Genomic DNA, 55,916 nt, shown 5'->3' on the forward strand with positions numbered 1-55,916 from the left:
AGATTTGCCTCTGTCAGTAATTTGTAAAACCTCTGAGTGGTTTCATTTGGAGACTCTTCATCATGACTATCGTTTGCTTCTTGTTCGTCATGTCGACGAAGAGCATTGTCGACCATCTCTTGCATATAGGCAAATTGATCTATCTCAGATGTATGTACAACAATATTCGAACCTGATGCAAGCCGATTTTCAACTCTATTGGAGGTCAAAGGAATTTGTTCACTATGAAATGTCCAAACCGTGTAATTAGGCATGAACCCTTTTTGGTATAGGTGAACTTTAACGTCTTCATCTTTCAAAATCCTTGTACATTCGCACTTGATGCATGGGCATCGAATCCCTCCATCAATAGCATAATATTGACATTGTCGAGTCGTCTCCACAAACTCTTCAACTCCGATGACAAAAGATTCCTTCAAACCTCTCCTTCCAATATGACAACGATCGTACATCCATGCACAATGGTTGAGAAAATGGGCCATGTTCTGTGACAAGCCAAACAAAGGTAAACTTAGCGAAATCAACAACACTCCATGTCACGTAAGTAATAAACCTATTACTACTTAAGTCGAACATGGAAGGCAAATTGAATACTACTATCATAAGCATACAATAAGTGTATGCAAAGAAAAGTCCTAAGTATTAAAATACATTACACATCCTAAGGGCCTGTGTATTAAAGTTAGGGGAGACAACTTATTACTATTGAAGTTCTCTTTTATAGAGTACTTCCAAATATTTTGTAGGTTCTAAGTGTTTATAGTATTTTTACCATTCTCATTACATTGAGAATGTGTGTAGTACTATAGGATTTTTAAATGACTACTTAACTTAATCAAGAAGTAGCCTAATAAATGACCATACAATATACAAAAACATACATATATATACATCAACATACAAGTTTCAGCAAAATATGACCACCAGGATAAAGCATACACCAAGTTTTGCTAAGTTCCAGTAAAAGAGACAATTCATACATGCTAAAATTACTCAAACTATGAAATTTATAAAACAAATTCAATACTAACCTCTTTAGTAGACTTTATTTGGTGGGTTGCAGNTTTGATAACAAATTTCTGCAAGGAAATAAGATTGCAAGATGTTCAGCCATGGTTTAAATGCCAAACAGAAGAAATGGAAAAATTGAACGCAAACAAAGAGCCAAAAGTTGGTGATTTGAGATTCAAAATTACACAACAGCAGCTCTAGATCAAAACTAATCACTACAACAACTTTGTTTGATGAATTGAAACATTTGGAAACTCAAATTTTACTCAAAACCATATTGCTACTCAAAATCCCCTTTCTATTTCCCAAAATTGACTCGAAATTGGAGGTTTTGGAAGTGATTTTGTGCCTAAGCCATTTTGACACTTTGCTAATCATTTCAACAGTTTTAATTCATCAAAACGCACTTGTTTCAACTCTAATTAGGCATAAAACAGAAATGCAACTCAGATTCACTTTGCAAGTTCCAAAAATGGCTCAAATATTATGGTTTGACATACTAAATTGCATACAAGTCATTCTAACATCATACGAATGGTTCTAACAGCTTTAATACATCAATTTGAACTTGTTTAAACTACCAAACATCATAGAATCAAAGCAGAACAAAAAATGACTTGTAATGACACAATTTTACTACACTTTTTATGGTTTAAAGTAGTGTCATTTTGAGTTTTAGGTAATTCTTTGCTTTTCACCACTTTCCTACCTTTATTAGACTAAGTTAGACTTGTTAGGATGTTTACATACCTTAGAATAAGTCTACATTACGTGAATTGACAAATTCTCACCTTAAAAGTTCACTTTTTAGGTACTTAAAACTCAAACTTTGAGTATTAGATTATTCTTTGCTTTTCACCACTTTCCTACCTTTAATAAACTAAGTTAGACTTGTTAGGATGCTTACATATTTTAGAATAAGTCTAGATTAGGTGAATTGACAAATTCTCACCTTAAAAGTTCATTTTTTAGGTACTTAAAACTCAAACTTTGAGTTTTAGCTCTTTAGACCATTCAATTTTCGTGCTGATGTGATTCTATGTTATTTGGCAGTATAAACAAGTCCTAAATGTTATTTTAAACTTGTTACAACATTCAAATTGAAGTTAGATTCATCTATGTGCAAAATAACATATTCAAACCTCATTTTTTACTGAAATTAGAAAGTACAAGGGTGAAAAATTTAAGAGGTCATTCTGCATATAGGCATAAAAATTACCATTTCAACAGTGTACACAACTTTAAAATGGCAAAATAAACTTGCTCAAACATTTTATATGCACAAACAAAACAACATTCAAAAAAACATACTTGTTATAGCCAAATATGCATGAAATTGTCACCAACACTACACCACAATTTAGAAACACTAAACCAACTTTTTATGATTGTATTACAGTGCAAAGACCATGTGATTATATTTGGAAACACTAAACCAGCTTGTGCCAATCCAGAAATGAAGATTAAAGATTTAAAATTGTCAAACAACACTTAAAATGGTCACCGCACTAGAAAATGACATTGAAATTGGTGGTTTCAAACCAAAAAATGCTTGGAAGTGTTTCAACAACTCAAGTGATGCTTCAAGCAAGTTTATATCATCAATTTGAATTTGTGCAAACACTTAAACACCCAAGAAACAAATTGCAACGAAAAAACTCTGGTTCACTTTCATTTTAAATCAAATTTTGATGGTTTAAAAGGTGATTCTAAATATAGGCTAAAAAATGACCAAATGAAATGTGCAAACAACTTTGAAATAGCAATTTAAACTTGCTCAAACGTTGGAAATGCACAAAGACAGCAAGATTCAACAAATCACTCTTGTTATAGTCAAATATGCAGAAAAATGCACCAAAAACAACACCACAAATCAGATTTGAGAGAATGCAAAATGAGGATAGCAGCAACAAGGACTCTAGGAAGGCCTAACGCACTAGAGCTAACTGAAGATAATCAGCTAGAAGGTATTGGTGTTTACTGCAGCAAAAGCAAGAAGAACAACACACCAAGAGAAATTGAACTGGAAGGCAAAACTTTAGGCGAAGTGAGAAGGATTCACATCATTTACTTCCTCTTTCTAGGTGTTGATGGATAATTTTTGTTGTGACTAATGTGATTTTTATTAGCTAAAGGTATTGCCTTTTATTTATCTCATGAAAATATGTGAAGAGATAGCTTGGGGAATTGAGAGGAAAAGACTTGCCTGAGCCATTTTCTTGGTCCTACAAAAGGGTTCAGTGATATCCTCTTAATCCTTGCTTGGGTCCATTTCTATACCTCATTGATAAGGTGACTGCTCAAAGGTTCTAAAGAGGTCGTTTCTGAATCTTGTACAAAAGATTAGGTACCTTATGGCAAATGGATTTACTTTGAAATGAGTTATAAATAGGTTACACTTCAAAATCACCACTTTACTTCCATTTTAACTCAAAAANTGATGGTTTAAAGACCAAATTTGCATATAAGTTAAAATATGACCAAATGAACAGTGATATCTACTTTAGAACACCAATTTAAGCTTGTTCAAGTTTTCCAATAGCTTAAAAACAACAAAATTCGAACATCACCCTTGCTAGAGCCAATTTATGCAGCAAATTACACCATTATACCACCAAAATCTCATTTCCAGAGAAGCAAAGGTTGGACAACAATTTAATTGACTCAAGAAAGTGTAACTCTACTAAACTAAGCTAGAATTAAAAGGCTTAGTATGACAAAAATCAAAATGGACAATTCACATAATCGAATTTTTTTAAGGTAATTCTCACCTACTAGAAAAATTTCTAGATAAGAACACTTAACATGTATTAGTTATTTATATAAAACTTTGATTTCAGTGTTTATAGGTTTTTTTATTTATTATATATTACTTAACTTTTTCATTTATATGATTTTCCACTTAACTTTTCCTTCCTGGCATGCTTCCACATGCACTTGTTTCACTACAAAAAAGAATGGATGTCTAATCTAAATTTAATTCATTCTAGGTGATAATTTCCAGCTTGATCTAGTGATTTCTAATATTTCTGAGCTATTTGATAGCTTGAACAAGTTTAAAATGGTCTTTAAAAGTTGCTACCAGATTTCAATTAGTAATATCTTGGCCTAAGTGCAGAGTTGTGTCTTAAACCATCACATTTTGAGTTAAATTAGGAAGTGGCAAAGTGAATTTCAGTAGCAATAAGTCTTTAACTCATTTCAGACTTTGAACACGTTTAAAATCACTAATTAAAGTTGCTGATTTAATTCCTTTCGAGTTTAAACCACTTCTGTACAAAGTTGACTTTCAAACCACCAAAATCAAGCCAAGTTTTCTGGTGTAGTGTTGAAAACTAAATCTGTTTTGATGATGGCTCCTGCTAGTGGTAGCATCTTGGGGGTGGAAACTTGTATAGTTCTTTATCTAAGTGCCTCTACAACAAGGGAAAATGCAAGACTTGAACCTAAAACAAACTTGTTAGAGGAGAGTTATAGATCAAATGCAAGGAAGACTTTATATCTAACATTCCTCATGGCTAAACATCAACTTACCAATTCAGATTGCAAAACCAGATTTAAAGATCTGTCATAACCACAAGTTCAAAGGTTTTTAGTTCAATTTTCTTGGTTCAAGTTGTTGGTGTATGATGTTTTATGCTGATCATAGTTCAAAGGGGGCGTGAGTGCAGTCACTCTTTACTACAGCCGAGATAACATGCTTCAATTCTCAAAGATAACAACAAGAAAAATATGCAACAAAGGAGAAGGATGATTGAAGAAAGGAGAAGTTGGGTACATGGTACATGGTTTCGTAGGAGTAAGATTAAAAAATGTTACATGTTTGGCAAGGCTGCTTGAATCAGAAATATAGTATCTAACTTATTTTAAAACAAGGGTTGCTTTTGACCATGGTGTCCCATGTGTTGGTCATAACGGTCTAAAAATCATTATTTTCATACTTAAATTTGATAGTAAAACACACCCTTTATGGCTTAGAATGAGCTTTAAATCAAGTAAAACACTTAGTTGTGTCTTGTGAGAGTCAAAAGTTGGTTTTAGCGATATTATGCTTGTTTCACATTGATTTGCAGGATTTTTAGATGAATTAAAGATGGAAGTGAAGTAAGGTGGACTTAGACCCATGAAAGAAGGAGAAAAATAATGAAAAGAAGGGTCAAGTAAGTCGCTGAGCGCCAGAATGGTCCGCTGAGCGCTCAGAGCGATTAGAGGGAAATCGCTCAACGGAAAAACTAACCGCTCAGCAGCAAAACTAACCGCTGAGCGATCAAAGTGGCAAAAGGGAAACCACTGAGTGGTGAACTTAGGCGCCTGGGCGGTTGTCTGTTTTTATTAGCTAGATTCTGTAATCTTTCTATTATCTTTCTGTTATCTTTTTGGGCTTATATATAGCCCCAGTGCGAATCAAAAGGAGATTCTTTTGGCAGAGAGAAACGTCTAGAGCTATTCCACACACCTTGGAGGAGGTTCCTTGGATGCTTAGGCTCCAATCTACCAAGTTTAGGGTTATTTCTTCCATTCTTTCATCATATTTCATTTAGTTTCACCATGATTATGGTGAACTAAACCCTTTGTTGTTGGGGAACAATGTAATCTTTTGAAACTCTCATATATTCAAATTCTTATTTATTTCATATGCTTGGCATATACTTGTTTATCAATTGTTGGGTTCTCATCTTTGCTTAATGCTTTTATTGTTTAACTCATTCATTAAAAGTTGTTTGTCTTTATCGATATGGGGACCTACGGTAATGTCATGAACTGGTGAGAAATTCCTTGATTATGCTAATACCGCCATGGGATAGGGGTAGGACGATCAATTGTATTTGCTTCAGACCACATTGCATTATTGGTTACTAGGGGAGGCTAGGGATAGCAAGTCGGTAATTAATAATAGGCTCTTTTCACCAAGGGATTGGGTTAAGGGTAGGATAGAAAGTTTGCATGGCAATTGGATAAATAAGTGAAGTAAATAAGAAGAGTAGATATATGAGAGTGGATAAGATGAAATTGTAAACCCCAATAATACCATTCATCCATAATTTCTTAAAACCAATTGAATCAACTGCATTTGCATGTTTATTTTTGTTCTTTGCATACAACCACCAACTTAATTATTTTCTCAAGTCTTACGCGATTTGTTTACATGAAAAGTAAGGCCTAAGAGTCCTTTGGGAAGAACGATATTGGGTTTACCAATTATATTACTTGATAACGATCTGGTACACTTGCCAGTGGCTTAACAACTGGTAGTCATAGCAAAGCAACAAAAGGAACGTATTGGAAATGAATGAATTGGCTGGAATACATAGTCCAACAAGGTATTTAGTGAGTGTCTAGCTTAGGAAATTTTTGTTCAGCCTTTGAATGAAATGTCTCGTGCTAGTAAGGCCAAAACATAAAGCACTGAGTTAAAACTCAACATATTCACTATTTACCAACTTAATCAATGAAAAAATTAATTAGATCTTACAAAACAATGAAAGAGAATGATAATGTATCGTTGGTGACAGGAAATTGAAGCCGAATTGAAGTTGAAACAAGTTCAAGAATTAGCAAAGGCAGAGTTAAATGACAATGTGAATGAAATTTTATGGAACTTACCTCAATGGTAAAAAATAAGTTTCTAAAAAAGAATTTTTTGAACTAATTTTGCTCATGATTGAGACTTTCATCAAGAGGATCAATCATATGTGGATGGTTTTAAAAGTTCAGAATAGATCAAGCACTTGTGCTGTGATTTTTATACTATCCTTAGGGAAGGGATGTGCTAGGAAATCGTTTCTAAAAAATTTGATTAGGACTACACTAGCCACACTACCTTGTCATGTGCTAACTTCTATAGAATCACTTTTCTTTTCAGATGTTGAGGTACAAACATTCACAAACCTTCATATCAAAATATTCATGAAAGAACAGTAAAGATAGAGAAAGGATCACACAATCCTTTTACATTGGTTCACTCTCAATTTTTGAAAGCTACACCCAGTCTCTTTGCATTAATCTCCTCTGTTTTTTAAGTTGTCAAACTTTAATATCTAACCTAACTTTCATTGTTGTGTTGTAAATAGGTAGAGATCTCTTTAAGCTTTTTTTAACATTGTTCTTAAAAGCTAAATTTTGAACTTCAAATCGAAACAAACTCTCCATAGAGTTTGGTTACTAACTTTGCATATTAAACATTTATCCTCCTTTTGGTTCTGGGAGAAACCAATACAATCTTCAAGATTTGTAACTTTTGTTTTTTGCTTGTTTCAAAGACTTGTTATCCTCTTCTTTATATGTAAAAAAATGTAAACGATTTCTATTACAAATGGTGGATGGTCAGAACATTATAACCATTTATGCTTAAGTTTTAATATTTTAAATATACAACCATCATTAACCTTGCAATAATCAATAATGATCAATCAATTCTGTTCTGATCAACCAATATTCTGTAGAATGCTTGATATATATTTTCATTTGTTCCAACACATTTATCCTACACTAATATCAACACATGCTCATAAAATTTCTCATCAAAAACCACTTATGATCTGCCTAAAACATCTAGTATAATTCCACAAATAAACCACGAAGGACACCAAAAAATTATAAGCATCACAATCATGGACATACTCATGGATATCAAGCATTCAAACACAAACTAGTGACCAAAATCAGCTTCATCTTAACAAAACTTCAACTTCCCCATTTTAAATGCAATTAAAACCCAAAATAAAGCAAGCCAAACACAAGAGCATGAACTTTACCTACCTGGAAATAATGAACTCTTGGACACTTCAGTGCAGCCTTTCAGCAATGACACGCCTCAGACCCTGAACGAAGCCCTAAAACCTTGTAAATTAATGGAAAAATGACATTAACAAAACCTACCAAGAACAAATACTAATCATCAAAAACACCATGTTACCCAAGAAAAGGGGCTAAACACATTCAAGTTCGATTACAAACCTACTTACCTCGACAGCAGGGGAAGAAAGACAACCCAAAACCTCCACCAAGATGATTTAGACAAGCTCGCTCACACGCATAAACCACACTCCAGCAAGACCCCTCCAAGAACAACCCTCCAACCCTTGAACAACAACCCTGCAAGAAGAACACACACGTCACAGCAAGTGGAAGCCCACCCCTCGATGACAATCGGTGAAACTCACCATTTAACTGTGAAACCAAGCGTTGAACCTACCTTTGCGATGGACGAACTCCGATGCCGATTGCGACACACCCAATCACGGATACGCGCTTTCGAACAGCCAATTACCAACACGGTGGCTGACGGTCACGCTAGATGATGGAGTGGGCCTCTGTTTGTGAAATGCTAGTGAACGATGGGGGGAATTATGATGAGGAATCGAACTCTCGAAGAAAGAAAGAGAAAATGTTTGGCTCGAAAAATGAAAATTGGGCGAGGGGAAACCCAAGTTTTACAGATTATTACTCGAGCACCTTATCGAGGGTCACATATCCTTCGGTAAGTTAATTCACCCAGCCTTTACCGACGATCTAAATGTCCTTCGGTAATTCACCTAGCATTACCGAGGAGCTCAAGGCCTTCGATAATATGCGTGTTTCTTGTAGAAATTTAAGAAAATGTGTTATACTAATATAACATCTATGGTTTTTTGTTTTGAACATGTAAACCTTTCATGATGTTTTGGATAATATGAACTTTTTTAATATGAATTATGAATGAAAATATTTGTGAACAAAAAACTTTATCTATTTTATTAGTTATTTTAATTTTATGAATAACATTTTTATTAAATTATAAAAATATAAAATGGTTGAAATAATTTAATTAGAAACATAATATTATATTTCAATACAGTGAAAATAATGGTTTTAGGTGCAACTCCTTCTATTGGAATCGTTTTGAAAATAAAGAATAAAAAGGTATGACAATTTTAACTTTCATTATTTTAAATTTTCAAATGTCTCTTCATATAGTGTATTAAATGGAAAGTGTTGAGATAGTTTCTATAAAACTGTCATATTATACTTTGTGATGGTAAGATCTATGACTGTATATACAAAATGGTGATTATAACAAATGTGCTTATAAACGCCAGACAAAATAACCATCATATTTAACACAATTTTTTGTAGTGAAAACTAATTTAATTTAAAACACACAAACACAGATTTATGTCTAAAGATGTACATTCAGATGTATCTTTATTTTTTAGGTTAAATATATGTTTTAGTCCTCATATTTGTTCTCCATTCTCAATTAGGTCCTCATGTTCTTTTTTGTCCCAATTGCATCCTAATTTTTGTAAATTTGAGGAATTAAACCCTCTCCGTTTTGTTTTGTCCCAATTGCATCCTAATATTTGTAAATTTGAGGCAATTAAGCCCTCTCATTTAGCCTACGACGTTCGTGGCCAGTTAACTAAAAGGGCTTAATTGCCTCAAATTTACAAATATTAGGATGCAATTGGAACAAAAAAAACATGAGGACCTAATTGAGAATGAGAAACAAATATGAGGACTAAAACATATATTTAACCTATTTTTTATTATACATTATTAGACATAAATTTTCGTTTAACCATGTACCATCAAATGTAAATTTGCATCTAATTATGCATCAAATGTAAGTTTATCTCTTATGTGTATTATATCAAACATGAATTTATGTCTAACTGTTCCAAATTTACATAAAAGTGAGAAATTCCAACATAAATTTAAATCAGGATAACAATCCAACGTAAATTTATGTCAGAGAAATACTTCGACATAGATTTATATCTTTCACAATTACATATAATATTTGACTTAAAAATACCCAAAAATAATATATATATATATATATATATATATATATATATATATATATATATATATAATCTTCTTTGTACTACATCCTATTTATTATGTAAAGTATGGCAATAAATATTTTGAGAAATTAAAAATTCCATCACTTCATGGTTAAAACTTTATAATTATCTCTAATGTGTCATTAATATTTGAAGAGAACTTATGTGCTCGTAACCATTTCATCAATCTTTATATTTAAATTTTTCTTAAGTTAATTTAGCTTCAATTAATGGAATTTCTCAAGTGCATTTTATTCTGAGATAATTATGCCTTCTCATATGTATTTTGAATTAAGTTTTCTTTGACTTAAGTACTTCAAAGTAAACTATTTTCTTATGATTTCTCAAGTTCACTAATTTATTCCATTCTTGCTACTCTGTTTCTAATAAATATGTTATATACCACACAGATAAGATTCGTAGACCGAATGCACAGATCAATTTCATTTAAATTCAATTTTACACACTCCTTAAAACACACACTAGTGCAAAAAGCCTTTAGACGTCGATTAAAGTAGACTTTTAACATCAGATCAAGAACAAATGTTTATCCGGGTGAGGTTAATGAGACGTCGGGGCAAGATATAATCGACGTTAATATAGACGTCAGATGTTTGTATAACAGACGTCTATATAGACGTCAGACTCTATAGGTCAGACGTCTAAAATATAGTCGTATTTAATAGGATCTTTCTCCGCTTGAGGTCTCTCGAGTTGCTCCTGGCTTATGGTGATTTAAGTTTACAACTATATATTTTAGTTGAAGAGAATGGATTGTACGTTTTTTTTTTTTGTATTGGATGGTTTTAATAATGTAGTGGAGGGAATTGGAGAAGTGCAAAACGCAAGAAATCGTTGCCAAAGGACACGAGCAAAACTGCACAAAAACTAAACGAAAACGCATTTTAATCGGTTCAAATGAAAGATAATTCATCAAAGAGTAATGTAATCGGAGTAAAATTAATTTTAAACAGTGCAAGAGTGAGAAAACAAACCAGAAAAACGTAGCCCATGGAGAGAAAACGCGAGGACGATGATGAACAATGAGTACGCGTAATTATTGCCTCGCATTCACAGTGTTTTAATGCAGACATTTAGAAGTCGGTTCCCCCCACAACAGACGTCTAAAGTGCTTTAGAAGTCGGACTGGCGGGATCAGACGTCTAAATAAAGTCAAAGAGTGACTTTTTAAATTTCTGTGCTGAGTCTTTAGATGTCGGTTACCCCCACAACTGACGTCTAAAGTGCTTTAGAAGTCAGAATGGCGGGATCAGACGTCTAAATGGAGTCAAAAAGTGACTTTTTAAATTTTTGTGTTGAGTCTTTAGACATCACTTCCCCCACAACTGATGTCTAAAGTGTTTTAGAAGTCAGACCCCCTTATAACCGACATCTAAATAGTTGTTTTATTTACAAAAAATGTCACCAGTCGTTTTTTACGTCTGATATTCGAAGGTGAGATGTCTAAAAGGTGATGTTAAAAGCCAATTGAAAAAATGACAACTCCGAAATATGTAACAGGAAAAGCGTAGCATAGTAGCTGCAACTGAAACTGATAGTTTCAGTGTTTATTGAGAGAAGATGCAATGGATATAGTAATGATGGTGTAATGTTTCAGTGTCAGTTGTTACAGAAAAATGTGCAGTAACATGCTAAAACCCAGCAGGATCCTCCCTGTGCGTTTTCCCGCTCTTTGCACTTATTGTTACATATGCTAGAGATTATACAAGGCCCTCTCCATGTTCCACTTGGCCTCCCACATATTGCTGCACCAATACTAACCTCTGCAATACAAACCAAAGATAATATAAATTAATTCTTTATTTTTTAATTTAATAAAAAATTATCCTGCATTAGTTGTTGGAAATTCTACATCGATTAAAAATAAAATCAATTTGTAATATATATATATATATATATATATAAAAGTGAATAGAAAATCTACCTTAAAAACCGATTTTATGAGATTTAGTAAAGTTTAGAATCTACTTCTTAATATGATATTAGAATCATTAGAACCTATTCAAACGTGTTTTGCGGTCTTGAGTAAAATTTAAAGTCTACGTATTAGTCACAAATCTAAGATCTAAAGTTAATGGCACATTAATTATTATAATAGTCAATATTATTATTATTATGTAGATATAATAAAATATGAAATGAAATATATATAAAAAAACTCTGTATATATACTTCTAACGAGAGGTGCATTGTACACTCAAACTTCACACTAGGTTTCAACCATATAGATAGAGAAAAGAAAAACATTAATAAAGAAAAAAAATTCATTAAATGTTGGTAAGTAGATTTCACTCAAATATTAGGGTTATTTGAAAAGAACAAGACATGGGCGATAATTTGATTGAGAAAATCTTATAATAAAAAATATTTTTATATTGTTTTGATAAAAATTATCGTATATAATAAATTTTAATTTTTAAATAACCATTTTAAAGGTCATATCTATCTACTATAAGTTTTTATCGGTTGACCGTATAAAATTTTACATTGAGACTGCAGAAAAATCAAACTCGTTTGATTTTGTGTTGACAAGTCTAATTAGGAGGGAAGAATCTAACCTGGAACAGAAAAGAGAATAGCAAACCAAACGAAGGCAAGGAGAGTGAACCGACGAATGCAAATAGCCATGTCAATTAACTTGCTGGTGTAAAGCATAGATTTCTCTTAGAAGTTAGAAATAGAGATAGGATATCTATATATATATATATATATATATATATATATATATATATATATATATATATAATAAGGGTGCTACGAACTAGAAAAAAATAAAATGAACTAGCTGTAATTGCAAGGTTCGGATTTTTCAAGTGTTGTTCAATTTCTTTTTGTTTCTTGTTCTTGTTTTATTCGAGCAACGTGTACAATTGTAAATAAAAGAAACGGCAAAAGAATTCTATATTTGAAGTTAGTGCGTCTTTATCCAACGTACATATGGCAACTTTTCAAAACTTTGTGAAGTCACTCCATAAGTGAAGAAAAAATAGACCATTGAAATACAAATTTATAATAAGTTTTCACTTTATCCCACTCAACATATATTAAGTCACACTGTCAAAGACTCATTCAGTTTAGTTTTATTAACTTAAAGTGGTTAGAGTTTATTTTGAGATATATATGTTTGTATAAATATTCATACATATTAATCATATATGTGATCAAATCTCGGTAGTTATTACATTGTAATACTTTTTTAATATCATATATTTACATAATATTTGACAAATCAGATTAGATGTATTATTATTATTTTGCTAATTATCACATATAGGGTAAGTTATTATATTTTTTTATATTTGATGGAGGCTTTTCCAAGGATTTAAAACTACAGAAGAGGTTCCAAATCAGATATGCAGTGAAATTGAAGTTGGTGCAGTGAAAAACAGCATGAATGGAGGTGTTTGATGAACTTTGAATGAAAGAATGGTGTGTGAAGCCTCACAGCTCATAAGGCCTTCCTACTAAGGAAGGAAGCTAGAAGAGAATGAGAGAATTCAGAATTAACGGTTGACTAGAGAGCTCAAAAGTGAGAAAATACAATGACTAGACTCTTTTATTTCTAGGTCAAGAAGAACCTCTATTCTGATCTAATTTCCCTCCAAAAATCAAATAAGAACCGGCTGGAAAGGCTAGCTATGAAGAGTCACACATTACATGCCAATTCACATGAAAAATGCTTCAAAAACGTGCAATAGGCAGCTCAGCTGGCACTTGAGCGCCCTCTAGTTGGCCTATCGGCATGACTGGATAAAAAAGGTTGTATCATACATGGGGTTCACCAACGTTAAGCGCCCCTGGACTGGCATTGAGCACCCTTTGATTGGCGTTGTGCGCCCCGACAGTATTAAACTTGAAAATGCTCCAAAATTTTGGTTGGTTGGTCCAATGGTCTAAGTTCCTATCTGAATGTGTCCTATTGCTTTGAATCCTACAAAGTAGAGAAGGAATAATTAAACTTCTTCAAGGGTTATAACAACTTCCTGGATTTGACTTCTGGCCATTGTAGTAGAGAGATTTTTGGGTTTCTAAGTGCTTAAGGTTTTAGGGAGAGACTACTTGAGAGTGAGGGTTTCAGAGGACAACTTGGAGTGCATGAAGATGTTTGGCTTTCTTTGGTGGTTATATACATGGGTAATAGATAACGATTCAAAAAAAGTTATTTTTACACTTAATTTTGACACTAAACACACCTATTCTGACTTAGAAACAAGCTTGAAATCATACATTTTGCTTAAGTTAGAAAAGAAGAGAGTCAAAGGTGATTTTCTTGGTTTTATGCTTGGTTATCCTTGTTTTGGCAGGAATTTACATCAATTGGATGAAAGAAGCTGAAGTAGTAAGGAATTGGACTCAAGAGAAGAAAGAGAAGTGCTTAAAAGAATAATCACAGGCACCACTGAGCGCCAGCTTCGAGGAGGAGTTCTCTGGCCAACGCCTAAGCGCCAACGTTGAGGGGAAGATTAAGTGTCGTAGCCATCATTGAGCGACACCCCTGAGCGCCAACCTCTTCAGAGAAGTCACTGTCAGACGCTTAAGCGCCAATGCTGAGGGGAAATTATGAGTATCGCGCCTACCGCTGAGCGGTAATCCAGCGCTGAGCGCTAGTCTCTTGGGCTTGGGCCAATTTCTACTGATTTTAATGAACTTTAAATAGACTTGCACGACCCAGAGAGAGTATCTTTTGGCAAAAAGAGACACAGAAACACACTCTTCATCCCTTGGAGGCGGATTTTGGATGCGGAAGCTCTGATCTACAAATTATAGGGTTTTATCTTTCATTCTTTTCATTAATTTCATCTAGTTTCACCATGTCTATGGTGAACTAAACCTCCATTGTTGTTGGGAAAACGATGCAATCCTTTGAAACTCTCATGTATTGAATTGTTTTGTCAATCTATATGCTTTACTTCATTAATTGTTAGAGTTTTTCCTCTATTCTCTATGCACGCTTTGTTTAACTCATTCAATAGCGTGATCATTAATTTTTTTGTTATGGACACATACGGGAAAATCTAGACATGAGGGAATTCTCTCGGGAGCAATATTACCTAAACATAGGGATAGGAGGATCGATTGCCTTAAGCTTATGTGCGAATGTAATGCATGATCAATTGTTAGGGAGACAAGACATTGTAAACTAGTAATTAGGAGTAGGCTCTCTTCACCGAGACATCGGGTTTAAGGTAAGTTAGAAAGTGGCATTGACATTAATGAAGAAGTAAAATTCATAAATACATGAGAGTGGATTAGGATAAATCGGGAACTCCAACAACACACTTCATCCATATAATTCACCTGCGTTTATTCTTTGGTCAATTGGTCAAACCTTTGCATGCATGTTTAATTTCGTTTTTTGCATATAAAACCTAAATTTCGTCTTTCAAGTCTTAAATAATCAACAAATCACATGAATGTCTAGGCCAATGAGTCTCTAGGATAAAGTGAATGAATTCTCAATGTCTCGCTCAAATTAAAAAGGGGAAACTTTTGGTTTACAAATAATACGTTGAAGTCCCTACAAAATTCGACGTATTATTAGTGCTTTAAAAGAAAAAAGAATTAAAAAGGGGTAACTCTTTGACTTCTGGCTGGAAAATAATACGTCGAAGCCCCTACAGAATTCGACGTATTATATGTGGTTGAAAAGAAAAAAGAAAAAAGGAATTAAAAGAGGGTTACATTTTGGCTTCTGGCTGACAAATAATACGTCGAAGCCCCTACAGAACTCGACGTACTATTGATGGTTTAAAAGAAAGAAGAGAGAAAATGACGCGCTGCTTTAAATAATTACCATAATGGAACGTCGAATTCTATGGGACTTAGACATTCTACAATTGCATTTATTTACAAAACTACCACTGGTCATTTTTAACATTGGCTATTCGGTGGTTGGATGTTGAACGCGTGACGTTATACGCTGTTTTTGCACTAGTGCTAGTTGTATGATTTTGTTGACAGTGTGATTTTTGAAAGTTTCCTTTCCTTTTCTTTTCCCTAGATGATCTTTAATGGGCCACCTAGTTAGGCTTTGTGCATCATACTTTATGTACAGATGCAAAGCAAAAAGACTATTTGTCTTAGCAATATAAAAGTTGTGACGTTTTGAATGAGATGTAAAATGATATGTCTTCAGACGATGTGTCTGAGACCATGCAATTGAATATGATATCGTTAGACGATAAGTCTTATGATATTTTAACTATGATGGTACATGAGATTAATAATGGAGGAATACTTATACTTATCCTTTCAATCCTTGTTGTCTTGTCTTCTTCCTCGTCATTTGTTGGCTCTCCCTTTTTTCTTCTTTCTTAGGTTTCAGAATTTTGACACTTTTTTCTTTATGATGGGTGAATATCCATCGCCCTAGTGTCATGGTGGGAGTTTCTTTCCTATCATCCATCATATCTGCATGAAAGATAATTTGATTCTTTGGTACCTATCTAGAGTTGAGTTCAACCTTCTTAGTTTTATTTATTTTTTTCTTTTTATGAATTAGACTTATCATTTAAGATTTCCTTTCCTACTTTTAACAAATTTGACAAACCTTGTAGAGTAAAAGTGATTTGAAGATTTGCCATTAAAGCCTAAGCTAGTTTTTATCATGGAAGCATTTCCTAGTATTTACTAACATGTCTAGCCAACCTTCATATGTTGTTTTCTAATATTTTGAGCAAAGTGTCATTTCCTTCTCTAATATTAAAGTTGAAACTTTTTCTTTAAAACTTCTCACTAGTGCAGAAAGGGCTTTAGATGTCTGTTATTTTGGGCTTTTAATGTCACATCCCGAACCAACGTCTATATGGGTGACGTTAATGGGACGTCAGATTCTGCAGTTTCGACGTCGTTATAGACGTCGGTTAATCTCATTGACTGATGTCTGTATAAACGTCAAATATGGCACAAACCGACGTCTCAAGGCACTATATAGACGTTGAACATGGCACAAACCGAAGGGCACTATAGACGTCGGGCATGACATTAACTGACGTCTACGAAGTGTTCGTTGTGTTTAATGCAGTTTTTCTCGTGTCTTTGGGTACCATAGTAGCACCTCCTTCCTTTGCTAGTTTCTTCATAAGAAAAAATTGTGTCTTTTGCATCTCTTATGGCATTTCAACCCAAAACCGAACCTGCGTCGTTGCCTAGTTCCATTCCAACCGCCAAAGAAAAAGAATATGGTAACACCGTATTCTTTTTCTTCACCATAGAAAGAGAATACGGTGACACCGTTTTCTTTTTCTTTGGCGATAGGAGTAAGAGATCCAAAAAACGCAAGCTTTTCTTATGAGGAAACTAGCAAAGGGAGAAGGTGCACTACGCTACACAAAGACACGTGAAAAACTGCACCAAAACACAACGAAAACTCATGTTAATCGGTTCAAATGAGATCAAACGGTTCAAAAGCAAGTTCAATCAGAGTAAAAGCGAAGTTTAAACGGTTCAAAAGAGTTCAAACGCACCTGAAAGGCAATGCAGAGGAGAGAAATGGCGAAGGAAGACGATGAAGTGCGCGAAACTAGTTCTCGATGATCGATTTAAAAAGAAATGAGACGTTAGTTGTCAAAGAACCCGACGTCTATAATCGAATATACGTGGGAGACCTTACTAATATGACGTCCATTCAATTTCAAAATTAATATTCATGGTAAATGCAGACGTCGGATGTCCTGGGAACTGACGATTATAGTCGCATATAGACGTCGGTTGGCAGGATTAAATGTCTACATGGCGGAAAAATAATAATTTGTCACCTACCTGTCAGACAATAGACGTCAGTTAGGAGGGGTATTAACGTCTATAGTCACATATAGACGTCAGAGTTGGGGATCTAACGTCTAAATGACAGAAAGAAATGACTTTTCACCTACTGTCATATAGACGTCAATTAGGAGGGAACAAACGTTTATAGTCGCATGTAGACGTCGGACTGGCGGGATCTGACGTCTAGATGGCAGAAAGAAATGATTTTTCACCTATCTGTCAGGCCTCTAGACGTCCGTTAGAAGGGCCCCGACGTATATAATATTTTAGATGTCGGTGCCCCTTCTAACCGACGTCTAGAGGCCTGACTTATTTACGAAACTGTCACCAGTCGATAATTTTTGAAGGTTTCATTTTCCTTTGACATAATAATCAAACAAAATTAAATAATTTGTTCAATATTCTATTATGACTCTTGATTTTGATTATTCATAATATTAATTTTTATTTATTGTGTAATATTACATTAATTATTATAATAATTCATAAACATTTTGGATAAAATTTATCTTTATTAATATAATTATAGGTTACTAATTAGAACTTATATGTTGAGAATTTCAGAATTCATTGTTACTCCAAAATATATATTTGAAGAGTATAATTGAATTGATGAATCTAAAATATATTCCTTGAAAATACATTTTAGATGGATGAATCACACCCCATTAATTCCCCACCTTAGTGGAAGCCAAGTGTCATGCCCCTCTGGATTCCCTAGGTTAGTGGGAGACAAAACTGTCAGCCTCATTTAATTCCCCGCTTCTTGGTATCTGTGTGGCAGCAGAGAGAATGTGGGTTTCTAGAAAATGGAAGACAGGTGGCACGAAAGGAGTTAATCGTTCAGTTTTTGGGGGCTGTATTTAAAATAGGATTTCAAAAACTGACGCCACTTCTACATGCAACCCTTCTTCTTCTTCTTCTCCAAATTTTCCAGAAACCCTCCATTTGCTCCTTCTTCTCTCTAAATCTCTCAACCTTCTCTCTAGATTTCTAACCTTGCTCCTCCTCCGATCATCAAACTCCTTTCAGATTAAATACTCCCGGTGACAAGGCCTTTCGTTTGCACTGATAAGATTTTCTTTTGGACAACTTTGAATTTGGGAAGCCATAGAACTTAGAAGCCTAGCGGGATTATAAGGTAAGGGAAGCTTATAAATTTAATTATGACTATTTTTGGATGCATGATTTAATGAGTATATGATTGATGTTTTTTTAAGAATGGTATGTTGTTTGTGTGGATTGCATGTTTAATTTTCTAGTATGAACTTAGTTATAAACCTGCTGAACTTAGTGAAATTCTGGAACTGTAACCGAGGGTCTTAGGACCGTTCGGTTTCCCCAAAACTATCAGTCTTGGCTAAGTTTCCTCTATAGGAAATCAGTTGGTGACCGATCGATCTTATAAACTTATATTGAATCTTCATTACTTTGCTTAGTTGGTCTTTTAAAACAAAACAAGAAAGTGTCCTCTCTCAGTTTTAGTGTATATACATATATAATCACCTATTTAAAACGTTCGGTCTTACACTGGACGTTCAGTCACTAAAAGTACTCGGTCATAGATTGAGTGCTCGATCTCAGGAGGTACTCGGTCATAGACTAAGTACTTGGTGATTGTATTCAAAATATTCCTTAAAGGGTACTCAGTCTTGAAGTGCTCGGTCATAGACTATCATTTGGTCATTTGAAGTGTTCGGTCTCAGACTAACACTTAGTCTTTGAAGTACTTTGTTTACACTGATACTATTTCTTTTAAAGAGTGCTCGGTCTTATACTAACACTTGAATTCCCCAAAGAGTGTTCGGTCTTGCACTAACACTCGGTTTATTGAAGAGAACTCCTTTTATTTTTCAGGCATTCGGCCCAAGCTGTAAAGTATTCGGTTTTTATTAAAAGTTGACCGGTTGTTGAACGTTTGGTCATTTTGATAAATTGTAATATGAGATTTGCTCGGTTTTAAATGATATTCGGTTCCCTTCAGTGTTTGACCGTTTGGTCATTTCCTCATGTACCTTTTATACATTTGGTTTTCTTCTCAGTATCTAACCGTTCGGTCACTCCCCTTATAGTGTCTCTTATGTGTATTAAAGAATCATTTCTGAATAGGACTATGTAAATTTGGATGATATGAAATGAGAAGAATGAAAGTGTTATGATCATTTAAGAGAATTCCAAGGAGGAATGTCTCATGATTGAAATTGAATGGTAGAATATGAACACGGTTAAGTTAAGCTGTCGCTTATCCTGATATTCCGTGATTACGCCTCCTCAGGTAGAGGAAGGTAACTCATGCATGGGAATGGCAGGAGGTCCTTTAGCCTCAAGGTATTTCTACACCGAGGTAGCTCCACTGGACTAACCTCAGGTGGCAGTCTGTTGAGTGTATCCCAGCCAGGTCCATCCGGGTGAACAAGCGTCATAACTACATGGTTCATACAGTCCGGGCAGAGTCAAAGTAGTCGATTATTATTATTTATACGTTCGGTTTTGATGGTTATACATGTACGATGATTGTATGGTTGAAATGTTGTTTTGGATCATTCGGTTCTTATATTTAAATGTGTGTTGTAATTGATTAATTAAATTACATAAGCTTACCCTTATTTTCCTGTCATGTCTATGTTGTCGTTCAGTCATTATCCGACCGATTGTTCTCTTCACATCCATTGGATGTGAGCAGAGGGCGACTTTGAAGATTCTCTAGAGGAAGCATTGCAGACTGTACAGCCAGAGGATAGTGTAGGACCGTCTGGTCAGTAAAGTTAGATAATTTTAGTTTTTGTACAACCATTCGGTTTAGTGTTGTTGTAAAATCGTTCGATGTGGATCCCTTTTGTTGTACCGTTCGATCTTGAACTAATCCTATGACCGTTCGGTCAAATCCTGTAAATATTATTCAGACTTATATTTTCTTGCACAGTTTCAAGTTCTATATGATGTTCATATTGCTTTTCTCTTTACATGCTTATTTACTACCGTTCTCCTTTATTGCTTTTGTTAACTCCCTATAATAAATTATAGTTTTCCGTCTATATATTTATTGGGATGTTATAATGAATCTCAAATTAGTTAATTTGAATTATATTTTCAAATACCATAATATATTTTGGATTAATTAATTCAGGCATAGATATAATCTTTAGATTGTCGAATCCAAAATTAAAAAATGCATTCGGAAATGTTCAATCTAAAATACTTACAGAATGAGGAATCTGAAACCATGATGTCTCTTCTTCCTTCATCCTTCTTTTATGCAACCTTTGAATACGCATTGAGATTCATTATCTGTCACACTTTTTTATATTATTTTTCTTCCTACGGACGTAGCCCCTATGGTGTGGAGGCAGGAGGAAGAAAGAGAGTGCAGGAAGAAATGGCTAACACAATAAGATGATTTGAGCTATTTCTTCTTAGACATAGTTTCTTAGAGATAGTTTCCTCTTGCTCTGAAATGTCAAAATTACAGCTTTATATATTATTTTATTAAAACTACGAATTGTAGAATTTGAAATATATTGTATTTTAATTTGCGCGTATTATATTTTGAAATGTGTAGTTTGGAATATAGATTTTGTATTTTGAATGATATAATTTAAAAGATATTTTTTATTTTATATTTTTGATTGTATATTTTAAAATATAATTTTTATATTTTAATAATATAAATTTGTATTTTAATATAAACATTTTAGAATAAAATTTTATATTCTGAATAATATATTATGAAAGCTCTTGTGATTAACAATCCAGAACAGAAAATGAATCCCAAACCAAAAGATAAATTTCGAATGTTCAACTTTATACTAAGTGCAAGTTGAAATTACACATTATGAATTTTATTTTGTAGCTTGTGGGAGTGCAATCATTATAGTACAACTATTTTTTTTTTGGTAAGGAGATTGGAAAGTAAAAAGTTTATATTCATATCTAATCACACATTAATATATATTTTTTAGAATAACTACTTAAATATTTTTTAGTTAGTTTACAATATAAATTCTTTGTACTTGCAACAAACTTATCGTAAAAGAAAAAAGAAAATAGTAATCTAATACAAAGCTCAAACATCATTTCATCCAAAATTTTTGAAGCAGTTCAAGTAATGAAACTGGAAGAGTAGTGTCGACCCTTATCCACTCTTCTGTCTTCTGTTCTTGTGGGCAAACAATCCAAAGCTTTAATTCAAAGATCTTCTTTCGCGAATCCAATTTCCAAAATCTCAACTTTACATAATGCTTTCAAATGCAATGTTCATTGCTTCTTCTGTGTATTCATCACCACCTTCCACCCTCTTTGGTTCCCACAAGATTTGTTCTTCCTTCAAAACCATCTCAAAACAAAGCCACGCATTTCTCCACAGAAACCCCTTTTTCCTGCACCACTTGAATTTGGGTTCTAAAAGGGCACTGTCTTCAGTTTGCTTCTCCAACGCTGGAGACAAGGCACTCTGTTTTCTCACCTTTGTTTATTATTTTTCTATTGTTTTTCGTATGCAATTACTTTCCCGGAATTTCAGTTTATAAATTATCGTGGGAATTGTTGTTTGATGCTGTATGATTTCCGTGCTTGATGATTAAAAAGTGTTTGACTTTTTTATGCTACTTATGAAAGGCTAAGAAAATAAAGGAGAAAAAACATATTTTTTTAATGCGGGTATCTGGGGTTGGTTTTTCAGTTTATTCAATACCAAATTTAAATCTACTATGATGATATTATTCCCTTTGCATGAGTTAATGTGAGTGCATTTCAGTGTTACCTGAGTTATAGGGCTTTATGTTATTTGTTTTTGTTTACAATAAATATATGAAAAGAATTTAGTTTCACACATTGCTTATGAAGATTTTTGCATTATTGATCAATTATGGATCTCTCAAATGTATTATTTAAGTAATTATTACTTTTGTCAGTAATCTTTGCATGCATGATAATTCACCATTGATTGATGATGTAAACACCTTTTATATTATCAATAGATTCTAATCAAATTCTTTATAAATAACTGTATAAATTACTTGTATTGTTCTTTTTATTTGTCTGTTTTTCAGGAATCGGGATTGGAATGGCCTATTCTGAGGCGATGGGAGGTGCCTTGGGAATGGCAAACAGTTTCATTGACCTCCCTTGCTTGTGGATTGGGGTGTGTTTTGAATAGCTGTTATGATTTCATATCAAAGTTGAAATAATGTAAAACTACTGAGAAGATGTCATCTGGGGACTTTTTACCTACACAAGTTATAATTTATTTCTGTGTTACTGTTTGTGGTGTATTTTGGGCCATTAATTTATTCCCAGGCAGTTTTGTGTTGACAGGTTTGACTGAAGCAATTGCTCTTCCATATCTTGGGATCAAACCTGACGTGCTAAGTTTAGATGATAAGGCGGAGATACTTTTGTTAGATCAGGGGTATGTTATTCCTTTGGACTCTCATACCTTGGTAATTCTTGAAGTTGGTTGGTAAATTTTGAAACTACTTCCACTTTTTTGCTAATGATTTTTTTTTTGGATGAGTCATTGATTTGCTGAGAAGATGTGAAGCTACATTTTACTTAGCAAGATCACATGATGTTCTAGGAAGTGAGTGATACACATTAGGTCTTGATTTGGTTACTTCTTGCTCAAAACTTGCATCCTACTGAAATGTTTGAAGGCTGGCTTACTTTGTAACGTTTGCTTTTATTGAATTTTAGAGGGGGATTTAAAAAAGGAAGAGAGAAAGTTCTGCATGTAATCCACATATCTAGGCTATTGATAGACTTAGGGAACGTTTGGTTGGCGGAAAATTTCTTCATACCTTAGAATGAATTAGTGAGTAATTTTTTCAGTAATTTTTTTATTTTAAATTGGGAAAGTTAGATTCCCACCTCCTCTATGACAAACTTTTGTGATAAACTTGGCTAAAAGCCATTCCCATGAAACATAGTTCCTTGAGGATTTTATTTTTTATAAAAGGTAAACCAAGCTTGAGAAACATACTTTCCCAACCTCAGTTTTCCAGGAAACTAAAAATTTCTATTTCCTAGGTAATATTGTTGGAAAACCACCTTAATTACAGTCATCCGTGCCCTACCTTGGTTGTGACTTTTTTGGGGGCTGGCTTAATTTTTTCTCAAGGATGGTGTTTTAGTCTCACATTGACAATATGATTATAGAGCTTATACAGCTTGGCCAACCCTCACCTTTCAAGTGGATTTCATGGGGGTTGAATTAGGTCCTAATCCCAAATTCTATAATGTATCAAAGCCTATTCTATAGCCATTATTGGGTCACTTGCATTTGCCACACTTTAGCAACCTTGTGTGTGAGGGGGAGTGTTGGGAGGCCACCTTAATTGTGCTGACCCTTGGCCTTCCTTACTTGTGCCTCTTTGGGGTTGCCTTAGTTGCTACTAAATAGTGGTTTATTTTCATATAAAGCTTTGACAATCTGATAGGAGATTATTAGTGTATGAGAGGAGAAGGAAGTTCCTTAACTGTTTTGAAAGTTAGACATTGGCGGGAATGTGTTGTATAAATAGGAGAGCGTTAGTTGTAGAAAGAGATGTTTTGACCCTTGGTGTATTCTGAACAGGACTGTTATTCCTGATGGGGGAGGTTAGGCTCCCATCATCGCTTCTATTCTTGTATTCTTCTATTGGCTAATAATACCAGAAAGGTTATATAGTGCTCTAGAATCATTTCTGTGTGTGTTAGAGTGAGTAGCGATTAGGTTTCTTGATTGGAAACCTATCATTTTGGTCCGACCTGTCGGATCCACTTTTGGAGAAGCAACGAGACGCGTGAGATGGAGGATACGACTGAAGTGCGATTGGAGGCCATCGAAATTACGATGGAAGGAATGAAAGTTGAGTCAGTGGCTGTTCGACGGGACTTACAGCAGATTATGAAGTGGTTTCCAATTGGCATGCGATCAGTGGGCAGTGTGTTATGTGCGGATCAGAACCGGTTTCCGATCAGCATGTTTGGAAGAACGGAAAGCGTGGGGTCAGTAAGAAGGGACGACATCACTACAAACGTAAACGCAAGGGGAAGCAATGTGAACGGGGGCGATAATCGAGGGAGAATGGTGAGAAATTTGCCATATCCGGAATTTCTCAAAAGGAAAGAAGAGGGGCGATGTTACCGATGTGGAGGTCCTTTCGCGCCAGGACATCGGTGTCCAGAGAGGAGTTCGAGAGTACTTTTGTTGGCAGAGGATGAGGAGGAGGACGTTGGTGCAGAAATGGGTAATCTGGAGGAGAAGCCGATGGAGCTCTTGGCGTGCTCGGCGGAGGGGCTGACGTCCCCGAAGACCTTGAAGCTGAAAGGCAGAACCGGTGACAGAGAGGTGGTAGTGTTGATAGATAGTAGGGCCAGTCACAACTACATCAGTAAAGTGTTGTCGGAGGAGCTAAGGTTGTGGGTGTCGCATACACCGACGTATTCAGTAAGCTTAGGCGATGGGCACAAAAGATTCGCCCAGGGACATTGTGAAAGGGTGACGGTGCGATTGGAGGGGGCAGACGTGGAAGAGGAATTTTACGTGTTTGAGTTAGGGGGAGTTGACGTGATCTTAGGTGTTGCATGGCTGGCGAAACTGGGAGAGGTGAGAACGAATTGGGGTAAAATGACGATGGAATATCAAGTAGAAGATAAGAAGATTTAGATAAAAGGTGATCCAGCATTAACGCGACAGCTGGTGAAACCAAAAAGCCTTTTGAAGGTAGTGGATGCTGACTCATGGGCAGTGGTTTGGAGTGTGTGCGTAGTGGAAACAAAGGGAACCCGTGAGTGGGGAGCTAATTTGACAGGAAAGCAGAAGAGTGAATTGGAGAACCTGCTACAAACGCACTACCATCTGTTTCGTGACATGCAAGGGTTACCTCCGACACGTAGCAAGGAGCACCGCATACAGTTGAAGGAGGGCATCGACCAATAAATGTGCGCCTATACAGGTATCCGCATCTCATGAAAGGCGAGATTGAACGTCAGGTAGAAGATATGCTAAAAGCAGGAATTATAAGACCCAGCTCAAGCCCGTTCTCCAGTCCGGTCATCCTTGTGAAGAAGAAGGATGGGAGTTGGCGTTTCTGCGTTGATTATCGAGCTCTAAACAAAGCCACAGTCCCAGAAAAATTTCCCATACCCATGATTGAGGAATTATTGGACGAATTGAAGGGGGCACGATATTTTTCGAAGATCTATTTGAAGTCTGGTTATCACCAGATCAGAATGGAAGAAGGTGACGTACACAAGACTACGTTTTGAACACATCAGGGCCATTTCGAGTTCCTTGTAATGCCCTTTGGTCTCATGAATGCATCGGCCACTTTTCAAAGCACTATGAATAGCTTGTTGCGACCATTTCTCAGGAGGTGGATGTTGGTGTTCTTTGATGACATCCTCGTTTACAGCCTAACTTGGGCCAATCATTTGGAGCAATTGGGTATGGTGTTGCGACTGTTAGAGCAGAACGGGTGGGTGGCAAACCAAAAGAAGTGTGAGTTCGGGAGAAGGAAAATTCGTTACCTGGGTCACCAAATTTCGGAACAAGGGGTTGAGATGGATGACGAGAACACGAAGGCAGTCATGGAGTGGGAGGAGCCGAGAACCTTGAAAGCTTTGAGAGGCTTTCTAGGACTGACGGGATACTATCGACATTTCGTGGCTGGGTATGGTAAGCTGGCAAAACCTTTGACAGAGTTACTTAAAAAGGGCAAATTTGAGTGGTCAACAGAGGCGCGGGTGACTATGGTTAACTTGAAGGCTGTAATAACCTCCGCCCCAGTCTTAGCACTACCTGATTTCAATCAGGAATTCCACATTGAGTGCGACGCGTCAGGAGGAGGGGTGGGAGCTGTCCTAACCCAAAACAAAAGACCCATTGCTTTTTACAACAAAGCTTTGTCTGAGGGATCCTTGAACAAATCAATATACGAGAAGTAGCTGATGGCTTTGGTTTTGGCCATCCAACATTGAGGCCATACTTGGTGGGAAGACGATTCACAGTCCATACCGGTCAGCGTAGCTTGAAGTACTTGATGGAGCAAAGAATTACCACACAAAGCCAACAAAACTGGCTGGCAAAACTTATGAGGTATGACTTCGAGATTGTTTACAAAAAGGGGACCACCATCAGGGCTGCAGATGCTCTTTCAAGGAGAGGCGAGGGGGAGACGGAGGAGAAAGAGCTCCAGGCGATATCCCAACTATTCTGGCCAGATTTCCACGAGCTTTTAAGAGAGGTGGAGGAGGATGAGACGTTAAAAAAGATGATAGCCGATCTACAGAAGGACCCCAATTCGCATGCCTCGTATACCCTGGAAAATGATAGACTGCACTACAAGGGGAGGATGGTGTTGTCAGCGAGTTCAACATGGATTCCTAAATTACTCGCTGAATTCCACGTGACCAAGACAAGGGGGCACTCGGGTGTATACCGGACGTATCGGAGATCGGAGGATAGCCCAATCCTTGTATTGGGTAGGCATAAAAAGGTGATTACAGAGTATGTTGCTAGTTGTGCTGTGTGTCAGCAACATAAGTACATGACGAGATCTCCTCAAGGGCTATTACAGCCATTACCAATACCCCAAGCTGTGTGGGAGGAGATCAGCTTAGATTTTATTGTGAAACTGCCCAGATCGCATGGGACATGATGCTATCTTGGTAGTTGTAGATAGGTTGAGCAAGTATGCCCATTTTGTGGCGTTGAAACATCCCTTCTCAGCTAAAACCGTAGCAGAGATATTTACCAGGGAAATTATCAAATTGCATGGCATTCCAGTCTCCATCGTAAGTGATCGAGACCTGCCGTTTTTGAGCATATTTTGGAGGGAGATATTCAAGGCGCAAGGCACTCAACTCAAGATGAGCACCGCCTATCATCCTGAGACGGATGGGCAGACGGAGGTAGTTAACAGGATAGTTGAGGGGTATTTGCGCTATTTTTGCTCCGAACAGCCGAAGAACTGGTATGCCGTGTTACCTTGGGCAGAATTCTGGTACAACACCAGCTACCAAGGGTCCACGAGATGCACGCCATTTGAAACCGTGTATGGAAGGAGTCCTCCATCCTTCAGCAGATTAATTCTTGGTGAAACACTTGTAGAGGCCGTGGCGCAAGACTTGATGACACGTGATGAAGCCCTTAAGTAGTTGAGATTTCATTTAAACAGGGCCCAAGAGTTAATGGCACAACAAGCAAACAGAAAAAGGAGAGAGGTGGACATAAAAGTGGATGATTGGGTCTATTTAAAGATTAGACCACACCGATAAGTTTCAATGTCAACTCGTCTTCATCCAAAGCTATCCGTACGCTACTTTGGTCCATTTCAAGTGTTACAACAAGTGGGACAGGTGGCATTTAGACTCAAGCTGCCAGAAACAGCCAGAATTCACTTGGTATTCCACGCTTCCCAATTAAAGAAAGCCGTGGGGGATAAAAGGGTTGAAAAGGAGTTACCCGAGGAGCTGCAGGCAGAGGGACCGAGTTTCTGGCCAATAAGTGTCTTAGACAGGAGGCAAATTAAGAAGGGAGAGGAGATATTACCCCAAGTTCAGGTGGAGTGGCAAGATGGAGGTAAAGAAAGAGCTACATGGGAAGATATAGGGGGCGGGGGGAAACGTTAGTTCTCTAACTGTTTTGGCAGTTAGACATGGGCGGGAATGTGTTGTATAAATAGGAGAGCGTTAGTTGTAGAAAGGGACGTTTTGACTCTTGGTTTATTCCTGTTGGGGGAGGTTAGGCTCCCATCATCTGTGTGTGTTAGAGTGAGTAGCGATTAGGTTTCTTGATTGGAAACCTATCACAATCCGTACCTTATAAGAAGATTTTATAGATGGACTTTGGTCCTGAGCCCATATTTTAGGAAAGATTAATAGAGTGCACTCTGTAGATAATAATACTGATGAATACTAAATGCATTTTATCATGTGATATGTGAACATACTGTTTCTTAAGTGCATTAACTGTTATTGTCATCATTATTTCCAATTAGCTTAAAACTTTAGTACGCAGTCTACTAGATCAATCTGTAAGTAATAAAAGTATGAAACACCTTTGGCCTTTCTATTGTCTGTACATAATAATTATTCCAATTTTCTTTCTGGTGTTAAAGAAGAAGTATGTAAGGTTTTGGATTACTTTCTTAGTTTCTCCTATTATTTGTCTTGGCAGCATAACAACTGCTGTTATACTTGGAATCATATATAGTGTTGCCAACACTTTCCAGCCACTTCCTGAAGACTTGTTCAAATACGGTACTATCATTTAAGAGCCTTTCAATTATGTCTAGGTATGGACAAAAAGGTTTTCAGTGTGAGCAATATTTGTGTGAGGCTGAGTATAGTGCATCTAAAGCTCAAAATAATATTAAGATAACTTCAACATTGATTTCAGTACAAGCTTGATTATTATTTTAATACATCCAGAGCTATTTATTGACTGCACTTATAGACACTGTGCTCATGCAAAAGTTATTCCTCGATTTTTATATTAATTGCTGGCATCAAACCTTAAGACTACAAAAAGTATTATCCATTTAATGAGGTTCACTACAACCAATACAAACCAGTTTGTACCTTTATGAACATGCTTATCCCTGTATTTTGGTTTAGAACTCATTTTAATCCGATGTTTAGTTTGCAATTGGCTTCTATTTGGATGAATTTGAATTTGTTACATGCTGATGCTTTTCCATTCAATGATCAAACATTGTTACAGATTTGAGGGAACCTTTCAATCTTCAAAAGGGTTGGCTTTTGTGGGCTGGGGTTGGACTTGTTAGTGCCATAATCGCCATTGCATTGACTGGAGTTGCTGTGTCTTTCTTCAGTGAAGAAACCCCACAAAGAGAGGTGTATGCTCTATTTTTCAAATATTACTGGCAGATGCACATGCAATTATTAGTTTCCTTCTATATGTGTGAGAAAGAAACGTTTTCTGTTTTTATCACAGCTGGCACTATTCCCTTTACCCCATCGCATATTCTATTTGTTGCTTTATTTGTTAGTTTGTTAGGATGGTTATTTAACCTTTCTAGAATCATCTCTTGTATTTACTTTGCTGTATAAATTGAACATCACACAGTCCTTTACTGTTGAGTTGGAATAATGAGGATTGGGGTTTACGTATACTAAATTTTATTCCCACTTTTTATTCTCTGTCATGGTATCATCGCTGACACCTACTGCTTCTTCCGCCTAGACTTTTTATCCTCTTCCTCAATATTTGACCATGGCTTTCCTCAACCAAAACCCTACCCAGACACTGGATCACCTAATGAATCTGGCCAACCTGCTATACCTACATCCCGGTGAAAATCCAACATTGGTGCTTGTTACGCCTCTTCTTACGGAGAGCAATTTTCACAACGGGAACGAGACATGGTTGAGAGGTTCATTGATGGCACTCTTTCTTGTCCGCCTCTCACAGATCCCCTCCACTAGGCTTGGTGTCATTCCAATTGAATGGTGATGTCCTGGCTCACCCACTCCATGACTCCTTCGATCAAGCAATCAATGATGCGGATGGATATGGCGTCAGAGATTTGGAGGAATTTCAAGGATTGATTTTCTCATGCTGATAAATTTAGGATCTCTTATCTTTAGGATCAGATTCTTGCCTGCCATCAAGGTGATTTATCTATTTACAAATACTATACGAAACTAAAAATTTTGTGGAAAGAGCTGAAGCTCTATAGGTGTGTTCTGACTTGCACCTGCTCGACACAATGCGCTTGCGGTCTTCTTTCTAAATTTCATAAAGAATGAGAGGATGATTATGTCATTCGTTTTCTTCGTGGACTTAATGAGAGTTATTCACAAGTCCGTTCCTAAATCATGATCCATGATCTTATGCCTTCGATTGTCAAAACATTTTTTGTGGTTCTTCAACATGAATGTGAATTCATTGGCCTCAATCTCAAACCCTCTGTTTCAGATTCTTTGGCTTTCACTGTTGTTTCTAATGATCCACCATGATAAGGGCTGGAAAGTATATGAAAGAAGAAGGAAGAATAGAGAGGGATAAGGGAAAAAGGGAGTTGTATCTGGTTGGGAAGCATAACTGTAATAACAGTTATTTGGGAGGGAAGAAGCTATTATAAATAAAATAATTGTCAATTTGTTAGGGTGGGAATAATCTTACTTGTATAGTCAGGACATAAGCCTGAGGAGGTGGATTAGGCTCCCGTAGTAACCCATACTTGTACATTGATTCTTGACATTGTTAGTTTGCAAATAAAGAAATACGATTCATTCTTCTGTTTTGTGTTCTTGTTGTGAATTGGTAGAGAGGAGAATTAGGTTTCCAATTACAGAAACCTAACACACCACGTTTTACCTCTTCCAACATAATCAACTCCAATGCGAGCAAGACTAATTCCAAGAACACCAAATTCTGTGAAAAATGCAAGAAAACCAATCACACTATTGAGACCTGTTATTTTCGCATTCGTTTTCCTGCTAGTTACAGAAAAAATAAGCTACACAATAAAGCTTCTTCCAGTTTGGTTGAAATAGATTCAGCTGCTCCTATACAACACCTTGATTTGGATGGCAATCCTCCCAATGATCAGTTCACTTTCTTTAAAGACCAGTATCAAGCAATTTTGGCTTTGCTCCAACACAATAAGGATCATTCCTCCTCAGTGAATCAAGCCTCAGTTCACAATTCAGGTACATCTGCTTTTGTTCCTTGGATCCTTGATAGTGGTGCCACTGATCACATATGTCCAACCAAATCTTTCTTTCATACCCTTCATCCTATAAAACCCATAAACATTAAATTGCCTAATCACACTACTGTCATTGCCCATTTTTCTGGGAATATCCATATAGGTGATTTATTACTTACTAATGCTCTTTTCGTACCTGACTTTTCTGTTCACCTAATATTTGTTCCTAAACTTGTTTCGACTATTGATCGCATGGCAGTGTTTTGTGATTCTCATTGTTTTCTTTTCCAAAAGTCTCACTTCAAGATCATTGGAGCAGCTAGAAAGACTAATGGCTTGTATTGTCTTGAAGAATCACATGATTTGAGTTGCCATACAATTTTACAAACTTCTGTTATCAATAAATCAAATCATCCTGTTGTGCATGCAGTCCATACTAGTGCTTTGTGGCATAATAGACTCGGACATGCTTCGAATTCCATTTTACATTTGTTGTCATCTCAAAATACTGATATTTTATACAAGGATTGTGCTCCATGTGAGACTTGTCATTTTGCCAAACATAAGAAATTACCCTTTCCTATTAGCACATCCAAGAGTTCTGATTTCTTTGAATTGTTACATGTTCACATTTGGAGACCCTTACAAACTATTTCAATTGATAGTCATAAATATTTTTTAACACTTGATGACTTCAGTAGGTTCACCTGGGTCCATCTTTTAAAATCAAAAACTGAGGTCAAAACTGTTCTTCCAAACTTCATCAATTTCATTGAAAATCAATTTGATATCAAACTTAAATGGTTAAGGTCTGACAATGGAAAGGAATTTTTCTTAACTGATTTCTTCTTTGCTAAAGGCATTTTTCATGCAACATCATGCATTGAATCACCTCAACAAAATGGAATCGTTGAGCACAAACATCAACACATTTTGAATGTAGCTCGTGCTATACTTTTCCAATGTCATTTGCCTTCTGTTTTCTGGTCATATGCAACCAAACATGTTATTCATCTCATAAACCGGCGACCTACTCCATTTCTTAAAATAAATCTCCTTATGAAACTGTTTTTGAAAAAATTCCTGACCTTAACACAGTTAGAGTCTTTGGTTGTTTAGCTTTTGCAAACACCATCACTTCTAGTAGAACCAAATCGGACAAAAGAGCTTCTAAGTGTATTTTTCTTGGTTTCAAATCAGGGGTCAAAGGTTATCTCTTATATGATTTAATTACAAACTCTTTTTTGCTATCTCGAAATGTTATTTTCTATGAGTCACACTTCCCATATTGGTCTCCTTCCAATATCGTTTCTCATAACCACAACACTGGTATTGCTGCATCTCAACAATCATTTGATTCTTTGATTGCTTTTGATACACCTGGTTCACATTTTAATATTTGCTCTGATTCTCATATTACTTTTGACCATGTTTCTAATAATAATGATCCTATTGTTGTTGAACCAGTTATGCAATTCAATGATGATTCTAATGATTTTGTACAGCATGTTGATCAACTTGCTAGACTTTCAACTAGACTTAGGAAACCACCTGCTTATTTGTCTGATTATGATTGTTCAACTCTTTCTTTTGCTAATACTTCCTACTACAGTTCTTATCCTTTACAGTCATACTTGTCTTATTCCAATTGTTCTGACTCTCACACTGCTTTTTGCATGTCTTTATCTGCCATCATTGAGCCTACCTCTTTCAAAGAGGCTTGTCAACATGATCATTGGCAAGAGGCCATGCTTGCGGAAGTTCAGGCTCTTGAGAAGAATCAAACTTGGTCATTGGTTCGATTGCCACCAAAGAAAAGGGTTGTTGGTTGCAAATGGGTCTACAAGACTAAATTGAATGCAGCTGGGTCTATAGAAAGATATAAGGCATGCCTTGTTGCCAAAGGATTCACACAAACCGAAGGCATGGATTTCCTTGAAACCTTTTCACCTGTTGTGAAGATAACCACAGTCAGATTTCTTCTCTCCATTGTCGTTTCTCGCAAATGGTTCTTACACCAGCTTGACGTTGATAACGCTTTCTTGCATAGTGGTTTAGATGAAGAAGTTTATATGAAACCTCCTCCAGGTTTGATCCTCGTAGATCTTAATTTGGTTTGCAAACTACACAAGTCTCTTTATGGACTCAGACAAGCTTCTCGCCAATAGAATTCCAAGCTCACATCTGCTTTAATTTCCTGTGGTTTTTCTCAAAGCCCTATTGATCATTCTTTATTCATCCGCAACTCTGCTACTTCTTTTACTGCTCTGCTGGTCTATGTTGATGATATAGTGCTCACTGGTGATAACATGGATGATATTATAGCTATTGAGAAATTTTTAAATCAAAAGTTCAGAATCAAAGGCTTAGGCAACCTCAAAGATTTTCTTGGTTTTGAAGTTGCTAGGTCACGACAGGGCATTATTTTGAACCAACGAAAATATTGCTTAGAAATCCTAGCTGAATTTGGTCTCACTGGATGCAAGCCTGCCCACTCTCCTTCAAACCCTAATGATAAACTCAAAGATGATGATGGTGATCTTCTTCCAGATCCTACTTCCTATAGGAGATTAATTGGAAAATTGCAGTACCTCACAGATACTCGTCTGTATATTTCTTTTGTTGTCCAACAAGTTAGTCAATTCATGTCTAAACCAAGATCCTCTCATCTCAGTGTTGTATTCAGGATCCTGAAATATCTCAAAGGATGCCCTGGTTTAGGCCTTTTCTATCCTTCCACAAATCCTCACAGACTTTAGGCATTTTTTGATTCAGATTGGGCTACTTGTTGTATCTCTAGAAAATCCACCACTGATTATTGTGTATTCTATGGTAATTGTCTTGTCTCCTGGAAATCGAAGAAGCAATCCACCGTGTCTAGAAGCTCTACCAAAGCTGAATATAGAGCTTTAGCCTCTGTTGCCTGTGAATTACAATGGCTAAAGTACATTGCTAATGACTTATGTCTTCAAATGCCACTTCCATTCCCTACATTTTGTGATAATCAATCTGCCATTCAGTTGGCTAAGAATCCATCCTTTCATGAATGCACCAAACATATTGAAGTGGATTGTTATTTCATTCGTGTTAAGGTTCTTGATGGACTCATTGTTCTTTCTCATGTTCCTTCAAAGCATCAATTGGCAAACATGTTCACTAAGTCGTTCTATCCTGGGCCTTTCAATATTAATTTATTCAAGATGGGCTTGCTAAATATGCACCACCCATCTTGAGGGAGGGTGTGAGAAAGACACGTTTTCTGTTTTTATCATAGCTGGCACTATTCCCTTTACCCCACTGCTTATTCTATTTGTTGCTTTATTTGTTAGTTTGTTAGGATGGTTATTTAACCTTTCTAGAATTATCTCATGTATTTACTTTGCTGTATAAATTGAACATCACACAGTCCTTTACGGTTGAGTTGGAATAATGAGGATTGAGGTTTACCCATACTAAATTATATTCCCACTTTTTATTCTCTGTCAATATGTTAAACTATTTTCTTTGTAGCATGGGAGGAGGCAATTTAGGTTCAATGATTTTCCAATAGCGTCAGTATTGAACCATTGATCTTAGAATTACATTATAGTAGTTTATAGTATGTTGTCGACTTGCCATCATGGTATGGATCATCGCAGCTAACTAGAGGTGGATCAGAGTAGCTATATCTTCCTCTTGTACCTTAGCAGAATTAGTCTGTCTTGATAGGAGTATTACTTTGTGCTGTTAAAGTTTGCCTTTTATAACAGTGTTTAATTCTTTGTCTGAACTTTAAACCATGTGGGTATCTCTTATATGCTTCTATAAACTGCTTTTCAGACTGATGCTCTTGTTCGCTTGCTTCCATTAATTGGATCTTCAAATCTAAGGTAATTTAAGATATTCCGTTCCCTTATTTAAAATTGCAGTTGCCGCTTCGGTTATGCTTTGATAACTTGCAGTAAAGTGAGCCAAATTGTAGTTGCAGAGCTATCTGAAACCACAACATTGTGGTTGTGGACTGGAATTTCATAGTCCCTCCTTCTATCAATGAAAGGATTTTTTCAAAGGTTTCCATCTAGGTTCTGTATCCCAGATTCTCAAGCAAGTGATTGATTCTGTTTCTTTTCATTGTAGTACTGTCTGCTTGGTGGGCATCACAGGTGTTCTTGCTCCACTCCTTGAGGAGACTGTATTTAGAGGATTTCTTATGACTTCTCTGACTAAGTGGTATTGGTTACCTTCATTTCTTTTCCTTTCTATTTGAGACCTGTTGATTAAGTTTTTTCCCCTTTTCGATTTTATCGTTCTTTCATTTCCATATACCATAATAAGTCATGTTAAAGAAACTACAGCTTGCCTTGAAAGTGGGACTTTTCCCTTTTTGAATTAGATATACAATGGCAAGATAATTGAACAGATAAGGCTTCAACAATTGTGTTGGTCTGAGTTATTTGGATTAGCAATGTTAGGCAAAAGCAAACCTTGAACTTTTCTCTCTTTCTTTGTGAAAAATTATCTATATAAGTGAATATACTTGTATGCAAAATTTGTAGATTTAGCTTAATGAGATGCATCATGGATGCCTCAACTCAATTGCTGAAGCATGTTTTTGTGAATTGATTGTTACTGGTGCAATTTTTCTCATTCACCAGGGTTCCTACACCAGTTGCTGTTGTCATTAGCGCCAGTGTATTTGCCCTTGCACATCTCACTCCTGGAGAATTTCCACAGTTGTTTGTTCTAGGTATGATGTAATTCATGACAAGTTGATATTCAGAAATGGATACAAGGAAATTTTCTATTACAATGTTTAGGTAGATATTGAATACACAATAATTTAATTTGAACAAGGCGGAAAAGTGAAAAAAAAAGGTCTTTTTATTTCAGAAGTTGTTTTTCTCTTGAATGATTGTATTGTTCTTCCACATACTGTGAAGAAAATAACAGAAACTTGTGACATACATAGGGACTGCTTTGGGGTTTTCATATGCTCAAACTCACAACCTTCTCACTCCAATCACTATCCATGCCTTCTGGAATTCAGGAGTGATATTATTTCTTACTTTTCTGCAGGTATTTATTGTAACTCTATGTTTGCAAATTCTGTTAGTTTTTACCATCAACTTTTATTCAACAATAAGAATGATTCTTCTGCTGTTTGTCTGTATAGCTTCAAGGGTACGATATCAGAGAATTGTTGCAGGCAACTTGATGGAATCATTCTCTTCCTTTCGGGGATGTAGAGCATCATGTACAGTATAAAATATGTATCCATTTCTTTGCTTATCTTCTCCCTTTCCCTGTTGTAAAACATAATCAGATTTTTGCTTCAAACAGTGAAGAAAAATTTATTTAATCAGGCAGCTAATATATATATATATATATATATATATATATACACACACTATGAACTTTGAAATTTTCAGCAGGCCAGGTTGTATTAATCTCAATAAATCTCAAACATAGATGTCATAGATGCATCTTTTATACATCTGTTTTGGTATTTTTCTTCTCTTTATCTTTCACTGAACCAACTTAGTTAGAAATGAATAATGGTTTATAAAATACAAAATACATATTCTAAAAATTGTTGCTTTCATCCTATATCATACTCAGCATTAATTTATGGTGATGTTTATGCATAGAATCTGATACTCATATTAGTGTTTGCAAAAGTTAAGAGTATAAAGTGTGAGAGTATAGCCATGACCTTCATAATCTAGTTATACAAGCTTCTCTTAGGCTAATGTAGAAGCATGTAATGAGTGATTTGGTTTGAGCTTTCAATTATTAAGATATCATTGATGAATTCAGATAATCAAGTAGAGACCCAACATTTCTTGTTGTGTATTCTTTTCAAACTCTTATAGAAGAATCAAAGTAATTTGATGTAGAACAGAAAGAATGAAAAAAATTAATATTTATAAGTAAAATACTAATTCAAAAGTTCAATATTATTATTTTTTATAAGCATAAAGGAATATATTAATTGAGAACATTTAGGGTGTTCCAAACCTTTTACAGAAACATCTCAAAATAAGGATCAAACGATAAGATTACACATAAAGAGACTTATGATAGAGAAGAAAATAACATATAAGCACCCTCTAATGATAATCAATTAATTATCAATTAAAAATGTTAAACCTTCTAGATTTTGCTTTCTATATTATATCGTAAAATCATTTTTTTTTTCATTAAATTTGTAAGAGCATAATTTTATTTTTTCATTAAAGTTCATAACTACAGAGTTTTATTTTATTTTTATTAAGGTTTGTCAATATTAGCATCGAAAAAGGCTATTTTATCAAAAGATAAAGTACATTTACACTGGGATATCTTTCCAAGTCAACATTCCACTCTCATATTCATCTTGAGTTGACTTCATCTCATCAACATGATTTCCCTCTTGTATTGTTTATCTATCTTCAAATGCAATATAATAACTTTTTTTTAATTTGTTTGTTTTTTAACTTCAAATTATACATCATATCAATCAAATTATTTATCTTTTTCTAATGCAAATGGTTTCTTTTCTTTGTACTAACCTATAATTAAATTTAAATTTTTAATAAATCCAAATAAAAAAGTTATAAATTATAAATAATTTAAATTATCATTTCAAATATATTCACACTAAAAAGAGTTAAAGGAAGGTTCACATTGACTTCAAAGTTCCATCTCCAACCCACCATTCTCTAAGAAACTACAAGTAGGTAACTCGAACATCAAATCCTTTTATAGTCTTTATATATATATATATATTTAATTAATTAGTTTTGTTTATAATTATTTGAACTCTTCTTACTACTTGGCAAATATGTAATACTTCTTGGTTTTAAGAGAGTAACACTGATATCCTTTTTGGAGTCGAGAATAAGTTAAGAAGACACATTTGATAGCAAAACAGAGAGCTTGTCTAGTCCTAAAGACATGTCATGAACAAAACATACATAGTCAAAAACTCTGAGAGATGTGTGAAAGAGAAGATCATTGGGAAACATAATGAAGAGCGGTACTTTATGATTGAGAGAGGAGGAGGACATCATATTAATAAGATAACATGCAATTAAAATAAAACCCCCCTAGTGATGGACAGGAATATGAGTACTAAGCAAAAGGGTACCAACAGTTTCAACTAAGTGTCTATTTTTTCTTTCTGATATACCATTTTGTTGTAGTGTATAAGGACAAGTGGAGTGATGTAATATACCATGAAACTCAAGATTACAAAAAATGATAAAATAATATCTTTAAAACATAATAATATTACAGGTATTTTAATATAATATTAAATTATTATTTTATTAATAGGTTTTTGTATAGGCTAAAATATGTCTCTCTATTCCCTCAAGTTTTGGTCACTTTTATATTTACTGTTTCAAATTAAAAATGGCTTTCTTTTAGTCTCTAAATTTAAAAAAAGTTGTTTTGACATTTGGGAACTAATACTAATATTACACATGTAACAAAAATAATGAAATTAATTATTTTAAAGATATCTTTTCAAACCCTTAAATTCAAGAATTAAAATCTTAAAAACATCTACAAAGCCTTAATTTTAACATTGTTTTTCTCTACTTAAACCCTTGTTAGTAATCTTAATAATTCTTTGATAATATAAAATTTGAAAATAAAAATGGTTATTTCAAAATTAGAATAGTTAACTCACCTACCTCACCTTGCATCTCCCATTAGACATATTTGACCTTCGTTTATTTAAGTTTGAACAAATTTAATGATTGTTTAATGATGTTCTAACCACCAACAACTCTTAACCTGTTCTATAAACCCCTTACATCCACCTCCTTCCCATTTTTTCCACTGTTCCATTTCTTCGTTATTTCATCGACTTTTCTTTTATGAGTGGTTGTATTCTGAAGGAGGTGATTGTGATCGATGGTGATCGTGCTGGTGTGGTTCTTGGAGGTTCTTGGAGGAGAAATGTGCTAAAACAGATTCATGGATTCGAAAGACATAGATGAGGTTAGTAGATATAATGTAAACATCCTTAACTGGCATTGGAACTTCGGTTAAGAGAGCACCGATATTCAGACATATTGTCATAGTTCGAAGTTCGGTAGACCTCAACTGAACTTCGAAGTTCGGTTGTGTAGTCTGCGCGAGTTAATTTATTTATATTATGTTGTTTTTTAATTTTTTTTATTTCTTTAATGTTTTTATATTTGTTTATTTAAATTGTAATATTTATGTGTATCATATTTTTTTAATTATTTTGTTTTTAAAATATTTTGTTATTTATAATGTATTAGTTAATTTTGTAAACATTATTTTTTATATAGTGCTTGAAACAGCAAATAAAGTTAAAAAAATTTGGTAAAAATGACTAAAACCAGAGTTTTCTGAAGTTAAAGGACTAAATTGTACCTTATTTTGAAAAAAGGACTAAAACCAAAATTGTCCCAAAATATAGAGACTAAAAACATATTTAACCCTTTAATTTTGAATAATTTTTTTGTTTCTTTATTTAGTATTTAGTTTAGAATATTTTTTGTTATTTTGTATTTATTGTATATAATGTTTTTAAGCGTTAAATTTTTTAACTTTTGATTTAATTTATAAAATGTTTATATTTGATCATTTTTATTTAAATTTTAAAATATTTTATTATTTGTTATTTATTATTTTATTTGTAATATGCAATAATATTTTTAGAATTTAATTTAATTGTTAATATGTTAAATTTTTGTAATCATAATATCATTGATATTATTTTTTGTTGTTTATTTTATTTAAATGATAATTTATATCGTAATGTTTATAATATATGTTTTTTATATATCATATAAAGTTGAATATGTTCGTTGTTTTTTTGGTAGTTAAATTTTAATATTGTAATGTTTATTATAGGTTTTATTTAATCTTATAAGAAAGATACCTATCCATTTTTCGATTCTCAAATAAATTATGGTTTTATGTTGGAATTTTTTTTTTCCTAAATGAAGTGGGTGAGAGTGATTACACAGATAAGTTTTCCACTAATCAAATCTTTCCATCACGCGCGTCGATTTAATTGAATGGGTTCGAAAGATTGCATTCGACCTTGGATTTATTATCGTGATTATAAGATCTGACACAACAACTAGTGAAGCTGGAAGAAAGACATTAGTTTTGTTAGGCTATGAAAGGAGTGGGAAGTATAGGAAGTATAAGCCTGATGTTCAACCTAGTGTATTTGGCAAAAAGAAAATGTGAGTGTCTGTTTAGGTTGAGGGGTAAACCTGAAGGACAGGGTTGGGTGTTAAATGTTATGTGCGACTATCATAACCATGAGTTAATAGAGACTTTAGTTGGTCATCCTTTCGTGGGAAGGTTAAATGATGTTGAACAGTCAATTCTTGTTGACGTAATTAAGAGTCAAGTAAAGCCTTCAAATATTCTTTTGACTCTCAAAGAACATAATGAAGCTAAGGTGACCACTATAAAGCAAATATATAACGCGAGGTACACTTACAAACGATCTTTGAGAGGGTCGAGAACTGAAATGCAGCAGTTGATCATGTTGTTAGATAAAAATGAAGTAGATCTTTGGACGATTCTGATGTGGTAAGTGACCTGTTTTGGACACATCCTGATTCAGTGCACTTGTTGAATTCATTTAATATTGTCTTCTTAATGGATACCATGTACAAGACGAACAAATATCGCCTTCCGTTGCTTGAGATTGTTGGAGTTACATCACCTGATGTGACATTCACAATCGCCTTTGCATTGCTTTCAAGTGAACGCCAAAATAATTTCACTTGGGAATTGGAATGGTTCAAAGGATTACTATTGACATCAGAGGGCGGTCTATACCTTGTTGTCACTAACAAAGACCTCGCTTTGATGAATGTCATTGACAATGTATTTCCTGAGACTGATAACGGTTCAAAAACGTTATTTTCATACTTAATTTTGATACAAAACACACCCTTTATGACTTAAAAACTAGCTTGAAATCATACATTTTTCTTTAGTTAGGGTATTAGAGAGTCAAAGGTGGTTTTACGGGTATTATGCTTGTTTTTCCTTGTTTTAACACGAATTAACGAGAATTGAATGAAGGATATTGAAGAAGGAAGGAGTTGGACTCAAGAAAAGATGAAAAAAGGTGCAAATGAAGAATCGGAACCACCGCTCAGCGCCAATTTCAGCATTGAGCGCCAGCTTTGTGAAAAAAACTTTGTCAAACGCTCAAGCGCTAACGCTAAGGGGGAGAAGATAGAATCGCACCCAATGCTCAACGCCAGATCCAGCGCTGAAAGCTAGCCTCTTCAATAACAACACTGCCACACGCCTGGGCGTGAACGCTGAGCGTCCCACTTGAGTGTCGCACCTAGCACTGAACGGTGAAACCAGCACTAAGCGTTGTACTTGGGCTTAGGCCTGTTTTCTGTAATTTTTCATAGTTTATAAATAGAATAGTGCGACCCTTAGAGGTCATCTTTTGGCAGAAGAAGACGCAGAAACACCCTTTCTTACCCCTTGAAGGCGAATTTTGGATGCGGAACCTCCAAATTATCAAATCTAGGGTTATCTTTTCATTCATTTCATTATTTTCATCTAGTTTCACGATGACAATGGTGAACTAAACCCCTTTGTTGTTGGGGGAATGATGTAATCCTATTGAAACTCTCATGTATTGAAATTCGTACTTTAATTCATATGCTTTCTTTTATCAATTGTTAGAGTTTTTCCTCCATTATATTTGTATGCTTAGCTTAAGACATTAATCAATTGCATGATGTTTGATTCTATCTATATGGACACGTATAATTAGGTCTAAACATGAGGAAATTCTTTTGGTAGCAATATTGCCTAGATATAGGGATAGGAGGACCAATTGCCTTAAGCTTCTGTGCGAATTTTGTAATGCATGACTAATTGCTAAGGAGACTAGACATAGTAAACTAGTAATTAGGATTAGACTCTAATCACATAAATATTGGAATTAGGGGAATTTAGAAAGTGGCACTAACATTGATAAAGAAGTGGAAATGAGTAGAATTTGTAATTATATGAGAGTGAATTAGGATGAAATCATAAACCCCCGACAACACCATTCATCCATATATTCCAACTGTCAATTGATCAATTGTTGCATATATGTTTATTTTCCGTTTTGCATTTAAAACCCTAATTTTCGTTACATCAAGTCTTAAGAAATCAAGAATTCACATGAACGTTTAGGCCTAGGAGTCCTTTGGGAAACGATACTCGGGCTTACCGTGTTATTATTACTTGATACGATTCGATACACTTGCCAAAGTGTTAACAAGTTTTTGGCGCCATTGTTGGGGACTCGTGGTTTAACTTTTCAAGTAGTGTGATTATTGATTAATTTTGACTTGATTTTTGCTTTTGTTTATCTATATTTTATTTTTATATAAAAGTGCATTTAGGGTTTTGTTTCTTGTGTATGTAGGATACAATTCATAATAGGAGCAAGAAAAATCAACAACCTCTTCTTGAAGGTTTAAGTGCAATTCAAAGGAGAAGGCAAGTTCGAAGATCAATGAGAGAATTATTCCCCTCTCCTGAGAGACTTTTGCAACCCTCACTTGAAGCATCCAACTAGAGGACTAAAGAGATGAATAGGGAAGAGATTCCTAGAAGACGCACTCTAGCGGATGCTACCACCGTGGTTGGCCCTCAACACTTTAACAATATTGCAAGGCCGGGGGTCAATGCACTGAATATGGAGATTAAACCAACATTGCTTCACTTGGTGCAAAGCAATCAATTTAGTGGGCTATCACACAAAAGTCCATATGATCATCTCACCATGTTGAATGAGATTTGTAACATGGTGAAGATCAACGGAGTTCCGGATGAAGTGATCAAAATTAGCTTGTTTCCTTTCACATTGGGAGGCAACACTAAACTGTGGCTAAATTCTTTTTTGGAGGAGAGCTTTACAACCTGGGAGGTTGTGGTGGCAAAATTTCTGAATAAGTACTTTCCACAGTCCAAAATCAACAAAGGTAAAATGGAGATTTCTTCTTTCAGGCAAGGGATGGAGGAAACCCTAGGCCAGGCGTGGGATAGATTTAAAAGCTTGTTGAGGAAGACGCCTGTGCATGGTTTTGATGATACGACAATAGTTCTCACATTCCTTGGAGGACTTGGCACTCAGTCAAAGCTTATGCCAGATGCCTCAGCTGGAGGCAACATTAAACACAAGACTGTTGAGGAGGCTTATGAGCTGATAGAAAGCATGTTAGTGAATGAGAACGAAACACTTAATGAAAGGGGCGTGCTACCCCTAAAAAGAGTTTTTCAATTGCCTACTGAAGATGCCTTGCTTGCGCAGAAGAAGCTTCTTTCTCAACAATTGGAGAGTTTGACAAGGATTATTGCTCAACTGCCTAATGAGCTGAAGAATGTTTCACAGGTACATTAACTCTGTGATCGTTGTGGTGGTGACCATATCAATGGTCTATGTGCTTTTCTAAAAGAGGTCCAAGAAGAAGCAAATTACATGGGCAATCAATTCCAATACCACCAGGGCAACTTCAATCAAGGAAATTACAACCAAGGTTGGAGAAATCACCCAAGCATTGGGCAAAGCCAGAATAATCAAATCGGGCAAGTTGGAGGCCAATTCAACAAACCACAACAACCACCACTTTGGCAACAAATATCTGCTTTAACTGAAAAAGTTAACAACCTTGATGAGAAGTTTGAAATATTCTTGAAGGTGCATGAATCCACCGTCAAGAGCAATGAGGCTTCTTTTAGAGACATACATATGCAGATTGGTCAACTGGCCAAAAGGGTGGAGGTTACAGAGAAAAATTAATTTGGGGCTAATACTGAAGTTAACCCTGGAGAAGATTGTAAAGTTGTGGTAAGTATGGTTGAGGAAAGAGTGGAAAAAGAATAAATATGTGAGGGGGAGATTAGAGAAGAAAAAGAGAAGAGGGAAAAGAAAAAAATTGAAAAAGAAGAAAAAATTTTAAAAAATGATATAGTTCTTCTTTACCCAAAAGAGCAAAAGAAAGAAGAGAGGAAGTGTGAGAGATTTATAGAAATCTTCAATCAAATGGAGATTACTATACCGTTGACCGAAGCACTCCAACAAATTCTTGTTTATGCAAGGCGTATAAAGCAATATCTCGGAGGAAAGATAGATTTTGAGGAGAAAGCTACTGAGGAACATGAAGGTTGCAATGACTCTTTGAAGAAAAAGTACCCTCCAAAAGTAAAGGATCTGGGAAGTTTTACAATTCCTTGCGCCATTGGGAGTGTGAAGATAGGGAAAGCTTTACTTGATTTACGGTCAAGTATCAACTTAATGCTCATATTTATGCTAAAGAAGATTGGTGGTCTTACATTGAAGCCGACAAAGATCTCCTTGATCATGGCGGATAGATCATCAAAGAAACCCTATGGTATGGTGGAGGATGTTGTAATTCGCATTGAAGGGCTTAATTCCTGGTTGACTTCGTGGTGATAGAGATGAAGGAGGATGATAAGATTCCGGTTATTCTTGGAAGGCCGTTTATGCAAATGGCCAGAGTAGTCATCAATGTTTATGATGGGGTAATTAAGCTTAAAGACCGAGAAGAAAAGGTGGTCTATAATGTCTTTAAAGAGAAGCAAATTGGAGTAAAAAAGCTAGGTCACAAAGCTTTAAAGAAGGATGCACTAGAGGCGAGACCTAAATCTGCTAAAGAGGTCAACAAAGGTAGTAAGTTTGTTTTAATGCAGGTGAAGGAAGAAGAAAAAGTTGATAAAGGAAGGAGAATTCACTTTAACTTGAAGGATGCACCATTCAAGCTTGGTACTCTTGTGAAATACAAGAAGAAGCTGTGGGTGGTGAAAGATTTTGAAGAGAATGGAATGATAGAAATTGAAGCTTCATACTTTAGGCGAGTCAAGAAGGTGGACCGAAAACAATTGATGAGTTGGTGTGATGAAGGCAAAGAAGGCACCAACATGAAGGATGAAATTTGAGCTCTACTGGGTCAAGCTAGTAACATTAAAAGAACGCTTACTGGGAGGCACCCCAGTGATCCAAGAACATTATTTTTGTGCTTTCATTTTTAAATCTTGGTGATGTAATTATGAACATTTTTTAAATTTTGTGTATTGGGTAGCTTCTACTGAGGGAAGCTAAAAATTTTTAGGTATTCACTGAAGGATACAGGAAGGAACTCCTACTGAAGGGTGTCAGAAAGATTTGCACTTACTGACAAGTGCTAGAAAGGTTTGGGTCAGGCTCGTGACGTTAAACAAGCGCTACTTGGGAGGCAACCCAATTGATTGTTTATCTTTATTTTAACACTGTTCTAGTTTCATTTTAGGACTTGACTGTTGCATATGTGATGGGAATTGCATAAAAATTAAAAAATTAGAGTTGAAATCGAGTGATACAGGTCGAATAACGCTCAGGCGAGCCAAAAAGGGGGAATTTCAAAACCGCGCCCACTGCTCAACGGTAACATAGAGCTGAGCGGTGACGTCGAAGTGAGCTTTTGGGCTTTTAAAAGAGCTTAGCGTTGGAGGCCCATTTGCACATTTTAAAACACCCTTAGGGTTCGCCCAGGCGCTACTTTTCGACTTTCACTCTTCATTTTCACTCTCAAGAGCTTTTCAAATGTTTCTCTCCACTTTTCCCATCACCCACTCTCTAGAAAACCCTTCCGTCGCATCCAAAATCGCGACTGGACGACGATCCAAAAAAGAAAATTATTTGAAAAATGTTTTTGGAGTTGCCACCATAGTTTATTTTGGAAAACTATGGAAAAACCATAAAAAGATAAGGCTAGGTCCACAAAAACCAGATTTTGGGTTTAGGAGTCGGTTATGTGTAGGGAATGTGTTAGCATCCTACAATGCCTGCCCGAAGGCAGTACCTTTAATTAAATACGCGAATAAAGATGTGGTTTTGCAAAATGTTTAACTATCCCTAAAAGACTCTAAAGAAACAATATATTTTTTTTGTTTTTTTGTGCCCGACAAGGATCGACCCTTCTCCTACGTATTCTCAAAATTAGAAATTAGGGTTACGCAGTTCTAGAGAAATTGTTAGGAAAATTTGTTTGAGGAATTTGTTTAGAAAAGTTGATTGGAAAATGATTGTAGATAAATTTTTGATTTTTTGGAAAGTGACCCTGACAAGGACTAGCCTTGCTCCTACGTATCTCCACTTTTGATGGAGAATCAATGATTACGTAGTTCTGGCTAGACAGATCGTTTGTGAATATTTGAAAATGGGGATGTTTTTCGTTTTGAAGATTTTATATTTTTTGGTATATCTAAGTCCCACATCAAGTAGTATGGGATGTTCAAATGGACTACTTGTGTGCTTGGTTCTCTAGCACCTAAAAGCTAGCCTGAGGATGGGTGGGTTCCTCCAGTGCTTGAGAACTTATCAAATTGTATTCAGAGAGTAAATCAGATAATTGTGGCTATCATTTGTGGTAGAGTTTTAAAGCTTTCTTAATCAGAAATTGAGCACATCACTATTAAACAAAACTTGAAAAAATATGGAGCAGTAGCCTCAACATGATGAGGCACAACTAGAGCTAGGTATATCATTGAGGCCATCCATGCTATGAAGCCCAGACACGGATACAGAGAGATATGGCTAAATTAAAAAATCATAGGACACAAAAATAGCATATACATACATACATCTTTGATTTCTTCCAAGAATATCTTGAGTTCTTCCACAACTGATTAGGCTTCAGTCATGAAGGATACAATATCATGGTCAATCATTTTGAGAGATGTAAGCTTGTTTGCAGAATTATAGAGACGTTGGATATTATTGACATAGATGTTTTGAGCTCTCTTCCAAAAGAAATGGCATGTTTTGAAAGCTCTAAGAAAAATCAAAAGTCTTGGTTCCATGGATTGCCACAACAAGGCACATAGCTGAAAATCTGTTTATTTCCATTGTTCAGATTTTTCAGCTGGTACACGGCTTCCATCTTGCTCAAGGTGGTCATGATGTCATTGACCAAAGAACCACATTTAAACAAATACAACCCATGAAAGATAATTTTAGCTTCAAGGAAATAATGCAGGGCTTCTAGAGAATGAAATAGCATTTATAATGGTCATTGTTGACCAAGAAGACTAAAACAGCAAGGAACCAGCGAGAAGGTGCAAAAACAACAAGGAAAAACAAAAACCCTAGGGTGACTTCGAACCACAATGGATCGAAGCTTTGAAGGTCGAAACAGAGACAACAAGGTCCCGCGAGCCTGACAATAGCAATGTGACGGAGTCACAGCAAGTGGTAGGCGAGGCTGAGAATTAGGTTCGGCACCTGCATGGTTGGCAGTTGCTCAAAGAGGCAGTCCAAATTAAGTGGTCATCGAAAAAAACTGCAGGTGGCAAACAGTTAATGGCAGTGAAAACTATGCCAAAGATGGAGACAAGCAAATGATTGACCTTCTGATACCAACATAAGATTTGAAAACAGAAAAATATAACTTGAAGGACAAAGAGACCCTCTCATAATTTTCTATTTATAATGAAAAACTTATTCAAGAGTTCATGGAAGATTAAGAGATGGTACTGGACACCTAGGTACAAAATTAGGTATGGCTTTAGGTACACCTAATAGATTGTCTAACACACCACCCCCTACTTAGGCTAAATGATGATACATAGATGACATTATTCTAACAATATTTAATAAATCGTAACTTATACAAAAGTGATAAACAACGTACCAACACATAAAAATAGAACCAAATACTAATTCTACCCATTCTTTCACTATCATTGGTTTACACTCTATAGAAGAAACCGAGTAAGTAGGAAAGCCTCAAATATATGCTTACAATAAAACTCTGGTTCACCCATCAACTAAAAAACCTATATATTGAAAAATTAATAACGTTAAAGTAATTGCCTCCATCTTCAGCTGGATGGAATGCATACCAGAGAAAGTAGAAATCCTGCATTTGTCCAATATCTATTTTCTAGAGACACCAAAACCAATTTCAAGTCCAACCATTTGCCAAATAAAAATATATAATTCCAAATTTTCATTGTCAAACAGCAACAACTTTTTTTTTTCTTGTAACGTAACAAATTTTAATTATTTACTGAATGTCATACACAAAGACCATTACGCAAAACTATATAACCAGACAACAAACAGATTCAATTAGACAACGGTCCACAACAATAAGATTCAATTGAGTCCATCATAAACTGTCAACAAAAGAAAAAGAAATGCAATAACTAATACACTCAAATGTCATCATAATAATATTAGAATGAGAATGTTTACCCTTTTTACTTCATTGCAGGTGGGGACGGGGAACTTATACAAAAAATAACAGCCTCATAATTTATTGAAGAAAAGCAGTCAAAGGTAAAATTCTGATATTCGATATATAGATATTTATAGAAGTCAGGAACCAGCTAACGAAATCAAGAGCATCAAACAAATAAATTAGCAGGTGTGATTGTTTGATATATTGAGCTGAAAGGTCACATTTTCCTATAGCACCACAAAAAAATATAGACATGGCGTAGCAGAAAAATGAATAACAAACCATAATATAGAAAAATAAATTGGTAACAAAGAATCCAAACATACAATGTAGAAATATACCTGCATGTTGAGATAAACATGATGGCAGACCAAATTCCCATATCCTCCATTTTTGACAAGATATGCATCAAATATACATCGTTCACCCTTTTAGGGATGAATATCACCTGTTGCTTAAGTGATTCAACTGTTTTAAAACCTTCATATGCCTCGTAGACATACATCTTATCTTGGTAACGTTCTCGCAACTTTTGCAAATTACTTGTAGTTGTCGCAGTAAAGAGCAAATTTTGTCGATTTTCAGGTAAGCACTGAAAGATAAATTTCAATTCCTCCTGAAAACAAGCATCCAGAACTCGATCTGCTTCATCCAAGACAAGAAATTGCACAAGCACAAGTCAAATATTAATTCACATAATTATGATCAATATCATAGGTAAAAGAATATAATTAAAATGCTTATCTAAACCTGCTTTAAATCCGGTCACTCATTACCTTGTTTCAGGAGAAAACGGGAGGAATAATTAGGGTTTATGAACCCTAAATCCATTTAATGAGTTCCAACACAAAGTTGTGCATATTTGGATTAAAAGCAAGAGGAGAAACAAATCTTTCATTAAACGGTTATATATTCGAATGCTCTATTTGCAACTCTAAAGAAAAAATGCAAATAGTAAAACTAAGTTTAAATGTGGCCAAACGAGATTAATTTTGTTTGAAGTTTTGGTTTTAAAGCTACTTTTGGACCTATAAATTGAAAACCAGATCAACACCGAACTGCTTATCCAAACGCAGCTCCAAATTGAATTACAACCTTGGTTCTGGAGAAAACAGGAGAAATATCAGGGTTATCACGGAGCAAGACGTGGATTCTCCCAGGTGTGGCAATGACGAGGTGCGGCCTCGCAACCAAATCCTTCGCTTGCTTGATCATATCCATGCCACCTACCACAATCGTGATGCGTAGGTGCACGGCTGAGCCCAGAGCGCGGAATTGCTCCACGAACTAGAACCCGAGTTCGCGTGTGGGTAATGAGTGTCGCACCTCATGCAAAATTTAATGTGCATAAAAGAATGTAGTAGAGTACTAGGAAGTGACTCCTAGGTCGTCTCTCAAGAACCTAATGTGGTTCGATAATTAGGTCAGACACGAAGTAGGGGGATTGTGAAAAGTTTGTGAATGCAGATGAACTAAAATCAAAACATTGACGCAAACTGATAATTAAACACAAATATAAAAACGGTTTCAAAGACAGAATGGAAACGGTTGGTCATTAACTTAATTACAATGCTTTCTATCACAGACCAACATAATAAAGCAACGACTCTAACCTCTAATCCAACACAGTTAACCAACTAAGCGAATGGTAATCATGTTTTCATAAAAGCGAACGCAATGCTAACATCAAACCCAATTTACACCTTGCAGTTTCATCAACTAAGAGAAAACTCAACACCAACTGGGCAACTAAGAGTATACCCAATTGCAAGTGTAAATACAGATTTAACATTAACCAAGTCAGAGCGGTAAACACAATTACAGTCCGAGAAATCTCAAAGAAGCAATGTAATTTTATTAACAACCAACCAACTAACTTAAGCTAACATGATGGCTAAATTATCACTACCAAATATACTAGATAACATTAAAGTAAATGAAAATGCTAAACCTAACACTTTAATAGATAAATATCCAGACATAATCAAAGTTATCAAAATGCAACGCTTGAACTAAAAATTAAATGCACATTGAAATAAAGCTTGAAAATTGTAAAACTAATTCACCACAGGTTCAAGCCGTGGCACCACCTCTTCTCCAATTGAAATCATCCTTTTCATATTGAAAACCGAATTTCCAATTCTTAAAACAAGATGTGGCAGAACCACCAACTCCCACCATGTGCCTCCAACTAAATGTTCCTACTTCAGCTGAAATGAATTTGTTGGCATCCCATGTAAAAGACATCACATGCTGCACCTTAATTAAATGAAAAGCTTAAGAAAAAGAAATGCTTGTAGAATAAAAACGTAATAGCCCTAAATCAAAGAAAAGTGTGGATGTGGCAGCCGAGCCTTCTTTAAGAAAATCACCGCCTATGCCTCTTCAACCATCGTGTTTCACTTTCCTAAATTGAATCAAAGCTAATGTTAATTCAAATTAACGCTTCCTTTTCTCCTTAAAATAAAAAAAAAAGTTTATTCACTCATTGCCTAAAGCTAATGGAAACCCCGACGGTGTGCATCTTCCAATTTCTGCACTGTTTTCCCAAAATGAAATAAAAGCAAGCATCCAAAAGTTCATTACTTTAATAAAAATATTCAAAGCAAAACCAAGTAAATGAGTTGTGGCTGCAGCCTCCATTTCTCATTTTTTTAAAGCAAACCAAATAGTAAAATGAAAGCAGCGTGTATCCTATTCTCCCAAGAACTTAAATCAGCAATTGAAAGATGAACGACCGTGACTACTAAGAGCTAAAGGAAATGTGTTGGAATCAAAAGGAAGATAAAAAATCTAGAGCAAAGTATTGAGCTGTAACAGTTCCACAAATTTCATTCATCCGAAATCTCCAAAGACAAACATGGTTACCCTGTCCCAATGTTCCAGCCGAGAGAAATCTGCCCCCAAAAATGAGAGTGGCAGCTGACTGGGTTTTAATCCCTAGGGCCAAGTGTCCAGAAATGTGAGGGTGGGGTCCACCCTAAAACCCTAAGTGGCGCTAAGTGTCTTACAATCTTTGGGTCCCTCATATTTCTAATGGCCCAATGTGCAAAAGTTTGTCCAAAAAGTTTAAACAATTAAATAACAATATAACTAAAATTTAAAATGTCTAATTGGAGAGTCTTGAATTTATTTGACAACACTCCAAATGTCCCAAATTGTATTTCCAAAATTTTCCCTGAAAATAATATTGTAAATAATTAGCTCAGAAAATTCAAATTAATTAAAATTAGAATTTTCGATCAAATTAAGCACAATTAGCAAAAACGGGAAAATACCGGACAATTAAACACAATTCCCTGATCAAATTCGACACAATAAACTAAGTGTAGTCAATAAAATGTTGACTCATCAAAATAGACCACAGTTTGTCTTTTGCACTCCTGGGCATAATCAAGACGCAAATCAGGGAACAATTCAAAGGACATCAGGAAATTGACACATACTCAGCAGACAGAAAAGAAAGACTAACAAGGACAAAAACAAACAGAATTATAGTCCTCAAGAAATCTGGACAAGGAAAAGTAAGTGGACAGTATCCAACACAGAATCAAGAAAAACAGATACTCATGAAATCATCCAAGCAGTTCAAAGCATGACAAAAATGATCAATCAGTTCAAGAGGTGAATCAAAAGCAATAGAGCCTCACAGGCGCACTATCAATGTTTCTCTGAAGTGTCTAAGGTAAACAATGTCAACCCAATGCACTCAAGAAAGCAAACACAAATAGACTTGGCAAGCCTGTAATATCAACACTCAAAACCTATGCATGTTCCAATCAAAAGGTCTTTTATGGATGTATGGGGCTAAGGAAAGGGGAGGATAAATATGGATAAGAAGCTATAAGCCAAAAGGAATAGAGGAGCAATGGGGAACAAGTGTAAACACATTTAAATCACACCCAAAACTCTAATTCAATCCTCTTCTTGACTCCATTATTCACACTTTTTTTTTCTCATTTTTTCCATATTTTTTTTCTTTTTTTTCATCTTGCCTCTTTTTTTTATCTCTCTTTTCATAACACAACTTCAATAGACACGATACACAACATATTTACAAAAACAAAAACAAGAAGAGGAACCAACTAGCCAATTCATCTGAATCCCCAAGGAGACCACACTTATTCCCAAAACACTTCCAAAGCTCCAAAATTCCCTAAGGTTAAGGTAATCATGGTTTTTCACTTAGGGCTAGTGTATAAGCTTCAAAACAAAGAAGTGGGGAAAGTATAGGTTCAAAAGGGGTTATCAAGGGATCACAACAAGGTAGGCTCATCTGGCAAGAGAGGCTCAACAACAAAACCACCTTTATCACTTCCAAACATGCATATCAATCAAGAATCATAAAAAAGATTCAAGCCAAGGCATATGTGCAAGCAATCAAGAGACATATCACACACAAGAAAGAATATCAAGTGGCTCAAATCTCACACAGGGTAATTTCTGTCACAATCAAATCAACCTCTCAAACATCATAATCATATTCCCAAGCAAAGAAGAGCAAGGATTTCCAATCAATCAGAGTACCAATGAAGTGAAAGACACATCTACAACCTAAACAAAGTCTAAAAATTAGGAGAAACATGTAAAACTATACACAAGACACAACAAAAACTACCTAGAAAAGAAAAAAAATATAACGCAGAAAACATAAACTAACAAAGAAAATAAAAATGTCCCCCAATAGAACACACTTAAACTACACAGTGTCCTCAATGTGTCACAAGCATAAGATCAGTAATTATAACAGTCAACATATCAAGGACAAGTGCAATGGAAGTGAGGAAAATGGGAGAAGGAAAAAGGAAAACTCTCCTGATCATGGTGGCAGTTGCCAATTTTGGACTGTCAGGGAGATATTCTCCACCACCGGATTCAGCAAGGAAGTCTTAAGGAGGAATTGCTTCAGTCTCCAAATTTGATCAAGCAGGGAGATGTCCTCCACAGCTGGATCTAAGAAGCAGTGATTGTTGATGAGAGGGTTCAGCTGGTGCCTATTAATCTTCAAACTATAGTGTATATTGGCACCCTTGTCTTCCACAGTGGGTGTGTGTTGGTCAATTTCATGTGTACCTCCTACAACATGGTTAGTGCAATGTGGTTCCAAAGAAATGACATGCAGGTGTACAACACCCTATCCCAGTGTAAGAGGCTGAACCTCAGATATACCCTCAGAACATGAATCAGTTTCAAATGTAGAAACAATTTCAACAATATGCTCAGATTCATGTTCAGTGCATGGAGAATAAAGATTCAGACAAGATGGCAAAAGTTGTTTCTCATCATGCAAAGAGTGCAAATCAAAAACATGCTCATCAACCTAACAATCATCAACATACTATCAATAACATAATCATCAACAATAGAATCAATCATTGGTACGTTTACCTCCACTTCCCTGAAGATTGGTAGAGTGGTGGAAGGTGAAGTTGATCTACCTATCTCAAAAGTGTTGCTCAGATCTACCTGATCCCCCAATTCTTCATCAGTCTCCTCAGATGCAAGAATGGGGACATAGGAGGGTGGGAAAGTAGATGGCGCAGTAGTAAGCTCATGACTCTACTCCCCATCTCCTATGTGAATGACACTGACATCATCAAGAATCTGAACAGTCTGAAATGGTGATCTCTCTGAAACTTGAGACTGTTCCTCAATTAATTGATTGGCCATCTGCCTCAGCTGATCAGTCAAACTCTGTATGGACGCTGTAAATTCCTGCTGAAACTGCATAATCTGAGTTCTGCTTTCCTGCTGAAACTACTTATTCTGAGCAGTCATCTGTCTCAACAACTCCTTCAATGTAGTCTCAAAAGTAGTGGAAGGATGAGGAGTTTCTTGGGCAGGCTGATATGATTGTAGCTGTTGTAGCTCCTCGGCTGATGGAGAAGGCATACAAGAATTTTGGAATGGCTGATATTGTTGTGGAACATCATACCATCCCCAGCTAGGGTCATTCCATCCAGGATTGTTGTTGCAACCATACTGAGCAGGGAAGAATTCATCCAAGAACATATGCTTAAGATCTTCCCAAGAAGTGATTGATCCTAGAGAAAGACAATACAGTCAATCCGTTGCTGCTTCTTGTAATGAATGCGGAAATGCCCTTAAAAACATGTGATCATCAAGGACACGAGGAGGTTTCTTTGAAGAGAAAATGGTATAGAACTCCTCCAAATGTCTATGTGGGCATTCACCAGCAAAACCATGAAACTTAGGCAAAAATGTATCAGTCCAGAGGTGAGAACACAATGAACATCATCCTCACTAAGTGAAGCTGGCTCCCAAATAGCACTCTCAAGAATGGGAGGATGAGTCATATTGTTCTCAACATATAAATCAGCAAAATATGCATGAGAAGCAATATCAGAGTCAGATGCAGAAGGAGAAGCATAATCATAGACATAGGCAGAAGAAGCAGTATTCACAAAATCAAAATAGGTAGACATGTAGAAAGAAAGCGGAAAAGAAGAATGCAATGAAAATATGCAACTAAAGTTATCTAAATGCAACAACACATGACACTACACACAAAACAGAATGACACACTCACAACACAAGACAAAACACAACACACACTACCACAACAAAAGACCTAAACCCGAACCGTTGGTCCCCAGCAACGGCGCCAAAATTTTTATGGGTGTCGCACCCCATGCAAAATTTAATGTGCATAAAAGAATGCAGTATAGTACTAGGAAGTGACTCCTAGGTCGTCTCTCAAGGACCAAATGTGGTTCGAGAATTTGGTCAAACACGAAGTGAAGGGTTGTGAAAAGTTTGTGAATTCAGATGACCTAAAATCAAAACACTGACGCAAACTCATAATTAAACACAAATATAAAAACGGTTTCAAAGAAAAAATGGAAACCATTGGTCATTAACTTAATTACAATGCTTCCTATCACAGACCAACAACATAAAGCAACGACTCTAACCTCTAATCCAACACAGTTATTCAACTAAGAGAATGATAATCATGTTTTCATAAAAGTGAACGAAGCGAACGCAATGTTAACATCAAACCCAATTTACACCATGCAATTTCATCAACTAAGAGAAGACTCAGCACAAACTAGGCAACTAAGAGTATACCAAATTGCAAGTGTAAATACAGATTTAACATTAACCAAGTTAGAGCGGCAAACACAATTACAGTCCGAGAAATCTTAAAGAAGCAATGTAATTTTATTAGCAACCAACCAACTAACTTAAGCTAACATGATGGCTAAATTATCACTACCAAATATACTAGATAACATTAAAGTAAATGAAAATGCTAAAGCTAACATTGCAATAGATAAATATCTAGACATAATCAAAGTTATCAAAATGCAATGTTTGAACAAAAAATAAAATGCACATTGAAATAAAGCTTGAAAATTGTAAAACTAATTCACCACAGG

The 55,916-nt window shown here is 35.6% G+C and overlaps 2 protein-coding genes and 1 pseudogene across 2 annotated transcripts; 2 read left to right on the top strand and 1 right to left on the bottom strand.

The window, feature by feature from the left end:
• Positions 1 to 21,661: 21,661 nt before the first annotated feature.
• Positions 21,662 to 36,623, top strand: LOC106752955. Its single transcript, XM_014634736.2, has 10 exons — positions 21,662 to 22,072; positions 22,676 to 22,767; positions 22,927 to 23,034; positions 28,786 to 28,868; positions 29,332 to 29,465; positions 35,105 to 35,154; positions 35,402 to 35,494; positions 35,920 to 36,011; positions 36,234 to 36,340; positions 36,438 to 36,623. Exons 1-10 carry the CDS (start codon positions 21,863 to 21,865, stop codon positions 36,477 to 36,479), a joined length of 1,011 nt encoding a protein of 336 aa, XP_014490222.1. The 5' UTR covers positions 21,662 to 21,862; the 3' UTR covers positions 36,480 to 36,623.
• Positions 36,624 to 44,315: 7,692 nt separating this feature from the next.
• LOC106752933 lies at positions 44,316 to 44,726 on the top strand. The gene has a single exon (XM_014634714.1). It carries the CDS (start codon positions 44,316 to 44,318, stop codon positions 44,724 to 44,726), a length of 411 nt encoding a protein of 136 aa, XP_014490200.1.
• A 4,004-nt stretch (positions 44,727 to 48,730) lies between these two features.
• Positions 48,731 to 55,916, bottom strand: part of LOC106752934 — an 8,815-nt pseudogene continuing 1,629 nt past the window's right edge.

The sequence above is a fragment of the Vigna radiata genome, unplaced genomic scaffold (assembly GCF_000741045.1).
Source record: "Vigna radiata var. radiata cultivar VC1973A unplaced genomic scaffold, Vradiata_ver6 scaffold_129, whole genome shotgun sequence".
In the NCBI taxonomy this organism is placed as follows: domain Eukaryota; kingdom Viridiplantae; phylum Streptophyta; class Magnoliopsida; order Fabales; family Fabaceae; genus Vigna; species Vigna radiata.

Excerpts from the sequence above, each read along its gene's own strand:
- LOC106752933 (XM_014634714.1), top strand. The coding sequence starts at position 44,316 with ATGGAGATTACTATACCGTTGACCGAAGCACTCCAACAAATTCTTGTT.
- LOC106752955 (XM_014634736.2), top strand. The coding sequence starts at position 21,863 with ATGCTTTCAAATGCAATGTTCATTGCTTCTTCTGTGTATTCATCACCA. Across the intron at positions 28,869-29,331 it reads TGAAGACTTGTTCAAATACG|ATTTGAGGGAACCTTTCAAT; the intron begins GTACTATCATTT and ends ACATTGTTACAG. Across the intron at positions 35,155-35,401 it reads ATTGGATCTTCAAATCTAAG|TACTGTCTGCTTGGTGGGCA; the intron begins GTAATTTAAGAT and ends TTTTCATTGTAG.